We start from the raw sequence: 72,089 nt of genomic DNA, 5'->3' as shown, positions 1-72,089 counted from the left end.
AGATCGAATGAGAACCATAAATTCGAAACGAGTATCATTCCGCTTCTTTTCTGTATGGTAGAAATGCTCACATGTATTCCAGTAAGTGCTATTTGATTTTCTGTATAATAGTTTTCCTTGTGAAACTAGACTTTGCTTTGGTATTGATGAAAACATATTTATAGAAAAAGAAGAATAGTATAACGTTTTAGTTCTCCGAATAAGATGATGGGTTTCAATTAAATGTGTAAAAGTGAAACATTGATTCTGTCTTTAAAGAAATAGATTAATCGAAGTAATTACGAAGAGTCAAAAGTAGTAGATGAAAAATGGCATATAATATTTGGTTTTAAATTGGTAACTAATGTCTACTTAATGATATATTCATGATGGGCATGTCCTAATTTCATTTGAATACTTCTATATCCTCTTTGTTTTTCCTAAACTAGTTTGATTAGTTTCACCTTTGTTATGAATGTGGGGTGTGGGGATTCAACAGAGCAAATAGGGTGATGTAGAGAACTGACTAGAACCATTGAAGGAGCAGATGATGGTGTGGGTACAATAGTTGTTACCGGAGCAGTTCACTTGCCGGTGGTGAAGCCAATGGGGGTGTAGCAGCTTGGTGGTTGGACCTTGTGCTATAACAGATCAAGTCAACATTGCAAAGAGCAAGAATAGACCAATGCTAGAAAGCCATCTTGATGCTTGTGTGTGTTGGTTGGGGTGTGGTGCAGGTGGTGTATGTTTGTGTCCCCCAAAGGCAAGTCGTGGTACCTTGTTGGTTTTGTGTGTTGGAAATGGTGATGTTGAAGGTTTGGAGACTTGTTTGGAAGTGAATAGATTGTTTAGTTGTGTTTGTTTAGTTGTAGTGTAACTGCAGACAAAATTAATATATGACTACTAATAATGGGGGTGTATCAGCCCAATACGCTTATAGTTCGAAGTTTTATTACTTGATGCAACAGTATTGCTAACAATATATTTGGTGCGAGTCTCTGCCATCTGTTCTTTCCGTGGTTAAGTGAAGTGAAGAAGATCACCCTCGCTTTTCTTTTACCATTAGCTTTTCCATTTGAATAATTAATGTAACTTTTGTACTGAAACTAATTTAACAATGTTCCTATCCCGTGGTGGTTATCATTTTAACAATGACAATATTTTGACATCAATAGGTATGGAAATATAGGAACCTAATATAGGAAAAGAAAGTTATGATAGAGTTGGCTATCCTGGTGGTTGTTAGTTTATAATGGCGTCTTCTCAAATTGAAAAAACTTTCAATTTGAGATGAGATCATTACAACCGGACATCCTCCTGGTAGCTAACTCTATCATTTCCACCTCTCAAATATTTCCTTGTATTTTATGTTAAGATTTGTTGCATAGACATTGATAAACAATGTCATTGTACTATATAACATACACAAAGGTTTTGTGTGACAAAAATAATGTGGGAAAAGGGCGAAAATCTTTGCCACAAAAAAAAAAGAACAAGAAGAGTGAGAGAGAAGGAAAAATAAAATGGTTGATGTAATCGGCATGTAATTGGAAGGAGCCGAATGACATGGGGATTTGGGTACTTGCTAGTGGTGTGTCATTAACCTCTACTCGTTTATGTGATGTAATACTATGACAATTTTTATTGCTAAGTTTTCAATTACTGAACAATTAACATAAAGGTAAGAGGGTTTCACTATGCCATTTCCCTATTATTTTAACTTACAATCAAAGAACGGCATAATAGGTATGGAAATATAAGAACCTCATATAAGAAAAGAAGGTTATGATAGAGTTGGCTATCCCGATGGCTGTCACTTTATAATGATCTGTCTTCTCAAATTTAAAAAAGCTATCAATTTGAGAGGATAGATAATTATAACCTGACATCCTCGAGGGGTAGCTAACTCTATCATGTCCAGCTTCTCTAATATTTCCTTGTATTTAAGGTTAAGAGTTTTTCCATACACATTGATAAACATTGTCATAGTACTACATCATATACACAATGGCTATGTTTGTTAAAAGTAATGTGGGAAAAAGATGAGAAAGCTATCGTACACAAAAAGTGAACAAAAAGAATGAGTGAGAGGGAAAACAGAAACTGGTTATGGTAATCATCGTCTACTAGATTGAACCTATGACATTGGGGATTTGGGTACAGCTAGTGCTGTGTCATTAACCTCTACTCGTTTATGTGATCTAATACTATGACAATTTTTATATCTAACTATTATATTACTGAACAACTAACCTAAAAGTATAAGGGTTTCACTATGCCATTTCCTTATTATTTGAATTCAAATTCATAACACAGCCTAATAGGTATGGAAATATAGGAACCTCATATAGGAAAAGAAGGTTATGATAGAGTTGGCTATCCAGTGGGTCATGTCAAGGTTATAATGATGTCTTCTCAAATTGAAAAAAACTTTCAACTTGAGATGAGATCATTACAACCGGATGTCCTCCTGGGGTAGCTAACTCTATCATGTCCAGCTTCTCAAATATTTCCTTGTATTTTAGGTTAAGAGTTGTTGCATAGACATGGATAAACAATGTCATAGTACTACATCACATACACAAAGGTTATGTGATGAAAATAATTTGGGAAAAGGGCGAGAAAGCCGGCCTTCACAATAAGTGAACAAGAAGAATGAGAGAGAAGGAAAACAAAAACTGGTTACGGTAATCAACATCAACTAGATGGATTATATGACTTGGGGGATTTGGGCACTGCTAGTGGTGTGTCATTATCTTCTACTCGTTTATGTGATGTAATATTAAGACAATTAATATCTCTAAGTTTTCTATTACTAAACAATTAACCTCAAGGTATGAAGGTTTCACTATGCCATTTCAATATTAATTGAACTCACATTCAAAGCACGGCCTAATAGGTATGAAATTATATGAACCTCATATAATAATAGAAGGTTATGATTGATTTGGCTGTCAGGTTATAATGATTTGCCTGCTCAAATTGAAAAAACATTCAATTTGAGAGGATATATCATTATAACCATACATCCTCCCTGGTAGCTAACTCTATCATGTCCATCTTCCAAAATATTTCCATGTATTTTAGGTTAAGATTTGTTCCATAGACATGGATAAACAAAGTCATAGTTTTACATAACATACACAAAGTTTAAGTGTGAGAAAAATTATTTGGGAAAAAGACAAGAAAGCCGGCCTACACAAAAGTTAACAAGAAGAATAAAGAGAGAAAAACCGAAAAGCGGGTTCACGGTAATCATCATCTACGGATGGAGCTTAGGACATGGGGATTTGGGTACTGCTAGTGTTATTTCATTAACCTATACTCGTTTATGTGATGTAATACTATGACAATTTTATCTCTAAGTTTTCTATTACTGAAATAATTAACCTATAGATATGAGGGTTTCACTATGCCATTTCCTAATATTTGAACTCACATTCAAAGCATCGTCCTAATAGGTATGAAAATATAGGAACCTCATATAAGAAAAGAGGGTTATGATAGACTTGGCTATACCGGTGGCTTTAGGTTATAATAATATGTCTTCTTAAATTGAAAAATACTTTCAATTTGAGAGGATAGATCATTATAACCGACATCCTCCTAGGTTACCTAACTTTATCATATCGGACTTCTCAAATATTTCCTTGTATTTTAGGTTAAGAGTTGTTCCATAGACATAGATAAACAATTTCATAGTACTACATCACATACACAAAGGCTAAGTGTTACACAAAATAATGTGGGAAAAAAGAGCGAAAGTCTGACAACACAAAAAGTGAACAAGAAGAATGAGAGAAAAGGAAAACGTAAACCACGGTAATCATCATCATTTGGATGTAGCCTATGACATGGGGGATTTGGGTAATGCTAGTGGTTATTCATTAAGCTCTTCGTTTATGTGATGTAATACTTTGACATTTTTTATCTCTAACTTTTCTATTAGTTTACAGTTAACCTAAAGATATGAGTGTTTTACTATGGCATTTCCCTATTATTTGAACTCACATTAAAAGCACGACCTAATAGGCATGAAAATATAAGAACCTCATATAAGAAAATAGGGTTATGATAGAGTTTGCTATACCGGTGGTTGTTAGGTTATAATAATATGTCTTCCTAAATTGAAAAAAACTTTCAATTTGAGAGGATAGATCATTATAACCTGACTTCCTTCTAGGTTAGCTAACTCTATCATGTCCAGTTTCTCAAATATTTCCTTCTATTTCAAGTTAAGAGTTGTTCCAAAGACATGGATAAACAATGTCATAGTACTACATCACATACACAAAGGCTAAGTGTTACAAAAATAATGTGGGAAAAGGATGAGAAAGCCGTCCTACACAAAATGTAAACAAGATGAATGAGAAAGAAGGAAAACGGAAACTAGTTACGGTAATTATCATCTATTGGATGGAGCGTATGACATTGGGGATTTGGTTAATGCTAGTTGTGTTTCATTAAGCTTTTCTCGTTTATGTGATGTAATACTTTGACATTTTTTATCTCTAACTTTTCTGTTTGTTAACAATTAACCTAAAGGTATGAGGATTTCACTATGCCATTTCACTATTATTTGAATGCACATTCAAAGCACGGCATAATAGGTATGGAAATATAGGAACCTAATATAGGAAAAGAAAGTTATGATAAAGTTGGCTATCCTGGTGGTTGTTACTTTATAATGATGTCTTCTCAAATTGAAAAAAACTTTCAATTTGAGATGAGATCATTACAACCGGACATCCTCCCGGGGTAGCTAATTCTATCATTTCCAGCTTCTCAAATATTTCCCTATATTTTATGTTAAGATTTGTTGCATAGACATTGATAAACAATGTCATTGTACTACATAACATACACAAAGGTTTTGTGTGACAAAAATAATGTGGGAAAAGGACGAAAATGTTGGCCAACAAAAAAAGTTAACAAGAAGAGTGAGAGAGAAGGAAAAAATAAAATGGTTGCTGTAATCACCATCTACTGGAAGGAGCCGACGACTTGGGGGATTTGGGTACTGCTAGTGGTGTGTCATTAACCTCTACTCGTTTATGTGATGTAATACTATGACAATTTTAATTGCTAAGTTTTCAATTACTGAACAATTAACCTAAAGGTAAGAGGGTTTCACTATGCCATTTCCCTATTATTTTAACTTACAATCAAAGAACGGCATAATAGGTATGGAAATATAAGAACCTCATAGAAGAAAAGAAGGTTATGATAGAGTTGGCTATCCCGATGGCTGTCACTTTATAATGATCTGTCTTCTCAAATTTAAAAAAACTATCAATTTGAGAGGATAGATAATTATAACCGGACATCCTCCAGGGGTAGCTAACTCTATCATGTCCAACTTCTCTAATATTTCCTTATATTTTAGGTTAAGAGTTTTTCCATACACATTGATAGACATTGTCATAGTACTACATTATATACACAATGGCTATGTTTGACAAAAGTAATGTGGGAAAAGAAGAGAAAGCCATCGTACACAAAAAGTGAACAAAAAGAATGAGTGAGAGGTAAAACAGAAACTGGTTACGGTAATCATCATCTACTAGATGGAACCTATGACATTGGGGATTTCGGTATTGCTAGTGTTGTGTCATTAACCTCTACTCGTTTATGTGATGTAATACTATGACAATTTTTATATCTAACTATTCTATTACTGAACAACTAACCTAAAGGTATAAGGGTTTCACTATGCCATTTCCCTATTATTTGAATTCAAATTCAAAGCACGGCCTAATAGGTATGGAAATATATGAACCTCATATAGGAAAAGAAGGTTATGATAAAGTTGGCTATCCAGGTGGCTGTCAGGTTATAATGATGTCTTCTCAAATTGAAAAAAACTTTCAACTTGAGATGAGATCATTACAACCGGACGTCCTCTTGGGGTAGCTAACTTTATCATGTCTAGCTTCTCAAATATTTCCTTGTATTTTAGGTTAAGAGTTGTTGCATAGACATGGATAAATAATGGCATAGTACTACATCACATACACAAAGGTTAAGTGTGATGAAAATAATGTGGGAAAAAGGCGAGAAAGCCGGCCTTCACAATAAGTGAACAAGAAGAATGAGAGAGAAGGAAAACATAAACTGGTTACGGTAATCAACATCAACTAGATGGATTATATGACTTGGGGGATTTGGGTACTGCTAGTGGTGTGTCATTATCTTCTACTCGTTTATGTGATGTAATATTATGACAATTAATATCTCTAAGTTTTCTATTACTGAACAATTAACCTCAAGGTATGAGGGTTTCACTATGCCATTTCAATATTAATTGAACTCACATTCTAAGCACGGCCTAATAGGTATGAAAATATATGAACCTCATATAATAATAGAAGATTATGATAGAGTTGGTTATCCCGGTGGCTGTCAGGTTATAATGATTTGCCTTCTCAAATTGAAAAAAAATTTCAATTTAAGAGGATAGATCATTATAACCATACATCCTCCTGGGGTAGCTAACTCTATCATGTCCATCTTCCAAAATATTTCCATGTATTTTAGGTTAAGATTTGTTCCATAGACATGGATAAACAAAGTCATAGTTTTACATAACATACACAAAGTTTAAGTGTGAGAAAAATAATTTGGGAAAAGGACAAGAAAGTCGGCCTACACAAAAAGTTAACAAGAAGAATAAGAGAGAGGGAAACCAGAAACGGATTACGGTAATCATCATCTACGGGATGGAGCTTACAACATGGGGGATTTGGGTACTGCTAGTGTTATGTCATTAACCTATACTCGTTTATGTGATGTAATACTATGACAATTTTTATCTCTAAGTTTTCTATTACGGAACAATTAACCTATAGATATGAGGGTTTCACTATGCCATTTCCCTAATATTTGAACTCACATTCAAAGCACGCATCCTAATTGGTATGAAAATATAGGAACCTCATATAAGAAAATAGGGTTATGATAAACTTGCCTATACCGGTGGTTGTTAGGTTAAAATAATATGTCTTCTTAAATTGAAAAAAACTTTCAATTTGAGAGGATAGATCATTATAACCGGACATCCTCCTAGGTTACCTAACTCTATCATATCCAGCTTCTCAAATATTTCCTTGTATTTTAGGTTAAGAGTTGTTCCATAGACATAGATAAACAATTTCATACTACTACATCACATACACAAAGGCTAAGTGTTACACAAATAATGTGGGAAAAAGACGAGAAAGTTGGTCAACACCAAAAGTGAACAAGAAGAATGGGAGAAAAGGAAAACAGAAACTGGTTACGGTAATCTTCATCCACTGGATGTAGCCTATGACATGGGGGATTTGGGTAATGCTAGTGGTTATTCATTAAGCTCTTCTCGTTTATGTGATGTAATACTTTGACATTTTTTATCTCTAACTTTTCTATTAGTTAACAACTAACCTAAAGGTATAAGGGTTTCACTATGCCATTTCCCTATTATTGGAATTCAAATTCAAAGCACGGCCTAATAGGTATGGAAATATATGAACCTCATATAAGAAAAGAAGGTTATGATTGAGTTGGCTATCCAGGTGGCTATCATGTTATAATTATCTATTCCCAAATTGAAAAAAACATTCAATTTGAGAGGAGATCATTACAACCAGACATCCTCCTGGGGAAGCTAACTCTATCTTGTCCAGCTTCTAAAACATTTCCCTGTATTTTAGGTTTAGAGTTGATCCATAGACAAGGATAAACAATGTCATAGTAATACATCACATATACAAAAAATAATGTGGGAAAAGGACGAGAAAGTCGGCCGACACAAAAAGTGAACAATAAGAATGAAAGAGGGGAAAATAGAAAGTGGTTACGGTAATCACTATCTACTGGATGGAGCCTATGACATGGGGGAATTGGGTACTGCTAGTGGTATGTCATTAACTTCTACCCGTTTATGTCATGTAATACTATGAAAATTTTTATCTCTAACTTTTCTATAACTAAACAATTAACCTAAAGGTATGAGGGTTTCACTATGCCATTTCCCTATTATTTGAATTCACATTCAAAGCATGGCCTAATATGATTGGAAATATAGAAACCTCATATAAGAAAAGAAGATTATGATAGAGTTGGCTATCTAGGTGGTTGTCAGGTTATAATAATGTCTTCTCAAATTGAAAAAAACTTTCAATATGAAAGAAGTTCATTACAACCGAACATCCTCCTTGGGTAGCTAACTCTATCATGTCCAGCTTCTCAAATATTTCATTGTATTTTAGGTTAAGAGTTGTTCCATAGACTTGGATAAACAATGTCATAGTACTACATCACATACACAAAGGTTAAGTGTGACAAAAATAATGTGGGAAAAGGACGAGAAAGCCGGCCTACACAAAAAGTGAAAAAGAAGAATGAGAGAGAGGGAAAACATAAAGTGGTTACGGTAATCACTATCTACTGGATTGGGCTTATAACATGGGTTATTTGGGCACTGCTAGTGGTGTGTCGTTAACCTCTATTCTTTTATATGATGTAATACTATGACAATTTTTATCTCTAAGTTTTCTATTACTGAACAATTAACATAAAGGTATGACGGTTTCACTATGCCATTTCCCTATTTTTTGAATTCACATTCATAGCACGGCCTAATAGGGATGGAAATATAGGAAGCTCATATAAGAAAAGAAAGTTATGATATAGTTAGTTATCCCTTTGGCTATCAGGTTATAATTATCAATCTTCTCAAATTGAACAAAAAACTTTCAATTTGAGAGGATAGATCAATATAACCGGACATCCTCCTAGTGTAGCGAACTCTATCATGTCCAGATTTTTAAATATTTCCATAGACATGGATAAACATTGTCATAGTACTACATCATATACACAAAGGCTAAGTGTGACGAAAATAATGTGGGAAAAGGACGAGAAAGGCAGCCTACACAAAAAGTGAACAAGAAGAATAAGAGAGAGGGAAAACAGAAACTGGCTATGGTAATCATCATCTACTAGATGGAACTTATGATATTGGGGATTTGGGTACTGCTAATGGTGTCTCATTAACCTCTACACATTTTTGTGATGTAATAAAATGACAATTTTTATATCTAACTATTCTATTATAGAACAATTAACCTAAATGTATGAGGGTTTCACTATGCCATTTCCCTATTATTTGAATTCACATTCAAAGCACGGCCTAACAGATATGGAAATATAGGAACCTCATATAGGAAAAGAAGGTTAGGATAGAGTTGGCTATCCTGGTGCCTGTCAGGTTATAATGATGTCTTCTCAAATTTAAAAAAACTTTCAATTTGAAAGGAGATTATTACAAACGGACAGCTTCCTGGAGTAGCTAACTCTATCTTGTCCAACTTCATAAATATTTCCTTGTATTTTGGGTTAAGACTTGTTCCATAGACATGGATAAACAATGTCATAGTACTACACCATATACACAAAGCCTAAGTGTGACAAAATTAAATTTGGAAAACAACGAGAAAGCAGGCCTACACAAAAAGTGAACAAGAAGAATGAGAGAGAAAGAAAACAGAAAGTGGTTACGGAAATCACCATCTACTAGATGGAGCATATGACATGGGGGATTTGGGTGCTGCTTATGGTGTGTCATTAACCTCTACTAGTTTATGTGATGTAATATTATTACAATTTTTATCACTAAGTTTTCAATTACTGAACAATTAACCTAAAGGAAAGAGGGTTTCATTATGTCGTTTCCCTATTATTTGAACTCACATTCAAAGCATGACCTAATAAGTATGGAAATGTAGGAATCTCATATAAAAAAAATAAGGTTATTATAGAGTTGGCTATCCAGGTGCCTGTCATGTTATAATAATGTCCTCTCAAATTGAAGAAAACTTTCAATTTGATAGGAGATCATTACAACCGGACATCCTGCTAGGGTAGCTAACTCTATCATGTACAATTTCTCAAATATTTCATTGTATTTTGAGTTAAGAGTAGTTCCATAGACATGGATAAGCAATAACATAGTACTAAATCACATACACAAAGGTTAAGTTTGACAAAACTAATGTGGGGAAAGGACGACAAAGCCGGCCTTTACAAAAAGTGAACAAGATGAATTGAATGAGAGAGAGGGAAAATAGAAACTGGTTACAGTAATAAACATCTACTGGATGGAGCCTATGACATTGGGGATTTCGGTACTGCTAGTGGTGTGTCATTAACCTCTACTCGATTATGTGATGTAATACAATGACAATTTTTATCTCTAAGTTTTCTTTTACTAAACAATTAACCCCAAGGTATGAGGGTTTCGCTATGCCATTTCCATATTATTTGAAATCAAATTCATGCACGACTTAATAGGTATGGAACTATAGGAACCTCATATAAGAAAAGAAGGTTATGATAGAGTTGGATATCCCAATGGCTGCTAGGTTATAATGATATGTCATCTCAAATTGAAAAAAAAACTTTCAATTTGATAGGATATATCATTATAACCGGACATCCTCCTAGGCTAGCAGACTCTATCGTGTCTAGCTTCTCAAATATTACCTTGTATTTTAGGTTAAGAGTGGTTCCATAGACATGGATAAACAATGTCATAGTACTACATCACATACACAACGGTTAAGTGATGAGACAAAAATAATGTGGGAAAAGAACGAGAAAGTTGGCCAACACATAAAGTTAACAAGAAGAATGAGAGAGAGGGAAATAAAAAGTGGTTACAGTAGTCACAATCTACTGGATGGAGCCAATGACATAGGGGGGATTTGGGTGCTTTGCTAGTTGTGTGTCATTAACCTCTACTTGTTTATGTGATGTAATACTATGACAATTTTATATCTAAGTTTTCAATTACTGAACAATTAAACTAATGGTATCATTGTTTTACTTTGCCATTTCCATATTATTTGAACTTACAATCAAAGCACAGATCCTAATAGGTATGAGAATATAGGAACCTCATATAAGAAAAGAGGGTTATGATAGAGTTGGCTATCCCGGTGGTTGTTAGGTTATAATAATATGTCTTTTTAAATTGAAAAAAACTTTCAATTTGAAAGGATATATTATTATAATCGGACATCCTCCTAGGTTGGCTACCTCTATCATGTCCAGTTTCTCAAATATTTCCTTGTATTTGAGGCTAAGGGTTGTTCTATAGACATGGATAAAAAATGTCATAGTACTACATCACATACACAAAGGCTAAGTGTTACAAAAATAATGTGGGAAAAGAACGAGAAAGCCGGCCTACACAAAAAGTGAACAAGTAGAATGATAGAGAAGGAAAATAGAAACTGGTTACGGTAATCATCATCGACTGGATAGATCCTATGATGTGGCGGATTTGGGTAATGCTAATGATGTTTCATTAAGCTCTTCTCGTTTATGTGATGTAATAATTTGACATTTGTTAACTCTAACTTTTCTACTAGTTAACAACTAACCTAAAGGTATGAGGGGTTTTATGTCGTTTCTGTCATGTTATAATTATGTATTCCTAAATTGAAACAAACTTTCCATTTGAGAGGAGATCATTACAACCGGACATCCTCCTAGGGTAGATAACTCTATCATGTCCAATTCTCAAATATTTCCTTGTATTTTAGGTTAAAAGGTGTTCCATTGACATGGATAAACAATATCATAGTATAAAATCACATACACAAAGGATAAGTGTGACAAAAATAATGTGGGAAAAGAATGACAAAGCCGGGCGCTCAAAAAAAGTGAACAAGGAGAATTGAATTAAAGGGAGGGAAAATAGAAACCGGTTACAGAAAATCAACATCTACTTGATGGAGCCTATGACAATGGGGATTTGGGTACTGCTAGTGGTGTGTCATTAAGCTCTACTCGATTATGTGATGTAATATTTGACAATTTTATCTCTAAGTTTTCTATTACTAAACAATTAACCACAAGGTATGAGGGTTTTACGATAAGTGCTCAAAAGTGCTATTTAACCCTTTGAAATCCTCTTGTTTAGCCATCTTAGTGGACTAATAGTGTTTATAAGTTGTGTTTTAAGATTCTACAAGTTAAAAAGAGAGTTTTGTAGAATATTAGAGAAAATGGGGTAAAACGATCTCAAATTGAAGCATTAAGGATCACATGGGAGGCCCGTATACAATCATGGAGAAGGCCAAGGAATTGGAGCTGTTAAAGATGTGACTTGGACCTATTTTAAAGTCTATTTGGAAGCCCAAGGCCAAAGGATTCGTTGTTTGGACCAAAGCTGGATAAAAGAGGATAGAAGGATAGAGCGCGACAGAGAAAATGCGGCTTATCGTGCAGGGATGATCGAAAATCCGTGACGCAAAAATTGGTCGGGACTCATAAAACGAAAGCGTCCAGATGCATTGATTAAGTCTGGGGAGATGAATAATGCGTCCGCACGCATGAATCGATCATGGAGCCAATTCCTTCATAGATGGGGATTTGGGTACTGCTAGTTGTGTGTCATTAACCTCTACTTGTTTATGTGATGTAATACTATGACAATTTTTATCGCTAAGTTTTCAATTACTGAACAATTAAACTAATGGTATCATTGTTTTACTTTGCCATTTCCATATTATTTGAACTTACAATCAAAGCACATCCTAATAGGTATGAGAATATAGGAACCTCATATAAGAAAAGAGGGTTATGATAGAGTTGGCTATCCCGGTGGTTGTTAGGTTATAATAATATGTCTTTTTAAATTGAAAAAAACTTTCAATTTGAAAGGATATATTATTATAATCGGACATCCTCCTAGGTTGGCTACCTCTATCATGTCCAGTTTCTCAAATATTTCCTTGTATTTGAGGCTAAGGGTTGTTCTATAGACATGGATAAAAAATGTCATAGTACTACATCACATACAAAAGGCTAAGTGTTACAAAAATAATGTGGGAAAAGAACGAGAAAGCCGGCCTACACAAAAAGTGAACAAGTAGAATGATAGAGAAGGAAAATAGAAACTGGTTACGGTAATCATCATCGACTGGATAGATCCTATGATGTGGCGGATTTGGGTAATGCTAATGATGTTTCATTAAGCTCTTCTCGTTTATGTGATGTAATAATTTGACATTTGTTAACTCTAACTTTTCTACTAGTTAACAACTAACCTAAAGGTATGAGGGTTTCACTGTGCCTGTCATGTTATAATTATGTATTCCTAAATTGAAACAAACTTTCCATTTGAGAGGAGATCATTACAACCGGACATCCTCCTAGGGTAGATAACTCTATCATGTCCAGCTTCTCAAATATTTCCTTGTATTTTAGGTTAAAAGGTGTTCCATTGACATGGATAAACAATATCATAGTATAAAATCACATACACAAAGGATAAGTGTGACAAAAATAATGTGGGAAAAGAATGACAAAGCCGGCGTTCAAAAAAAGTGAACAAGGAGAATTGAATTAAAGGGAGGGAAAATAGAAACTGGTTACAGAAATCAACGTATACTTGATAGAGCCTATGACAATAGGGATTTGGGTACTGCTAGTGGTGTGTCATTAAGCTCTACTCGATTATGTGATGTAATATTTGACAATTTTTATCTCTAAGTTTTCTATTACTAAACAATTAACCACAAGGTATGAGGGTTTCTGATAAGTGCTCAAAAAGTGCTATTTAACCCTCGATTATGCCTCTTGTTTAGCCATCTTAGTGGACTAATAGTGTTTATAAGTTGTGTTTTAAGATTCTACAAGTTAAAAAGAGAGTTTTGTAGAATATTAGAGAAAATGGGGTAAAACGAAGCAATTCGGAGCATTAAGGATCACATGGGAGGCCCGTGGACAATCATGGAGAAGGCCAAGGAATTGGAGCTGTTAAAGATGTGACTTGGACCTATTTTAAAGTCTATTTGGAAGCCCAAGGCCAAAGGATTCGTTGTTTGGACCAAAGCTCGCAAAAGAGGATAGAAGGATAGAGCGTAGAGAAAATGCGGCTTATCGTGCGGGGACGATGTATCGAGGCATCCGGCGCATTGATTGCGTCTGGGACTCATAAATCGAGCGTCCAGATGCATTGATTAAGTCTGGGACGCATGAATAATGCGTCCAGACGCATGAATCGATACTGTAGCCAATTCCTTCTCAGTTTTGAAGACGAAGTCGGACTCTGGAAGAAGTCTATTTGTATTAGGAAACAAATGACGGTTTGGAATGCTTCTAGAGCTCATTGGAACCCCTATAAATAGAGGACCTAAGTGCCTCATGTAATTTTCCAATTCACTTATATTCTTGTCTCCAGAACTTGAGGCAGAGAGAGATTAATAATAAAAGATCGGTTTTAACTAGGAAGTCTTAATAAATTAGTCTTTCTAGTCTTATGTTCTTCGACTCTTCTTCTTCTCGTTCTTCGTGTTCTTCCTTCTATATGGAAGGCTAATCTTCTCCTTCAAGGGAGGAGATGAAGCCGGTGCTTAAAGTTTAATGATTCTTCTGGTTTATGGTGTTCTTCAATCAGGTTAGTTCTTTATGTTTTTAGTTATTAGTTCCATTGCCCACACCAGGGGATGGAAGTATAGATTAAGGTTTTTATTTATTACAATTGAATATCATGCTAGTTTAAGGTTTTATGTATTGCAATTGAATATTTGCTAGTAACATGCTTTTATTTATTGCAATTGAATATAATGCTATAATAGAGTTTTATTTATTGTAATTGAATATTATACTATTATTCTCTACTTTTCTTCTAATTGTGTAGTGTTTTAGAGTAAGGGAAGTATTCCTTGTGTTTGCCTTAGATGGTGATTCATTGAATAGCTGCCCAAGCTCACATAAAAGGAAAGAAGATACTAGTAATATGAACATAGGAACAACCTTAAGTAGAGTTAATTGTTAACGATGTTTCATCCAAGAGGGCATCGGCACTCGCTTGATTGCCCGATTGTAGTCTACTTGGAGAACAACATGAAGCAAAAGGTCATTGAATCAAAAGCATTGGTGGATTTGAATCTCTTGAATCTATCTCTCTCATATTCTCTCCCTATTTCCAATTCTTAGTTTTAGTATAAGTTTAGTTAGTTAGTTTAGTTTAGTTTAATTTAACATTAGAATCTACAATATCTATAATAATAGTTTTAATCCCTCAAACCCCCTTTCCAATCCTGTCCTTCAAATAAACATACACTTAAAAGTGGAACGATACCCTACTCATCCTTTACTTATTGAGGGATAATTAGGTTTTGATATGCTTTTTTTTGTTCAACGACCATCATCTATCTACATCATCCATACACATCTACACACACAAAAAGAGGTAGTGTCAAATGGCGCCGCTGCCATTTTAAGTTGTTTATGTTTAACATTTTCTTTCAAGATTAGAAGTTTGGATCTTAAGGTAATTTTAGCCGTATCATCCATCTTTTTGAAAAAGAAAGAAGCTTGAAGGACATCTTGAAGACAAGATCTACCATCCAGGTTAGTCGAATCTTCATTCTTTTTATTTCATTCTTAGTTTAGTTGCATCATAATTAGTTTACTTTTATTGCTTTCTAGTATAATTGTTTTTAGGATCTTTTCAACAATTGAAGTTGTAAGCCAACACAGCGAAATATCAAACTCTAGTGTTTCTTGTCTGAATCTTGACAAACGGACTATCGTCTGTGGGACGTGGTACTTAAGCAATCCAAGTGATTCACCATAACCCTAGAAGAGACAACTTTAGACAACGGGCGAGATACTAGCTGCAAAGCCCAACCAAGTTGAAGGAAAGTAGTTTTGCATATTAGTATAATTTAGAATAGTTGCATATTAGTTTAATTGCATTCAGGCATAATAGGATTGTTTTCATCATCTTCGCATAGCAAGAATACTAGACAGGATTGATATAATGGCCGCACGCAATGATGGAGGTGTTTTGGACACCAATAATCCCGAAGCTATCCCACCCATGCAAGTAAAACAGAGGAAGAAGTTGAGCGATTTCTATTCGCCAATCATTGGAGACCCACCCAGCAATATTGTTTTTCCAGAAACAGAAGCTAACCAGTTTGAACTTAGAGCATCAGTAATCTCTATGCTTCCAAAGTTCCACGGTTCAGACAATGTTCAGCCTTATGTTCACATGAACAAATTTCTATCAGTCCTCAGAACTTTCAAGAACCAGAATATTAGGGATGAGAGTATCAAAATCATTCTGTTCCCACTCTCACTCGAAGGTAAAAGCATCCGAATGGTTAAGCGCACGACCCGATCAATTCAATAGATAACCGGGAGAAGTTGAGAACAAAGTTTATGAACAAGTTCTACCCACCCTGTAAGGCGATGCCATGCAGCAAGCCATCAACAATTTCAAAGGGAAGGTGACTGAAGAATATCATCAAAGCTGGGAGAAATTCAATAATCTGCTAGTCTTATGTCCACATCATAGATACGATAAGAGCACACTTGCTTATTTTTTCTATCGAGGACTCTCGATGATGAACAAGCAGATGATACAGTCAATGCACAAAGGCAAGTTTATATTGATGGATGGAGAGGAAGCTTACAACTTTCTAGAGAATTTAGCTGAAGAAACACAACAGTGGACTACTAGCAATGAGGATGTCGCTAGCATGGAGGGGGAGCCAAAGCAATTTGGCTACAAAGCAGATGAACAATCAGATCAAGAACTGAAGTCTACATTGGCTAGCCTGGCCACTAGCATTGAAACTCTGAGTAAGAAATTTAATCAGTTCTCTATGAATCCCTCCAAGTTCAACAAGTCTTAAGCTAAATCTCTCCCAGTCATGCAAGCTAGCCAATATCATAAGTCTGTTCGACACTTCTCATGCAACTCTAGAATGTCCTAGTTACTATCAACATGCATCAGTTGAGAGTACAATATAAACTCATTTCAGAGGCCCAACCAAGGTGGTAATAACTTTCAAGGTAATTATTGGAGACAGAATCTTTGGACCCCTAGGTTCTCAAGATCAAAGTTATATTCCACGCATGTCAAGTTTCACAGTTGGTCCCTCAACAACAATTATACTCTCAACAAAATTCCAATACAAGTGGAGAGTTAGTGCCCGATCCTAGGAGAAATTATGCCACACCCCGCCAACCCGGAGAATTCAATTACTTTGCTATCACAGGAAAAATCAGAAGTTTGAAAGTGTTCTAGAGCTATATTGACAGTCTATTTCAATCTCCAAAGAATCTCGGGCAAGTCAATGTTCTAGAATGGAGTCTCTAGAGGCTAAGGTCGACAAACTCACCAATCGCTTTGTCTATAAAGACACACAAGCCACTCAACCTAGCATATTGGAACCAATATTGAAGAATGAAGATGTATGCCACATTGGGACAACTTCTAGTAATCGATCACATCCATGATCATGTAAACTCGATTACTACTCATATCGATTGAAGATTGATAACAAGGTTGACTTACCTTCTCATGATGACATTGCTTTCTGAGCAATCGGTCAAGATTTCAAATGAAGTTCAAAAGGAAGTGGGGAAATCCTTTCCACTCCCATTTGTCAAGATGACCAAGACAAGATATGCAAGAATGGCAAAGAGAAAGAAGAGCAAACACATGTGTGTGTTTGTACCGGCACCTTTTCCTATGTTTTTGCTCAAAGCAAAAAGGACAAGCAATTTTAGAGATGAAGGAAGCATTTGAGAAAGATAACATCAATATCCCCTTTCAAAGCGATCAAGCGATTACCATCATATGCCAAATTCTTGAAGGATGCATGCAACATAAAGAGAAGTACTCATGTTCCAAAGCGAGCATTTCTAGCTGGACAAACAACATCTATTATCCATCAACAAGCTCCAGTCAAGCTCAAAGATCCAGGAAGTCCTACAATATCATGCAGGATAGGAGAAAAATTCACGGGTAATGCTCTCTTAGACCTTGGTGCTAGTGTTAATCTCTTGCCATATCATGTGTACCAAGCGTTGGGCCTGGAAAACCTAAAGCCTACACAAGTCAAATTGAAGTTAGCTGACCGCTCTACCAAGATTCCCAGAGGCATAGTTGAGGATGTTCTTGTTCAAGTAGCTGATTTCTACTATCCAGTGGATTTCATTGTAATAGACACCAAGGAGGCCTTTGATAAAATTCCAATTATTCTAGGTCGACCTTTCCTCGCTACCGCAAAAGCTTTGATAAATTGTCACAACGGTGAAATGAAGATCAACTTTGGTAAGATGGCCATGGACATAAATATCTTTCACCTGTTGCATAAGGATTGTGATAACACCGAAGGTGGAGAGGTGTACTTCCTTGATAGCATGATACAAGAATTCGTCCCATTCGAAGATACAATTGAAAGTGCTCAATCTACAGAAAACTATGATGAACCTGAGAACCCCACCACAAAGGCGTTGCTAGCCATGTTCTCAGAATCTATTCAGAAAATTCAGGATTTAAGTGAGCATAATGGAAAATTGACAGAGAGAGTATCATATCTTGAGAAGATGAACTCTACATTTCAGGATGAACAACAAACTTCTTCCCAGAAAAATTAGTTACTAGAAAATCAGCTTAAAGAAGTTTTGGAAAAACAACAGAATCTAGAAACTGAAATGAGTCTTCTAAAGCAGAAAGTGAACCATATTGATAAGGAGAATTGCACTGTTGAAGCTTCTTCTACACCATCATTGTCTGAACAAGAGAAGTATGTGAACCAGTCTACTGCCCACCCTGAGTGTAGTCAGCCAGACATCCATTATCATCATTGTGGTGGTAAAGGGCACATCAGATACTATTGTCTTGTTAGAAAGAGAGATTTTCGTCAACTTTCTACACATAGGAACCACAAGGCCTATCACAAAATCATCAGACCTGAAATAGTTCAAGGTAGAGAAGAAACTTCACCAACAATCTTTCCAGCATATCAAGGAGTATTTTTGATGACCCACAAAGTGAGACCTCCTCGTCCTCCAAACATTCGTCAGATTTGGGTGAGAAAATCTGATCTCCTCACTCCAAATTGATAATGCATGATATACTAGTCTTGAGGATCTGACTATAAAGGACTCAAAAGTCTTGAGAATCTAACTTTAAAAGACTCACATTATGTCTTGGGGATCTGACGTAAAAAGACCTAAAAATTTGTTTCTTGAACTAATTCTGATATTCGGCATCAATGGTAATATCCTACCTTTTTCTCATCCATTTCATTTACTTCTTTATACATTGAGGTCAATGCATACATAAGTAGGGGGGGGTGTACTTGAGAAATGAATTTGAAAATTAGTTTTCAAAAACAAAAATATTTTTGTTTCTATATCAATAGCATGAGAAAAAAAATGAATTTTAATGATGAGTCCGATATATATTCTATACTGCTTAGTGTTGAGTTTGATGGATAGTTGATATTATTGATTTCATTACCGCTTAGACTATTTATTATGCTCGGACATAGTTCTTATTGATAGAATTCTTTATCAAGGCATCACCATAATACTTGGTCGGGTTTGTGTACTTTTGCTAGAAGAGATTTAAACCCCTAATAAACTAGAAGTAGAATTTTTAGACTTAGCCGTGAGACTTGAGCTTTATACCCATTCTTTGGAGAGTTCTTATGAAAAATCCGAGTCTTAGTGACTCAACATCTTTCAGTTCTTTATGTCATTGTAATATAGTCTCATTATTCATTAATTTGGTTAATCACGGTGACATCAACTGGGGAGATAGCCATTAGGTCTTGTAGTCTATTCGAAATAGAGTATCATACTGATAAGTCAAGTAGTGAACCCATTCAGCCTTTATCCCACCTAGTAGGACCATCATGTTAAACCCTTTTGAACCTTACAATAAGCCATTTTCTTTCATAAAACCTTTACCCGTCACCCAACTCCGGACAAGGAGTATAGCCAAAATCTTTATCACCATACCCATATGTTTCGAGAATCTGAGGGACACAAAGAGGAAGAAAGAGCACAAAAGGAAGATTACAAGGAAATACCAGAGAGATACAATAAAGACCATCATTCTGTTCTAAGTGAAAGAAGCTAGTGGAAAACAAGCATATCCAATACTAATCAAGGATATACCATTGGAAAAAAAAAAAAAAAAAAAAAATTGAACAAAATGGATGGAAAAGCTAAGACAAAGGAAGAATTTTCTCTGCAATACAGAATTTAAAGAAATCTTCCAAAGAAAGAAGCAAAACCCTTAGTGTTTTTCAGAAACAACCTTAGAATCCTTTTTACCTTTTCTTTATAAACCAATACCCAAGCCAAGTTACAACCCATAACTTATCACTACAGTATGGTACGAAGTCTAGAATAGGTGAGAGGATGCTAAAGTGAAGGACCCGACACTTCATATGTGATTGACATTCTTTCCATGAGACTACTTTTATTCATAAGTCTGTTTTTCAAGGTAGTATGTGGGATGTTCATATGCATTATTCTTTTCCCCACATACATGAGGTAAAATAGTAGACCATCTTCTGAGAGATTCTTTTCTGAGAGTATGACCGGTGAGGATTGAAAGTCGAGATTATCTACCTATGGTAAACTAGGGATTCCATTTCTTGGATAGGAGAGTATAGGAGATTGACTAAGTACACACATAAGCCTTGATTGAGAATTTTGTCAATTTTTACTATCTCCCATCATAATCTATGAGTCTTTGCAGCAATGTAGTTAGCAATGGATACCGTCTATTGGAGTAAGCACTAAGTGGGTAAGGAATTTATCTCTCTGAAAAATACTATCATTCCTAAACATGCTATTGATTGATTTTGTGGGTATATCACCTGAAAACCCTCACGAAACTATAACTCATCCTTTTTGGGGAACTTAATGGTTTAAAGCCTTATTGCATATGGTAAATGCAATCGCGATGCCTGCGAAAATGAGTTAGGATTTTATTTTTGTTATTAGGATGTGATTTTGATCACTTATCTATTTTTTTATCTTATTTGCTAAGAGACTAGCAAAAAGCTAGTTGGGAGTTGTGATAAGTGCTCAAAAGTGCTATTTAACCCTCGATTATGCCTCTTGTTTAGCCATCTTAGTGGACTAATAGTGTTTATAAGTTGTGTTTTAAGATTCTACAGTGAAAAAGAGAGTTTTGTAGAATATTAGAGAAAATGGGGTAAAACAAAGCAATTCGAGACATTAAGGATCACATGGGAGGCCCATGGACAATCATGGAGAAGGCCAAGGATTTGGAGCTGTTAAAGATGCGACTTGGACCTATTTTAAAGTCTATTTGGAAGCCCAAGGCCAAAGGATTCGTTGTTTGGACCAAAGCCCGCAAAAGAGGATAGAAGGATAGAGCAGAAGAGAGAAAATCGGCTTATCGTGCCCGGGACGATGTATCGAAAGGCCCGAGACGCATTGATTAACGTCCTGGGGCGATAAATCAAAAGCGTCCCAGATGCATTGATTAAGTCTAGGGCGCATGAATCAATCAATCTTGTAGCCAATTCCTTCTCAGTTTTGAAGACGAAGTCGGACTCTGAAGAAGTCTATTTGTATTAGGAAACAAATGACGGTTTGGAATGCTTCTAGAGCTCATTGTAACCCCTATAAATAGAGGACCTAAGTGCCTCATGTAATTTGCCAATTCACTTATATTCTTGTCTCGAACTTGAGGCGAGAGAGATTAATAATAAAAAGATCGGTTTTAACTAGCTGAGTCTTAATAAATTAGTCTTTCTAGTCTTATGTTCTTCGACTCTTCTTCTTCTCGTTCTTCGTGTTCTTCCTTCTATATGGAAGGCTAATCTTCTCCTTCAAGGGAGGAGATGAAGCCGGTGCTTAAAGTTTAATGATTCTTCTGGTTTATGGTGTTCTTCAATCAGGTTAGTTCTTTATGTTTTTAGTTATTAGTTCCATTGCCCACACCAGGGGATGGAAGTATAGATTAAGGTTTTTATTTATTACAATTGAATATCATGCTAGTTTAGGGTTTTATTTATTGCAATTGAATATTTGCTAGTAACATGCTTTTATTTATTGCAATTGAATATAATGCTAGAATAGAGTTTTATTTATTGTAATTGAATATTATAATATTATTCTCTACTTTTCTTCTAATTGTGTAGTGTTTTAGAGTAAGGAAAGTATTCCTTGTGTTTGCCTTAGATGGTGATTCATTGAATAGCTGCCCAAGCTCACATAAAAGGAAAGAAGATACTAGTAATATGAACATAGGAACAACCTTAAGTAGAGTTAATTGTTAACGATGTTTCATCCAAGAGGGCGTCGGCACTCACTTGATTGCCCGATTGTAGTCTACTTGGAGAATAACATGAAGCAAAAGGTCATTCAATCAAAAGCATTGGTGGATTTGAATCTCTTGAATCTATCTCTCTCATATTCTCTCCCTATTTCCAATTCTTAGTTTTAGTATAAGTTTAGTTAGTTAGTTTAGTTTAGTTTAGTTTAACATTAGAATCTACAATATCTATAATAATAGTTTTAATCCCTCAAACCCCCTTTCCAATCCTTTCCTTCATATAAACATACACTTAAAAGTGGAACGATACCCTACTTATCCTTTACTTATTAAGGGATAATTAGGTTTTGATACGCTTCTTTTTGTTCAACGGCCATCATCTATCTACATCATCCATACACATCTACACACACAAAAAGAGGAAGTGTCAATTTCACTATGCCATTTCCTTTTTAATTGAACTCACATTCAAAGCACGGCCTAATAGTTATGGAAATATAGGAACCTCATATAAGAAAAGAAGGTTATGATAGAGTTGGATCTCACAATAGCTGCTAGGTTATAATGATATGTCTTCTCAAATTGAAAAAAAAATTTCAATTTGATAGGATATTTCATTATAACATGACATCCTCCTGGGATAGCAAACTCTATCGTGTCCAGCTTCTCAAATATTTCCTTGTATTTTAGGTTAAGAGTTGGTCCAGAGACATGGATAAACAATGTCATAGCACTCCATCACATACAAAAGGTTAAGTGTGACATAAATAATATTTTAAAAGGACAAAAAACTGATCTACACAAAAAGTGAACAAGAAGAATGAGAGTGATGGAAAACAGAAAGTGGTTACGGTAATCACCATCTACTAGATGGAGCCTATGACATTGGGGATTTAGGAATTGCTAGTGATGTGTCATTAACCTCTACACGTTAATGTGATGTAATACTATGACAATTTTTATCGCTAAGTTTTCAATTACTGAACAATTAACCTAATGGTATGAGGGTTTTACTATGCCATTTCCCTATTATTTAAACTTACAATCAAAGCACGGCCTAATAGGTATTGAAATATAAAAACCTCATATAAGAAAATAAGGTTATGATAAAATTGGCTATCCCGGTAACTGTCAAGTTATAATGATCTATCTCATCAAATTGAAAAAAACTTTCACTTTGAGAGGACAGAAAATTATAACCGGACATCCTCCTGGGGTAACTAACTTTATCATGTCCAGCTTCTCAAATATTTTCTTGTATTTTAGGTTAAGAGTTGTTCCATAGACATGGATAAACATTGTCATAGTACTACATCATATACACAAAGCCTAAGTGTGACAAAAATAATGTGGGAATAGGACGAGAAAGTCGGCCTACACAAAAAGTGAACAAGAAGAATGAGAGAGAGGGAAAAACAAAACTGGTTACGGTAATCATCATCTACTGGATGGAACCTGTGACATTGGGGATTTGGGTACTACTAGTGGTGTGTCATTAACCTCTACTCGTTTATGTGATGTAATATTATAACAATTTTTATATCTAACTATTTTATTATAGAACAATTAACCTAAAGGTATGAGGGTTTCACTATGCCATTTCCCAATTATTTGAAGTCACATTCAAAGAATGGCCTAATAGGTATGGAAATATAAGAACCTATTCTAGGAAAAGAAGGTTATGATAGAGTTAGCTATCCTGGTGGCTGTTAGGTTATAATGATGTCTTCTCAAAATGAAAAAAAAAAATTCAATTTGAGATGAGATCATTACAACCAGGACATCCTTCGAGGGTGGTAGCTAACTCTATCATGTCCAGCTTCTCAAATATTTACTTGTATTTTAGGTTAAGAGTTGTTCCATAGACATGGATAAACAATGTCTTAGTACTACATCACATAAACAAAGGTTAAGTATGACAAAAATAATGAGGGAAAATGACGAGAATGTCAACCTACACAAAAAGTGAACAAGAAGAATGAGAGAGAGGGAAAACAAAAAATGGTTACTGTAATCAAAATCTACTAGATGGAGCTTATGACATGGGGGATTTGGGTACTTCTAGTGGTGTGTCATTAACCTCTACTCGTTTATGTGATGTAATAATATGATAATTTTTATCTCTAACTATTCTATTACTAAACAATTAACCTAAAGGTATGGGGGTTTCACTATGCCATTTCCCTATTATTTGAATTCACAATCAAAGCACGGCCTAATTGGTATGGAAATATTGGAACTTCATATAGGAAAAGAAAGTTATGATAAAGTTGGCTTTCCTTATAATGATGTCTTCTCAAATTGAAAAAAACTTTTAATTTGAGATGAGATCATGACAACCGGACATCCTCCTGGGGTTGCTAACTCTATCATGTCCAGCTTCTCAAATATTTCCTTGTATTTTAGGTTAAGATTTGTTCCATAGACATTGATAAACAATGTCATTGTACTATATCACATACATAAAAGTTTTGTGTGACAAAAATAATGTGGGAAAAGGACAAAAAAGCTGGCCTACAAAAAAAGTGAACAAGAAGAGTGAGAGAGAGGGAAAAAAAGAAAATGGTTACTGTATTCATCATCTACTGGAAGGAGCCGACGACATGGGGGATTTGGGTACTGCTAGTGGTGTGTCATTAACCTCTACTTGTTTATGTGATGTAATACTATGACAATTTTTATCGCTAAGTTTTCAATTACTGAACAATTAACCTAAAGGTAAGAGGGTTTCACTATGCCATTTCCCTAATATTTGAACTTATAATCAAAGAACGGCCAAATAGGTATGGAAATATAAGAACCTCATATAAGAAAAGAATGTTATGATAGAGTTGGCTATCCCGATGGCTGTCATTTTATAATGATCTGTTTTATCAAATTCAAAAAAACTATCAATTTGAGAGGACAGTTAATTATAACCGGACATCCTCCAGGGGTAACTAACTCTATCATGTCCAGCTTCTCTAATATTTCCTTGTATTTTATGTTAAGAGTTGTTCCATAGACATGGATAAACAATGTCTTAGTACTACATCAAGTACACAAAGGTTAAGTATGACAAAAATAATGAGGGAAAATGTTGAGAAAGTCGGCCACACAAAAAGTGAACAAGAAGAATGAGAGAGAGGGAAAACAGAAAATGGTTACTGTAATCACAATCTACTAGATGGAGCCTATGACATGGGGAATTGGGTACTTCTAGTGGTGTGTCATTAACCTCTACTCGTTTATGTGATGTAATAATATGATAATTTTTATCTCTAACTATTCTATTACTGAACAATTAACCTAAAGGTATGGGGGTTTCACTATGCCATTTCCCTATTATTTGAATTCACAATCAAACCACGGCCTAATAGGTATGGAAATATTATAACCTCATATAGGAAAATAAATTTATGATAGAGTTGGTCTTCCTTATAATGATGTCTTCTCAAATTGAAAAAAACTTTTAATTTAAGATGAGATCATTACAACCGGACATCCTCCTGGGGTAGCTAACTCTATCATGTCCAACTTCTCAAATATTTCCTTGTATTTTAGGTTAAGATTTGTTCCATAGACATTGATAAACAATGTCATTGTACTATATCACATAAACAAAAGTTTTGTGAGACAAAAATAATGTGGGAAAAGGACGAAAAAGCTGCCCTAAAAAAAGTGAACAAGAAGAGTGAGAGAGAGGGAAAAAAGAAAATAGTTATTGTATTCATCATCTACTGGAAGGAGCCGACGACATGGGGGATTTGGGTACTGCTAGTGGTGTGTCATTAACCTCTACTCGTTTATGTGATGTAATACTATGAGAATTTTTTTCGCTAAGTTTTCAATTACTGAACAATTAACCTAAAGGTAAGAGGGTTTCACTATGCCATTTCCCTATTATTTGAACTTATAATCAACTAACGGCCTAATAGTTATGGAAATATAAGAACCTCATATAAGAAAAGAAGGTTATGATAGAGTTGGCTATCCCGATGGCTGTCATTTTATAATGATCTGTCTTCTCAAATTGAAAAAAACTATCAATTTGAGAGGATAGTTAATTATAACCGGACATCCTCCAGGGGTAGGTAACTCTATCATGTCTAGCTTCTCTAATATTTCCATGTATTTTAGGTTAAGAGTTGTTCCATTGACATGGATAAACCATATCATAGTACTAAATCATATACACAAAGGTTAAGCGTGACAAAAATAACGTGGGAAAAGGATGACAAAGCCGACCTTTACAAAAATTGAACAAGAAAAATTGAATTAGAAGGATAGAAAATAGAAACTAGTTACGGTAATCAACATCAACTGGATGGAGCCTATGACATTGGGGATTTAGGTACTGCTAGTGGTGTGTCATTAAGCTCTACTCGATTATGTGATGACATAATAAGACAATTTTTATCTCTATGCTTTCTATTACTAAACAATTAACCGCAAGGTCTGAGGGTTTCACTATGCCATTTCCTTATTAATTGAACTCACATTCAGAGCACGACGTAATAGTTATGGAAATATAGGAACCTCATATAAGAAAATAAGGTTATGGTAGAGTTGAATATCCCAATGGCTGCTAGGTTATAATGATTTGTCTTCTCAAATTGTAAAAAACTTTCAATTTGATAGGATATTTCCTTATAACATGACATCCTCCTGGGATAGCAAACTCTATCGTGTCCAGCTTCTCAAATATTTCCTTGTATTTTAGGTTAAGAGTTGTTCCATAGACATGGATAAACAATGTCATAGTACTACATCACCTACAAAAAGGTTAAATGTAACAAAAATTATGTTGGAAAAGGACGAGAAAGCCGGTCTACACAAAAAGTGAATAAGAAGAATGAGACTGAGGGAAAACAGAAAGTGGTTACAGTAATCACCATCTACTAGATGGAGCCTATGACATGGGGGATTTGGGTACTGCTAGTGGTGTGTCATTAACCTCTAAGCATTTATGTGATGTCGTACTATGACAATTTTTATCACTAAGTTTTCAATTACTAAACAATTAACCTAATGGTATGAGGGTTTTACTATGCCATTTCCCTATTATTTGAACTTACAATCAAAGCACGGCCTAATAGGTATGGAAATCTAAGAACATCATATAAGAAAAGAAGGTTATGATAGAGTTGGCTATCCCGATGGCTGTCACTTTATAATGATCTGTCTTCTCAAATTGAAAAAAACTGTCAATTTGAAAGGATAGATAATTATAACCGGACATCCTCCAAGAGTAGCAAACTCTATCCTGTCCAGTTTCTCAAATATTTCCATGTATTTTAGGTTAAGAGTTGTTCCATAGACATGGCTAAACATTGTCATAGTACTACATCTTATACACAATGGCTATGTTAGACAAAAATAATGTGGGAAAAAGATGAGAAAGACGGCGTACACAAAAAGTGAACAAGAAGAATGAGTGAGAGGGAAAACAGAAACTAGTTACGGTAATCATCATCTACTAGATGGAACCTATGACAATTTGGATTTGGGTACTACTAGTGATGTGTCATTAACCTCTACTCGTTTATGTGATGTAATACTATGACCATTTTTATATCTAACTATTCTATTACTGAACAATTAACCTAAAGGTATAAGGGTTTCACTATTCCATTTCCCTATTATTTGAATTCATATTCAAAGCACGGACTAATAGGTATGGAAATATAGGAACCTCAAATAAGAAAAGATGGTTATGATTTAGTTGGCTATCCTGGTGGGTTTCAGGTTATAATGATGTCTTCTCAAATTGAAAAAAACTTTCAACTTGAGACGAGATCATTACAACCGGACATCCTCTTGGGGTAGTTAACTTTATCATGTCCAGCTTCTCAAATATTTCCTTGTATTTTTGGTTAAAAGTTGTTCCATAGACATGGATAAACAATGTCATAGTACTACATCACATACACAAAGGTTAAGTGTCACAAAAATAATGTGGGAAAAGGACGAGAAAGCCGGCCTACACAAAAAGTGAACAAGAAGAATGAGATAGGGGAAAACAGAAAATGGTTACTATAATCACCATCTACTCGAAGGAGCCTACGACATGGGGGATTTGGGTACTGCTAGTGGTGTGCCATTAACCTCTACTCGTTTATGTGATGTAATACTATGATAATTTTAATCCTAAATTTTCAATTACTAAACAATTAACCTCAAGTTAAGAGGGTTTCACTATGCCATTTCCCTATTATTTTAATTCACATTCAAAGCATGTCCTAGTAAGTATGGAAATATATGAAATGTCATATAAGAAAAAGAAAGTTATGAAAGAGTTGGCTATACAGGTGGCGGTCAGGTTCTAATAATGCCTTCTCAAATTGAAAAAAACTTTCAATTTGAGTGGAGATTATTAAACCTGGACATCATCCTGGGGTAGCTAACTCTATCATGTCCATCTTCTCAAATATTTCCTTATATTTTGGGTTAAAAGTTGTTCCATAGACATGGATAAACAATGTCCTAGTACTCCATCACATACACAAAGCTTAAGTGTGACAAAAATAATGTGGGAAAAGAACAAGAAAGTCGGCCTACTCAAAATTTGAACAAGAAGAATGAGAAAGAGGGAAAACAGAAAGTGGTTACGGAAATCACCATTTACTAGATGGAGCCTATGACATGGGGGATTTGGGTACTACTTGTGGTGTGTCATTAACCTATACTCATTTATGTGATGTAATATTATGATAATTTTTATCGCTAAGTTTTCAATTACTGAACAATTAACCTAAAGTAAAGAGGGTTTCACTCTACCATTTCCCTATTATTTGTACTCACATGCAAAGCATGGCCTAATCAGTATTGAAATATAGGAATCTCATATAAGAAAATAAGGTTATGATAGAGTTGGCTATCCAGGTGCATGTGATGTTATAATAATGTCCTCTCAAATTGAAAAAAACTTTCAATTTGATAGGAGATCATTCCAACCGGACATCCTCCTGGGGTAGCTAACTCTATCATGTCTAGCTTCTCAAATACTTCCTTGTATTTTAAGTTAAGAGTAGTTCCATAGACATGGATAAACAATAACATAGTACTAATTCACATACACAAAGGTTAAGTGTGACAAAAATAATGTGGGGAAAGGACTACAAAGCCGGCCTTCACAAAAAGTGAACAAGAATAATTGAATAAGAGAGAGGGAAAATATAAACTGGTTACAGTAATCAACATCTACTGGATGGAGCCTATGACATTGGGAATTTGGGTACTACTAGTTTTGTATCATTAGCCTCTACTCGATTATGTGATGTAATACTATGACAATTTTTATCTCTAAGTTTTCTTTTACTAAACAATTAACCACAAGGTATGAGGGTTTCGCTATGCCATTTCCATATTATTTGAACTCACATTCAAAGAACAACCTAATAGGTATGGAACTATAGGAACCTCATATAAGAAAAGAAGGTTATGATAGAGTTGGATATCCCAATGGCTGCTAGGTTATAATGATATGTCATCTCAAATTGAAAAAAAAAAAAAAAACCTTTCAATTTGATAGGATATATCATTATAACCGGACATCCTCCTGGGCTAGCAAACTCTATCGTGTCCAGCTTCTCAAATATTTCCTTATATTTTAGGTTAAGAGTTGTTCCATAGACGTGGATAAACAATGTCATCGTACTATATCACATACACAAAGGTTAAGTGTGACAAAAATAATGTGGGAAAAGGACAAAAAAGACGGCCAACACAAAAAGTGAATAAAAAGAATGAAAGAGAGGGAAAACAGAAAGTGGTTACAGTAATCGCCATCTACTGGATGGAGCCTATGACATGGGGGATTTGGGTATAGCTAGTGGTGTGTCATTAACCTCTACTTGTTTGTGTGATGTAATACTATGACAATTTTTATCGCTAAGTTTTCCATTACTGAACAATTAAACTAATGGTATGATTGTTTTACTTTGCCATTTCCCTATTATTTGAATTTACAATCAAGGCACGGCCTAATAGGTATGAAAATATAGGAACCTCATATAAGAAAAGAGGGTTATGATAGAGTTAATTATATCTGTGGCATGTTAGGTTATAATAATATGTCTTCTTAAATTGAAAAAAACTTTCAATTTGAAAGGATAGATCATTATAACCGGACATCCTCCTAGGTTGGCTAACTCTATCATGTCCAGTTTTTCAAATATTTCCTTGTATTTTAGGTTAGGAGTTGTTCCATAGACGTGGATAAAAAATGTCATTGTATTAAATCACATACACAAAGGCTAAGTGTTACAAAAATAATGTAGGAAAAAGGACGAGAAAGCCGGCCTACACAAAAACTGGAACAAGAAGAATGATAGAGAACGAAAACAGAAACTGGTAATGGTAATCATCATCTACTGAATGGATCTTATGACATGGCGAATTTTGGTAATGCTAGTGGTGTTTCATTAAGCTCTTCTTGTTTATATGATGTAATACTTTGACATTTTTTATCTATAACTTTTCTATTAGTTAACAATTAACCTAAAGTTATGAGGGTTTCACTATGCCATTTCCCTATTATTTGAATTCACATTCAAAGCACGGCCTAATAGGTATGGATATATAGGAACCTCATATGAGAAAAGAAGGTTACGATAGAGTTGGCTATCTAGGTGGCTGTCATGTTATAATTATGTATTCCTAAATTGAAACAAACTTTCAATTTGAGAGGAGATCATTACAACCGGACATCCTCTTGGGGTAGCTAACTCTATCATGTCCAGCTTCTCAAATATTTCCTTGTATTTTAGGTTAAGAGTTGTTCCATTGACATGGATAAACAATATCATTGTACTAAATCACACACACAAAGGTTAAGCGTGACAAAAATAATGTGAGAAAAGGATGACAAAGCCGACCTTCCTAAAAATTGAACAAGAAGAATTGAATGAGAGGGAGGGAAAACAGAAACTAGTTACGGTAATCAACATCAACTGGATGGAGCCTATGACATTGGGGATTTGGGTACAGCTAGTGGTGTGTCATTAAGCTCTACTCGATTATGTGATGTAATACTATGACAATTTTTATCTCTATGTTTTCTATTACTTAACAATTAACCACAAGGTATGAAGGTTTCACTACGCCATTTTCTTATTAATTGAACTCACATTCAAAGCACGGCATAATTGTTATGGAAATATAGGAACCTCATATAAGAAAATAAGGTTATGATAGAGTTGGATATCCCAATGGCTGCTAAGTTATAATGATCAGTCTTCTCAAATTGAAAAAAACTTTCAATTTGATAGGATATTTCATTATAACATGACATCCTCCTGGGCTAGCAAACTCTATCGTGTCCAGCTTCTCCAATATTTCCTTTTATTTTAGGTTAAGAGTTGTTCCATAGACATGGAAAAACAATGTCATAGTACTACATCACATACACAAAGGTTAAGTGTGACAAAAATAATGTTGGAAAAGGACGAGAAAGTCGGTCTACACAAAAAGTGAACAAGAAGAATGAGACTGAGGGAAAACAGAAAGTGGTTACGGTAATCACCATCTACTAGATGGAGCCTATGACATGGGGGAATTGGGTACTGGTAGTGGTTTGTCATTAACCTCTGTTCGTTTATGTGATGTAGTACTATGACAATTTTTGTCGCTAAGTTTTCAATTACTGAACAATTAACCTAATGGTATAAGGGTTTTACTATGTCATTTCCCTATTATTTGAACTTACAATCAAAGCACAGCCTAATAGGTATCACGGTGGCTGTCAGGTTATAATGATCTGTCTTCTCAAATTGAAAAAAACTTTCAATTTGAGAGGATAGATAATTATAACCGGACATCCTCCTGGGGTAGCTAACTATATCATGACCAGCTTCTCAATTATTTTCGCTTATTTTAGGTTAATAGTTGTTCCATAGACATGGATAAACATTGTCATAGTACTACATCATATACACAAAGCCTAAGTGTGACAAAAATAATGTGGGAATAGGATGAGAAAGCCGGCCTCCACAAAAAGTGAACAAGAAGAATGAGAGAGAGGGAAAATAGAAACTAGTTACGGTAATCATCATATACTGGATGGAACCTGTGACATTGGGGATTTGGGTACTGCTAGTGGTGTGTCATTAACCTTTACACATTTATGTGATGTAATACTATGACAATTTTTATCTTTAAATATTCTATTACAGAACAATTAACCTAAAGGTATGAGGGTTTCACTATGCCATTTCCTTATTATTTGAATTCACATTCAAAGCACGGCCTAATAGGTATGGAAATATAGGAACTTATTATTGGAAATGAAGGTTATGATAGAGTTGGCTATCCTGGTGGCTATCAGGTTATAATGATGTCTTCTCAAATTGAAAAAAACTTTCAATTTGAGATGAGATCATTACAATCGGACATCCTCCGGGGGTGGTAGCTTACTCTATCACCTCCAGCTTCTCAAATATTTACTTGTATTTTAGGTTAAGAGTTGTTCCACAGACATGGATAAACAATGTCAAAGTACTACATCACATGCACAAAAGTTAAGTGTGATGAAAATAATGTGGGAAAAGGGCAAGAAAGTCGTCCTTCACAATAAGTGAACAAGAAGAATGAGAGAGAAGGAAAACAGAAACTGGTTACGGTAATCAGCATCTACTAGATGGATTATATGACATGGGGGATTTGGCTACTGCTAGTGGTGTGTCATTAACCTCTACTCGTTTATGTGATGTAATATTATGACAATTATTATCTCTAAGTTCTCTATTACTGAACAATTAACATCAAGGTATGAGGGTTTCATTATGCCATTTCAATATTCTTTGAACTTAAATTCAAAGCACGGCCTAACAGGTATGAAAATATATGAACCTCATATAAGAATAGAAGGTTATGATTGAGTTGGTTATGCCAATGGCTGTCAGGTTATAATGATTTGCCTTCTCAAATTGAAAAAAACTTTCAATTTGAGAGGATAGATCATTATAAACATACAGCCTCCTGGGATTGCTAACTCTATCATGTCCATCTTCTCAAATATTTCCATGTATTTTAGGTTAAGATTTGTTCCATAGACATGGATAAACAAAGTCATAGTTTTACATCACATACACAAAGTTTAAGTGTTAGAAAATAATGTGGGAAAAGGACGATAGAGCCGGCCTACACAAAAAGTTAACAAGAAGAATAAGAGAAAGGGAAAACAGAAACTGGTTACGGTAATCATCATCTACGGGATGGAGCTTACGACATGGCGGATTTGGGTATTGCTAGTGTTATGTCATTAACCTCTACTTGTTTATGTGATGTAATACTAGGACAATTTTTATCTCTAAGTTTTCTATTACAGAACAATTAACCTAAAGATATGAGGGTTTCACAATGCCATTTCCCTATTATTTGAACTCACATTCAAAGCACGCGACCTAATAGGTATGAAAATATAGGAACCTCATATAAGAAAAGTGGGTTATGATAGAGTTGGCTATACAGGTGGCTGTTACGTTATAATAATATGTTTTCTTAAATTGAAAAAAACATTCAATTTGAGAGGATATATCATTATAACTGGACATCCTCCTAGGTTACCTAACTCTATCATGTCCAGCTTCTCAAATATTTCCTTGTATTTTAGGTGAAGAGTTGTTCCATAGACATAGATAAACAATGTCATAGTACTACATCACATACACAAAGGTTAATTGTTAAACAAATAATGTGGGAAAAGGACAAGAAAGTCGGCCTACACAAAAAGTGAACAAGAAGAATGAGAGAGAAGGAAAACAGAAACTGGTTACGGTAATCATATTCGACTGGATGGAGCCTATGACATGGGGGATTTGGGTAATGCTAGTGGTGTTTCATTAAGCTCTTCTCGTTTATGTGATGTAATACTTTGACATTTTTTTTTCCCTAACTTTTCTATTAGTTAACAATTAACCTAAAGGTATGAGGGTTTCACTATGTCATTTCCCTATTGTTTGAATTTACATTCAAAGCACGGTCTAATAGGTATGGAAATATAGAAACCTCATATAAGAAAAGAAGGTTATGATAGAGTTGGCTATCCAGGTGGCTGTCATGTTATAATTTTGTAATCCCATATTGAAAAAAACTTTCAATTTGAGAGGAGATCATTACAACCGGATATCCTCCTGGGGTACCTAATTCTATCATGTCCAGCTTCTCAAATATTCCCTTATATTTTAGGTTAAGAGTTGATCCATACACTAGCAAAAACAATGTGATAGTAATAAATCACATATACAAAAATAATGTGGGAATAGGACAAGAAAGCCGGCCTAAACGAAAAGTGAACAATAAGAATGAAAGAAAGGGAAAACATAAAGTGGTTACGGTAATCACCATCTACTGGATGGAACATATGACATTGGGGAATTGGGTACTGCTAGTGGTATGTCATTAACCTCTACTCATTTATATGATGTAATACTATGACAATTTTTATCTCTAAGTTTTCAATTACTAAACAATTAACCTAAAGGTATGAAGGTTTCACTATGCCATTACCCTATTATTTCAATTCACATTCAAAGCATTGCCTAATAGGGATGGAAATATAGGAACCTCATATAAGAAAAAAAAGTTATGATACAGTTGGCTATCCCGGTGGCTATCATATTATAATTATCTATCTTCTCATATTGCAAAAAAAAATCAATTTGAGAGGATAGATCATTATAACCGGACATCCTCCTGGGGTAGCTAAATCTATCATGTCTAGCTTCTCAAATATTTCCTTGTATTTTAGGTTAAGAGTTGTTCCATAAGCATGGGTAAACATTGTCATTGTACTACATCATATACACAAATACTAAATGTGACAAAAATAATGTGGGAAAAGGACGAGAAAGCCGGCCTACACAAAAAGTGAACAAGAAGAATGAGAGAGAGGGAAAACAGAAACTGGTTACGGTAATCATCATCTACTGGATGGAGCCTATGACATTGGGGATTTGGGTACTGCTAGTGGTGTGTCATTAACCTCTACTCATTTTTGTGATGTAATACTATGACAATTTTTATCTCTAACTATTCTATTACTGAATAATTATCTTAAAGGTATGAGGGTTTCGCTATGTTATTTCCCTATTATTTGAATTCACCTTTAAAGCACAGCCTAATAGGTATGGAAATATAGGAACCTCATATAGGAAAAGAAGGTTATGATAGAGTTTGCTATCCTGGTGGCTGTCAGATTATAATAATGTCTTCTCAAATTGAAAAGAATTTTCAATTTGAAAGGAGATCATTACAACCGGACAGCCTCCTGGGGTAGCCAACTCTATCTTGTCCAGCTTCCCAAATATTTCCTTATATTTTAGGTTAAGAGTTGTTCCATAGACATAGATAAACAATGTCATAGTACTACATCACATACACAAAGGTTAAGTGTGACAAAAATAATATGGGAAAAGGACGACAAAACCGGCCTACACAAAAAGTGAACAAGAATAATGAAAGAGAGGGAAAAGAGATAGTGATTACGGAAATCACCATCTACTAGGATGGAGCCTATGCCATGCGGGATTTGGGTACTGCTTGTGGTGTGTTATTAACCTCTACTCGATTATGTGATGTAATATTTTCAAAAATTTTATCGTTATGTTTTCAATTCTGAAACAATTAACCTAAAGGAAAGAGGGTTTCATTATGCCATTTCCCTAATATTTGAACTCACATTCAAAGCATGGCCTAATAAGTATGGAAATATAGGAATCTTATATAAGAAAATAAGGTTATGATAGAGTTGGCTATCCAGGTGCCTGTCAGATTATAATAATGTCCTCTCAACTTCAAAAAATCTTTCAATTTGATAGGAGATCATTACAACCGGACATCCTCCTGGGGTAGCTAACTCTATCAAGTCCAGCTTCTCAAACATTTCCTTGTATTTTAGGTTAAGAATTGTTCCATAGACATGGATAAACAATATCATAGTACTAAATCGTATACACACAGGTTAAGTGTGACAAAAATAATGTAGGAAAAGGACGACAAAGCCGGCCATCACAAAAAGTGAACAAGAAGAATTGAATGAGAGAGAGGGAATACAGAAACTGGTTCTGGTAATCCACATGTACTGGATGGAGCCTATGACATTGCGGATTTGGGTACTGCTAGTGGTCTGTCATTAACCTCTACTTGATTATGTGATGGAATACTATGACAATTTTTATCTCTAAGTTTTCTAGTACTAAACAATTAACCACAAGGTATGAGGGTTTCACTATGCCATTTCCTTATTATTTGAACTAACATTCAAAGCACGCCTAATAGGTATGGAAATATAGGAACCTCATATAAGAAAATAAGGTTATGATAGAGTTGGATATCCCAATGGCTGTTAGGTTATAATTATCTGTCTTCTCAAATTGAAAAAAAAATTCAATTTGATAAGATATACCATTATAACCGGACATCCTCCGGGGCTATAGCAAACTCTATCGTGTCCAGCTTCTCAAATATTTCCTTGTATTTTACGTTAAGAGTTGTTCGATAAACATGGATAAACAATATCATAGTACTACATCACATACACAAAGGTTAAGTGTGACAAAAATAATGTGGGAAAATGACGAGAAAGCCGGACTACACAAAAAGTGAACAAGAAGAATGAGAGAGAGGGAAAACATAAAGTGATTACGGTAATCACCATCTACTGGATGGGACCTTTGACATAGGGGGTTTGGGTACTGCTAGTGGTGTCTCCTTAACCTCTACTCGTTTATGTGATGTAATACTATGATAATTTTTATCGCTAAGTTTTCAATTATTGAACAATTAACCTAATGGTATGAGGGTTTTACTAGGCCATTTCCCAATTATTTGAACGTACAATCAAAGCACGACCTAATTGGTATGGTAATAAAAGAACCTCATATAAGAGAAGAAGGTTATGATAGAGTTGGCTATCCCGGTGGATGTCATGTTATAATGATCTGTCTTCTCAAATTAAAAAGACTTTCAATTTGAGAGGATTGATAATTATAACCGGACATCCTCCTGGGGTAGCTAACTCTATCATGTCCAGCTTCTCAAATATTTTCTTGTATTTTAGGTTAAGAGTTGTTCCATAGACATGGATAAACATTGTCATAGTACTACATCATATACAAAACGGCTAAGTGTAACAAAAATAATGTGGGAAAAGGACGAGAAAGCCGACCTACACAAAAAGTGAACAAGAAGATTGAGAGAGATGGAAAACAGAAAATGGTTACTATAATCACCATCTACGGGATGGAGCCTATGACATGGGGGATTTGGGTACTGCTAGTGGTGTGTCATTAACCTTTACTCGTTTATGTGATGTAATACTATTACAATTTGTATCTCTAACTATTCTATTGCTGAACAATTAACCTAAAGGTATGAGGGTTTCACTATGTCATTTCCCTATTATTTGAATTTACATTCAATGCACGGCCTAATAGGTATGGAAATTATAGGAACCTCGTATAGGAAAAAAAAAAGTTATGATAGAGTTGGCTATCCTGGTGGCTGTCATGTTACAATTATATCTTCTCAAATTGAAAAAAACTTTCAATTTGAGATGAGTTCACTACAACCGGACATCCTCCTGGGGTAACTAACTCTATTATGTCCAGCTTCTCAAATATTTCCTTGTATTTTAGGTTAAAGTTGTTCCATAGACAATGATAAACAATGTCATTGTACTACATCACCTACACAAAGGTTATGTGTGACAAAAATAATGTGGGAAAAGGACAAAAAAGCTGGCATAGAGAAAAAGTCAACAAGAAGAATGAGAGAGAGATGGAAAATAGAAAATGGTTACTGTAATCACCATCTACTGGATGGAGCCTATGTCATGGGGGATTTGGGTACTGCTACCTGTCATTATCCTCTACTCGCTTATGTGATGTAATACTATGACAATTTTTATCGCTAAGTTTTTATTTCTTGAACAATTAACCTAAAGGTAAGCGGGTTTCACTATGCCATTTCCCTAATATTTGAACTTACAATCAAGGCACGGCCTAATAGGTATGGAAATATAAGAACCTCATATAAGTAAAGAAGGTTATGTTTGAGTTGGCTATCCCGATGGCTGTCAGGTTATAATGATCTGTCTTCTCAAATTGAAAAAAACTTTCAATTTGAGAGGATAGATAATGAAAACCGGATATCCGCCTTGGGTAGCTAACTTTATCATGTCCAGCTTCTCAAATATTTCCTTGTATTTTTGGTTAAGAGTTGTTCCATTGACGTGGATAAACATTGTCATAGTACTACATCATATACACAATGGCTAAGTGTGACAAAAATAATGTGGGAAAAAGATGAGAAAACCGGCGTACACAAAAATTAAACAAGAAGAATGAGTGAAAGGGAAAATAGAAACTGGTTATGCTAATCATCATCTACTAGATGGAACCTATGACATTGGGGATTTGGGTACTACTAGTGGTGTGTCATTAACCTCTACTCATTTTTATGATGTAATACTATGACAATTTTTATCTTTAACTATTCTATTATTACTGAACAATTAACCTAAAGGTATGAGGGTTTCACTATGCCATTTCCTTATTATTTGAATTCACATTCAAAACACATCCTAATAGGTTTCACTTTGTAGGAATTCTTCTGATCTCTCTCAGCTGGTGATTGACAAATGTATACCTTGTACCCACAATTTTCTCTTAATGGCTGTAACCTAGGACAAGTTTCAAAATGGCAATTCTTACACCAACCTAGCTTACGCACTCTCCTCTATCGCGCAAAAGAACATTTATCGAACCCTACATAAGCCATAGAAATATTCTTCCTTTGAAGGTCTACAGGGAGTAAATCCCATAAACTAACAGGTGGTGAACACTTAGGTTTCCTTCTCAAAATTGATCTTTCGACAACATGCTTACATCCTATAGACATTTTCGCTAGATCTACTAGAATTCCTTCCTTTGAAACTTGGTGACCCAGCACTATCCCTTCCTTTACCATGAAGTGACATTTTTCCCAATTTAGAACTAAGTTGGTATCGCAACAACGTTTAAGGACTAAGGAGAGATGGTGCAGGCAATCCTCAAACGGACATGTGAATGTGGTCTTCTCTTGGTCCTTAGGGTGAATATGGATCTGAAAATATCCTGAGTATCCTTCAAGAAAGCATTAGTAAGCTTGTCCAGCTAATCTTTCTAACATCTGATCGATGAATGGCAATGGAAGATGATCTTTCCTTGATGCGCTATTCAGCTTCTTGTAATCGATGCAAACTCTCCATCCAGTCTGAATCCTGGTTGGAATCAACTCATTGTTCTCGTTCTCGATCATTGTGGTTCCGGACTTCTTCGGCACAACTTGAACTAGACTAACCCATTGATTATCAAAAATAGGGTAGATAATGTCGGCGTCCAGTAGTTTGACGACCTCTTTTCGGACTACTTCCTTCATCTTCGGATTAAGCCTCCTCCGTGGTTGCTTAGAAGTCTTGGAATCCTCTTCCAAATGAATCCTATGTTGAACTATCATAGGGCTGATCCCCTTGATATTATCAATTGTCAAACCTATAGCTGACTTGTATTCCTTTAAAAGTGCTACTAACTTGGATTCCTGTTCCTCAGTCAAATCTGATGCAATGACTACTGGGTAGGTTCCCAAATCTCCCAAGAAAACATACTTGAGTGTAGACAGCAAAGGCTTCAATTCTAGCTTTGGCAGCTCCTTCTTAAGCTCTTTAGATGGTCCATTAGGCATAGGTGAATCAAACTTTTCTTTGAACTTGCTGTCATCCATGACAGGTGATGAATCCAAAATCGCATTGATTGCCTCGACACTAAATTCCTCACAATCTGAGTCTATCAGAGCTTTCAACAACTCGTCAGCAGGATATGAATGAGGTAGATAATCCTGTGCTAACGCTTCAATCATGCATACTTCGTTCACAGCACACACCTCCTGTGGTTGATGTAACGTATGGAAAACATTGGTCTCGACTCTCATATTACCAAAGAATAACGTCATATAACCGTTTCGACAGTTGATAAGTGCATTTGCAGTGGCCAAGAATGATCTGCCGAGAATGATTGGTATCTGCCTACCAGATGTAGGTTCTGTGTCGAGTACTATGAAATCAACCGGATAATAGAAATCTTCGATCTTGACTATGACGTCTTCAATGATTCCTTTAGGTATCTTTACTGATCTATCTGCAAACTGTAAAGTAACATCAGTCGGTTTAAGATCCTTCAAGCCTAACTTCTCATAGACGAAATATGGTAGAAGATTCACACTGACACCCAAATCTAATAAAGCTTACTCCTCCAAAGAATCTCCAATTCTGCATGTAACAGTTGGACTTCCAAGATCTTTCAGTTTCACAACCGCTAGATTCTATAGGTACGATGAACATCTTTGAGCAATAAAAGCTTCTTTCGGAATGTTGGTCTTCTTCTTCACTAGATCTTTCAAAAACTTGGCATACGAGGGAACTTGCTTGATGGCGGTCAGAAATGGGATATTAATATGCAAATTCTGAAATACATCGCAAATCTCCTTGTACTGGTCATCCTTTCTGGTATTTACTAGTTTTAAAGGAAATGGTGCTGGCGGATTCTTCAATATCGGTTCTCTTCTTTCGGCTTTGGTTGGCTTGGTAACAAATAGTGGAGTGATAGGTGGAGTCACTCGTGATGGCTTCTTCTTACTTACTTCCACAATAGTTGATAACTGTAAAATTGATAGTTTTACCTACAAAATAAAGCGATTAAACTTACAAACGCAAGTAAAACTAAAACTTTCTTATGAGTCTATATTTATCAAAGTTTCTACTCTCAATTCTATCGAAATAGCGTGGAGTAATCAAATTCGTTCCACTCCTAGTTCTCTAGCATGGAATGTTTCCTAGTCTAATTAATCGGTCTTAAGTCTAATGAGAGCATTACGAAGGGGAATTATACTACGATGCAATATGAAAAGCAATATGTTGAATATCACTACGAAATATATGGAAATACTAATGTTCTTGAATCTAGATAAAGAATTAGAGGGGAATTGAATCCACCTCGAATCCAACTTAATCACCTAGAATAGATCATTTGTAATCCAATTCTTACGCTCTTACGGTAAGAATTGCTCGCTCTAATCCCTAATTAACATGGCATTTCTACCAATTATAACTAGCATGTGAGGTCGTCCACCCATTCTCATGGCGAAACACGACCTTCTAGAATGGAATAGACTCTACAACGCTTCTACACTATACAACTAAGTTTTCATCAAGGCTTCATCAACCCCTTTAATGGAGGTTTTAGCCTTGATTCATCAAACCATCATTTTCCATTGAAATTGAATACAACATATTACAAAGATTCTAACTTTATGAAATTTAACTAAACAATAATCGAAATCTAATTAATAACTAAGAATTGAATGATAACAAGAATTTAAACTAGATTTATAAATGCAAATGACAAAAATCGAAATTGAATAATAATAACTATTTTATTTATCTAATTAAATGACGAACAATCATTCAAGGAATTAAATAAAAACAAGATATGAAAATAATTAAATTAAACTAATTAAATCTAAGGAAAACTAGATCTAGAATTAATTAATGGAGGCTACTAATCTAATCTTTAATCTAGGTCTAACTATCTACCATTAACAAAGAGTGAAGCTTTGGTTTTTATACATTCAGATCCAAAAATCGTGCATGGGCTTGGAGCCATGTTTTGGGCCGAGAATCGTGCCCAAAACCCATTCTTTTCAAATTCAAAAAGGCATCTCCAGCTGCAGTTGGCTTCAACAGACTTTTTGTCCACTTCTGCTCCTCTGATTGGGTCAAGGCTTGGACCATTGGAAAGCTCTTTCTGAGTCGGTCATTTTGACATAAGGTAGGCCCCATTCCGAGGTCTGAGTCCAAAGATACATCCTTCGGAAGTTCTGCTGACTTGTGTGCTCTTTCTGCCCGCGTCGACTTTTCAGCTTTTGACCGGGCTTTAGAAAGGCTTTATCTTCTTGAATCTTGGCCTTTAATCACGGAACTCCTTAGTAACCGACCTTTGCTCCTTTATCTCGCTAAAGTGGCACATTTCTGCACATAATGGACTTTGAAGCCTGAAATGCATAAAAACACGTAATCAGTGTTAACTCTTAATTATTACTCACATAATTGGTCTAATAGTATGACTGTTACAGGGTTAAAACTACAGTTTTGGGCTCTTATCAGTTGTTCCTTCAACTTCTTTTGCAACAGTTTCTTCAACAGGTGGCACAACACTAGATATATCTGGAATGTTAGAACTGGGTGGATGGTGGGAACATAAGTTTCCTTAGGTTCCGCAGAATCTTTTCCTAGTTCATAGACAAGCTTGTTATCAACTTTCTTGCCTGACCTCAGAGTGGTGACAGCATTAACTTGGTCATTCGACTAAGTAATCTCCAGGTTATCCACCTGTAAGACACCTCTTCCTTTCGGATTTGGCTCCAACTGGCTTGGTAATGCTCCTTTTGATCTCTCTGTCAATGTGGCAGCGATTTGCCCTATCTGGCCTTGAAAGACACTAAAGTTATTCTCCAGCTTCTGGGTTCTTTGATTTGTCTGTTTCAACTCATTGACAATGGTGGTGATAGCTTCTTCCATATGTGGGATAACTGCTTTGCTCGACTGAGGCATAGGGGCAATGTATCCACTCAGAAGATCTTAGTTGCTTTCTGAGTAAAGAATGGGGACCGTGAGTGAGGAAACAGGAGTAACTTAAAAATATTCTGTATCTGCGATCTAGTGCACCTAATACACCCTTTTTTAGCATAAAATGATAGGTTTTCTAGGCTTATCCTATCCTAACCTCTTTTATTTTTCCTAATATAGAAACTTTGCTGGAAGTGCGGTAAAGTAAAGATGGCCTCGACAAGTAACCAACAGCGAGATGATGCCCAAAGAAATGGGAACAGAACTAGGTGGAGTGCTTTGTTTCGTCGAAGTGGAGCTCAGGAATCTGCTGTAGCTTTTACATCGTTCTCTCCGATTCTCATAGATGGTGTTGCTCAAGTTCCAGAGGAGTTAGTGGAACAAGGGATAAAACAATGGGATGAATATTTGGTTGGATATTTCTTGGATAAACGTTTAATGTTTCCCATGGTAAAAGATTTTCTGGGGAAGAAATGGAAACTAAAGGGAGAGTTTGACATCACGACTGATAAGGACATGTTTTACATGAATTTTACTTGTGCAGAAGATAGACAAATGGTATTAGATGAAGGACTAGTGTTTATTGCGGGGAGAGTGTTCGTGATAAAGCCTTGGATAGTTGAGGTGAACAATTATAGGAGCAAGGAGGCTACAATACCGATTTGGGTAAAGCTGATGGAAGTGCCAAAGGAGATGTGGACACTAGATGGGTTGTCATATCTAGCAAGTTTGGTAGGAGGAAAACCAAAGTTCATGGATGATGCTACGACAAAGAGGAAAAGGTTGTCGTTTGCTCGGTTCTGTATCGAATTCCCAGTAAACCATGAGTACAAAGAAAATATAAAAATCAAGGTTGGGGATCGAGAAATTGTTATACCGCTTGAGTAACCATGGAAACCACAATCTTGTGAAAAATGCAATTGGTTTGGGCATACTACACTACAATGTGGAGTAAGGAGTACGAGGGTGTGGAGACAGAGGGCAAATGCACAACCACATGCTACTGCAACTTATAGAGAAGAAGGAACCCAGGTGGTACCTAGAGCACAGGTGCAACAAGGAGTAAGGGTTCAAATAGCTCAAGGGCAGCAAGAGGATGGAGAAACAAGTGGGAGTACTGGTACGCAAGGGCAGGCACTGGGTCAAAATGAAAGCGTGAGGGAAGAAGGGACAGAGGGATATTGAAGTGGGCCTGAGCTGAGTATGAATATTAATGAAGAATGTCAGAGAGATGAAGAGGTACAAAGGTTTGGGGATGAGCAACATCAGGTGAGGGAAGCGCAGTTACTACTGGTCTCCACTGGTAATGTTGAAGGTGCCATCTCTGAGCTGAGCCCAGATACAGAACAAGCGTTAGTTGTGATACAAGAGCAGATACAGCAAGTAAGGCATGAGCAACCTGGAGTTGGGCAGTTTATAGCGGAAAGAAATGTGTTTGAGGAGTTAGCAGAACTGGAGGATGATGATTTGTTTGAGGCAGAACCAGAACTGTTTAGAGATAGGTCAAACTCCACACCGCTAAGAGTGGGTCAGGGTGATACCCCAGTCCAAACTAGAGCTCAGAAGAAGAAAAACGCAGAAGAATAACAAAAAACTACACCGGCTAAGAGAGGTAGGGGAAAACCCAAAGGGAGGGGAAAGAGGAGAGGACATTAATAGCTTATTATGTCAATGGTGAAAGTAAGTAGCTGGAATGTTATGGGACTAAATGACCCGAATAAAGCAAAAACTTTGAATAAGTATATTTTGGAGAACAAGTTAAGTTGTATGTGCTTCCTAGAAACAAAGGTCAGGATGGAAAAGCATCAGGAGATAACGGGAATAGTTTGCCCAACTTGGGGAACTATGCATAATTATGCGAGTAACGAGTATGGGAGAATATGGATTACATGGGATGTAAATTTTTTGGATATTCAGAAAGAGGGGGAAGTAGGGCAGTTTATACACTGCAAAATTACAAGTTTGCAGTATGGGTATTCCTTCTTACTCACTATTGTGTATGCTAGTAATAAAAGTCATGAAAGGTTAATTTTATGGGATGAGCTGAAAACCTTGAGTGTAGGTATACAAGGAGCATGGTGTGTCATGGGGGATTTTAATAATGTATTGTTTTCATATGAACGAGTTGGGGACAGAGAGGTACATCCCAGGGAAACAATGCCATTTTTATCTTGTTTGAATGTAGCAGGACTGTTTGATCACACAGCTACTGGGTGTTTCTATACATGGAATAGTGGAGAGGGCTAGTATCAGGAAATGGTCGAAGATAGATAGATGTTTGGTAAATGCAGCTTGGGCTTCTATTCTGCAAGCATCAAAGGTGGAATTTATAACCCAAGGACTATCAGACCACTCCCCCATGATCTTGACTTTTGTGAATAATTTCAGGAAGCATCCTCCATTTAGATTCTGTAACAACTGGACTCTGCACCAGGATTTTGAGCCTTCCTTGAGAGAGTGTTGGGATATAGAAGTTCATGGGAGCCCATCTTTTATGTTAACTAAAAAGCTCAAAAATCTGAAAGGTGATACAAGAACAACTTCACCTGAATCCCCTGGATCACTCCCTCAGTGTACAAGAATTTGCTATAAGGGACAAACTCTGTAAATATTTGAAACTAGAAGAAGCGGAGATGTATCACAAGACAGACATAGATTGGCTTTGCTTTGGAGATAGATGTAGTAAGTTCTTCTTCAATGTCCTAAAGGAGAAGAAAACCAGAAACTACATATGGAATGTAACGGATGCACAAGGAACACAGAGAGAAGGGAAGGACCAAGTGGCAGAGGCATTTCTGAGCTACTACAGAGAATTACTAGGGGTGAGATCGAGAAAAGAATGTGATGCAGAATTTTTGGATAGTTTATAGGTGAATGAAGTAGATTTGGTCACAAGACAAGCTTTGATTGAGCCGATCACTGAAATGGAAATCAAAGAAGCATTATTTGCAATGGAGGATAACAAGGCACTAGGCCCGGACGACTTTAATGCATGTTTCTTCAAGTCAAGCTGGGCGATTATTGGGGAGGACTTTATAAAAGCCATCCAGCATATTTTTAGGCACAAGCAACTCATGGGAGGTACAAACTCCACTTTTCTCTGCCTTATTCCTAAAATGAAAAATGCCTCACATGTTGCTTCATTTAGACCTATTGCATGTTATAACATTGTGTATAAATGTGTATCAAAAGTACTAACAAACAGAATGAAGAACTGCATTGCGTCTTTGATATCATGTTCTCAGTCTGCATTTGTACCGGGGAGGTCTATTCAAGACAATTTGTTACTGGCTCATTAACTCCTTAGAGGGTATTCAAGGAAGAAAGGGCAGAAGAGATGTGCAATAAAGTTGGACATCCAGAAAATGTATGATTTAGTATCATGGCAAGCTCTGGAAGCAATCTTGTACAAGTTCAAGTTTCCATCTATGTTCATAGAATGGTTAATTATGTGCTATACATCCCCGTATTTCTCGGTCTTGGTTAACGGGTCTCCTGAGGGATACTTCCAGGGGAAATGGGGGCTCAGGCAAAGGGACCCAGTATCACCGTATCTTTTTGTCCTTGTTATGGAAGTCCTAAGCACTCTTCTCTTACAAGGTCTACAGTCTAATAAAAGGATATATGCACATTCAAAGTGAAAGAAACTAAAGATCTTTCACCTCTGTTTTGCAGATGATGTGCTTCTCTTTTGTAAAGGAAACATGGAGTCTATCATGGCAATAAAGGATATCTTGGAGTCCTTCTCTAAAGCTACAGGGTTGTATTTGAGTAATGTAAAGACGACATTGTTAACTGGTAGTATGTCTGAGGCGGAAGGGCTAGAATTAGCAGCGGCTATGAATATATCGCTGGTTACTCCTCCGGTGATTTATCTAGGATTACCTCTCACAGCAACAAGACTTGGAATAAGAGCATGTCTGCCGCTCATTGAAAAGATCACATCAAGAATTTCAAACTATAAGAACATAGATTTAAACAGGGCAGGAAGAGTACAGCTGGTGACTTTTATACTGTCATCCTTTCAAACTTATTAGTCTAAGACTTTTGTGCTCCAAGGACAGTACTCGATAGGGTAGCGAAGATATGCAACAGATTTATCTGGTCAGGGCCAAAGTTAGAGAAGAAAATGCAACATGCAAGCCACTATACACTCAGGGTGGACAAAGAACAGGGCGGTCTAGGTCTGGTGGATCTGAGGATCTGGAACAAAGCCGCCATCGTGGGTTAGTGGTAAACCGCCCAAAAACTGATTGTCTATGGGTGAAATGGACATGGGAACAGCACATCAAGACCAAAAATTTCTGGACTATGAAAATCCCAACGGATTGTTCTTGGGTCTGGCAAGGAATTTTAAAGCACAGAGAAGCTACATGGAAGTATGTGCGGTACTGTATAACGGATGGAAAAAGTACGAGCTTCTGGCATGATCCTTGGTGTAAAGGCCGTTGATTTTGAATGCTGAAGCTAAGTCTTTTCTCTCGAACATTGTACCAAATGATACAGTAGTGGCAGAGGTGATTATCAATGGAGGATGGGGAAGGTGTATAACTGACCTACCGAATTGTGGGGTAAAAAAGATGATTCTGGAGACAGAGATAAATTCGTTCATGATATAGGACGCAGTTATTTGGACCCCCTTAAGCTCTGGGAAATTCTCTATAGCTTCAACGTATGCAGTTTTAAAGAATGTACGAACTAAGGTTAAATGGTATAAGATTGTTTGGGGAAAACTCTCGCACCTAAGCACTCTTTTTACCGCTTGGCGCTTGTTCTCTGGATGTATTCCCACCGTAATGCATTGATGCAAAGCAAGTTATTGGGTCCTCGAGGTGTTGTCTTTGTGATAACCAGGAAGAGAGCTCTGCCCACTTATTTTTTTACTGCCCTTTCTCAAAACTAGTGTGGCAAAGCTTTAAAAAAGTCATGGGTTTGCTAGAAGGAGTTCGAAACTCATATGATGAGTAGTACTACCTGATGAGGGTAAGCAGACTAAATTCAACAGCCTCTGAAGTAATTAGAGCGCTAATATGTGCAGCAGTTCAAGCAATATGGAATGAGCGAAATTGGCGCCTAAAGAAAAAGAGATTCAGGACTCCAAAAGTGGTAAGCTCAAAAGCCCTAAACTACATGAGAGAGTACCTGGGGAAGAAACTGGATGTAGTCAAAGAAGATGTCGCAACTAGAGTTATGTTGAGGAAGTTGGGTATCGGGGTCAGCTTTAAACAAAAGGAGGAGATATGGGTAAAATGGGAGAGGGCCGATTCAGATATGGCAACTTTGAACACAGATGGTTCGGTCCAACATGGGAAAGTAGGGCATGGAGGAGCATTGAGAGACCGAAATGGAGATGTCCAAATGGCCTTTAGTGGTAGCTCGAACAAGCTCTCAGTCATACATCAGGAATTACTAGGAGTCTTGAAAGGCATCAAAGGTGCAACTCAGATGAATATCTTAGAAGTGGGAGTACAAGTAGACTCACTCAGAGTAGCACAGATTTTGAATGGAACAGAGGATCCGCCATAATACTGCAGGAACTTGGTAGCACAGATAAGCGTGGAAAGGATCAAGTTTGCAAAGCGCTAGGTAAGGCATGTGTTCAGGGAAGGAAACCAGGTGGCAGACTATTTGTCTAAAGTTAGTACCACTAGAAATAGTGTAAGTGATGATAGAAGTTATAACACAATGTACCTTATTCCCCCGATGGATCAAAAATTGTCAGAGTTGATCAAAGGGGATAAAAAGGAATGATGTACTTGAGATGTTGATATTAATGAAGGTTGGGGAACCATAAACCCTAGTTATTTAAAAAAAAAAAAAAAAAAAAAAGATCCGGTACTAACTCTTTGTTTATGTTGGCTTGGTATTGCTGGTTCTAGTATGACTGTTGATTTCTGTATGGTTGTCGGCGGTCTTGGAACTGATACTGGTTATTCTGGAACTGATTCGACTAATTTTGGAATCCTGGAGGAAAATTCCTCTGATTTGTATTTTGTGGCTTCCAATAATTATGTCCCTAATTGAACTAGTTATTTCTTCCTAAAGAGTTGATACTACATGCCTCTGCATTAGTATCCAAATAGTATGAACACTCTTTAGTGGTGTGGCCTTCATCAGAAAATAGCTCACAAATGGTATAACAAGGCTTGGATAGCTGAGGTTTAGCTTGGAAATTGTTTGCTTTTGGAGGATTCATGGAGAACTGATCAAACTTCTTGTTCAGAGTTTCAAGTCCTATTGATAGGCTTGCCATAATTGATAGCATTGCTTGATTTGGGTCATCTTGATTTTGGTTGCCAAATTGCTTCAGCACCCCCTCCACTCTAGCTACGCCCTCATTGCTAGTACTCCATTGTTGAGTGTTTTCAACTAAATTCTTGAGAAAGTTGTAGGCTTCCTCTCCATCCAATAATGTAAACTTACCTTGATGCATTGAATGTATCATCTGCTTGTTCATAGTAGAAAGTTCTCGAAAGAAAAAATGAGCCAGTGTGCAATTATCATAACCATGATGTGGACATGAGACTAGCAGATTATTGAATTTCTCCCAGCTTTGATGATATTCTTCAGTCACCTTCCCTTGGAAATTGCTGATGGCTTGCTGCATGGCATCTCGCCTTCCGGGTGGGTAGAACTTGTTCATAAACTTTGTTCTCAACTTCTCCCAGTTGTTGATTGAATTGATCGGCTGTGCAGTTAACCATTCGGATGTTTTACCTTCGAGTAAGAGTAGAAAAAGAATTAACTTGATACTCTCATCCCTAATATTTTGGTTCTTTAAAGTTCTGAGGACTGATAGAAATTTGTTCATGTGAACATAAGGCTGAACATTGTTTGAACCATTGAACTTTGGAAGCATAGAGATTACGGATGCTTTAAGTTCAAACTGGTTAGCTTCTGTCTCTGGAAAAACAATACTGCTGGGTGGGTCTCCAACGATTGGTGAATAGAAATCACTCAGCTTCTTCCTCTGTTGTGCTTGTATGGGTGGGATAGTTTCAAGATTATTGGTGTCCAAAACACCTCCATCATTGCGTGCGGCCATTATATCAATCTTGTCTAGTAGTTCTAGTGAGTCGGTTGTTAAACCTTGTCCACTGTTGTGTTCTTACCGAACGATGATATGGACAACGGGGCATACAATAGAAAATGCTATGCAAAAATGACGAAAAACTATCCTACAATGCTTGAATAATATGCAACTATTCTAAATTATACTAAAATGTAAAACTACTTTCCTTCAACTGGGTTGGGCTTTGCAGCTAGTATCTCGCCCATTGTCTAAAGTTGTCTCTTCTAGGGTTATGGTAAATCACTTGGATTGCTTAAGTACTACGGCCCACAAACGATAGTCCGTTTGTCAAGATTCAGACAATTAAGAAACACTAGAGTTTGATGTTTTGCTGTGTTGGCTTACAACTTCAATTGTTGAAAAGGTCCTAAATGCAATTATACTAGAAAGCAATAAAACTAAACTATGATGCAACTATACTAAGAATGAAATAAAAAGAATGAAGATTCGACTAACCTAGATAGTAGATCTTGTCTTCGAGATGTCCTTCAAGCTTCTTTCTTTCTTAAAAGGATGGATGATGCGGCTAAAATTACCTCAGGATCCAAAATTCTAATCTTGAAAGAAAACGTTAAACATAAACAACTTAAAACAGCAGCGGCGCCATTTGACACACGCTTCTTTTTGTGTTTATGAGATGGTAGATGTAGATAAATGATGTGGGTGGATGATGTAGATGGATGATGGTTATTGAACAAATAGAAGCGTATCAAAACCTAATTATCCCTCAATAAGTAAAGGATGAGTAGGGTGTCGTTCCACTTTTAAGTGTATGTTTATATGAAGGACATGACTGGAAAGGGGGTTTGAGGGATTAAAAACTATGATTATAGATATTGTAGATTCTAATGTTAAACTAAACTAAATTAACTAAACTATTGAGAATTTATAGGAGAGGGAATTCAAGAGATTAGAATCCACCAATACTTTTAATCTATAACATTCTGCTTCATGGTTGTTCTTACAAGTAGACTACAATTAGGCAATCGAGCGAGTGTCGATGCTCTCTTGGACGAAACATCGTTAACAATTAACTCTACTTAAGATTGTTCCTATGTTTATGCTATTAATATCTTCTTTCCTTTTATGTAAGCTCTGGCAGCCATTCAATGTATTACCGAGAGCAACATCAAGGAGTACTTCCTAATAGGGTGGCCATTCAATGAATTACCACTTAAGGCAAACACAAAGAATACTTCTCCTAGGCAGCCACTCCCTGAGCTACCCCTTCTAAGGCAACACAAAGAATACTTCCCTGACAAGAATTATATTACTAGAAGAAAAGTAAAGAACACTAGCATGATATTAATATTGCAAAACATAAACCCTATTCTATACTTCCATCCCCTGGTGTGGGCAATGGAACTAATAACTAAAAACATAAAGAACTAACCTGATTGAAGAACACCATGAACCAGAAGAATTATTAAACCTTAAGCATCAGCTTCATCTCCTCCCTTGAAGGAGAAGATTAGCCTTCCATAAAGAAGGAAGAACATGAAGAACTAGAAGAAGAAGAGTCGAAGAACATAAGATTAGAAAGACTAAGTTATTAAGACTCAGCTAGTTAAAACCGAATTTTTTATTATTAATCTCTCTCTGCCTCAAGTTCTGGAGACAAAGATATAAGTGAATTGGCAAATTACATGAGGCACTTAGGTCCTCTATTTATAGGGGACCTAAAAAGCATTCCAAACCGCCATTTGTTTCCTAATATAAATAGACTTCTTTCAGAGTCCATCTTCGTCTCCAAAACTGAGAAGGAAGTGGCTACAGTGTCATTTCATGCATCTGAACGCACGATCCATGCATCTCAGATGCTAGCAATGCATATGGACGCGCAATCCATGAGTCCCAGATGCGGAATTCTATTTTCCCTTTTTTGCTCTATCCTTCTATTCTCTTTTGCGGGCTTTGGTCTAAGCAACGAATCCTTTTGCCTTGGGCTTCCAAATAGGCTTTAAAATTGGTCCAAGTTGTATCTTTAATAGCTTCAATTCCTTGGCCTTCTCCATAATTGTCCATGGGCTTCCCATGTGATCTTTAATGCTCCGAATTGCTCCGTTTTACCCCTTTTTCTCTAATATTCCACAAAACTCTCTTTTTCAGCTGTAGAATCATAAAATATAACTTACAAACACTATTAGTCCACTAAGATGGCTAAACAAGAGGCATAATCGAGGGTTAAATTGCACTTTTTGAGCACTTATCAATATACCGGGGGATTGAAGTTATTCCAATTGACTACATAAATGAAGCACTTGATAGGATGGTTAAGAAAGATGTCAAGTATCGTATTGTGATAGATATTAAGAAGAACTCCTTAAAATGAATGTTTTCACAAGGCAATAAGAAAAGAGTTCCATTAGCTGTTGCATTGTATGCACGCCATAACAGAAATCAGAAGTACATTGTTATAATTTCATTAGAGTGGTTAAAAAGGTTTTTAACTTGTTTGGTAAAAATGGTCCATCTGTACTTCATCTTGCTTGAAATAAGTGATCTGCTTTCAATGACTCATATGGTCTATATGTATTTCATCTTGCTTGAAATAAGTGACCTGCTTTCAATGACTTATTTTTAGTTTGTATTATTGAAATTGTGGTTTTCAGATTTGTTCACCTTCGTCTGTATAATACAATGAGAAAGCTAAAACAAGAAAAAACAAAAAAGATCAAAATACCTAGAAATATAAACAAGGGGAGCCTAGAAAAACAAAGTACATAAACAAGGGGACAAACAAACCTTCTAACAATTTTTAAACATTGAATTTGAACGGTTTTTATTTCTAGTGTAAGATTCCTCTTCATTTATTGAAGCCGGAGGAGTTATCATTGATCATGTTATTATTCCCTCATAAACAAATATGAATAACTTTCCATTGCATAATGTCGGTGGCAATTCAAAATATTTCAGAAGTTTCTCCATCCTAAAACCCTCCTAAAAAAACCATCATCAGTAATAATGGAACCAACAACAAATAAGCTTTCCTTATCCCTCTACTAAAAAAAACCCCTAACAACAATAACAACAATAAAACAAAAAACCCTAACAGCATAACAAAGAGGAAGGATTATAGGTTTAGGGACTGGGAACTTCTTATTATTGGTAACTAATTAGTTTATGTCCATTATTATTGAGGGTGCACTGCTGTTTGTAACGATATGTTGTTATAGGTGAGGCTCTCTCTCACTTCCTTTGTACTGTCTCCAGATTATCATATTTCAATAAAATCTACTTATATAAAAAAAAAATAGTATGATATATCTAATGGTTTAAGAACTAGTTTAGTGATGTAATGGCAAGTAGACTACAATGTCATTTGTTGTTGGATACTTACTTATATGCTATATCTAGTAGTTTAATAGTAGTATGCTACATCTAGTGCTTTAATCGGAGTATTCTACATCTAGTAGCTTAATATGATTATGCTACATCTAGTCATTTAATAGGCGTATGCTACATCTAGTAGTTTAATAGGAGTATGCTACAAGCAAAAGGAATAGTTAAGGGTAAGAAAGTAACAACACATCTCTCCCTCTAACGTCCATATGGCGCAACTAAACTTTTCCTCTCACTAAAATCCATTGTTCAACTGAAGAAATCTTGCCTCCATTTCTCGTAGTGTACTTTGATCTTCAACAATTATAAGTATGAGGTTAGTTGATTTCTCTTTTGGCTCCTTCACTTTTTCATGTCTAGGTAAAATTTCACAATTGAATGGTGTGTGATTTGGACAATTTGATTGCAAAGTGTTTAGGGAACCTTAAATCACACACATTTGCTCTTTTGTTCATTTGAAAAGTGATGTGCAGTATTATTATGACAGTTAGAAAGGTATATCATGTTGAGCTTTTCTTGAATATCAAATGAATAAGAACATTGATTGTTTCTAATGTCAAATGAAGTTGACATTGAATCAAATGAACTTGACATTGAAATTTTCCAAAGTGGTATATGGTTTGAGCACAATAGTTATTTGGTTCTGACCATTCTACTGTTCAAGCATTTATGTTTTTTTTTTTACTATTACCACTGTGATTACTTCGTAGAGTATGAAATCGAGTGAATATGCGCTAAAAGTGCACTTGTTCCATGTAGCAATCCGATGATGAATTACTTCTCTGACGACAAAGAAGAAGATTGGCTTCGAAATGCATGTTTTGATAGTTTTACGTATGAGGATAGTGATTTTGTAGATGTGACATCTATGGGGGAGGGTGAAAATGTTGAAGTTCATGAGAACAGTGATAGAGATAGTGACGGGTGTCAAGCTAGTAGAGTTTTCGAGCGCAGACAAAGCAACATTCTATTCTATGTTGTTCAAGACCACTGAGGAGGCTTTCGCAATTTACAATCAATATGCAAAGTTTGTCGGTTTTAGTGTTCGTAAAGATACTTATAGAATGCGTACAAATGGTGTTCGTGTTAAGCGGAGATTTCTATGCTCAGCTGCTGGTGAACAAAATATAAATAGTGTCACACCCAGAAAACGCGACATCAAATCCAAAGAGTCGAAGCCCATCACTAGGTTTAAATGTAAAGCCCGCTTTGAAGTTTATGATTTTGAATCAAATTTGTGGGTTGTGAAGGATTTTATTGGGGAACACACACATCCACTTGTACCGGATCCGAGCTCGATGTTCTTTAGATCACATAGAAATATAAGTGAAAAAGATTTGCAATTTGCTACGAGCCTAGTTGATGTTGGTGTTCGTAAATGCAAGGTGATGGATGTTTTTGTACATAGGGTTGGAGGTTTCTCAAGTGTTGGTTTTTTGAATAAAGACTTGTATAATCATATGGGGCTTGATAGGAGAAATCGATGTATTGATGGTGACGCCAACACACTACTAGATTTCATGGATAACAAGGTGAAGGGAGATCCCTTATTTCATTACAATTATAACTTAAATAAGGGTGGGAAGCTGGTTAGACTTTTTTTGTCAGATTCCACCTCATCGTGTGGACTACAGTTGCTTTGGAGATGTATTGTTGTTTGATTCAACATACAAGAGCAACCAGTATATGATGTCGATTATTGTCTTTGCTAGAGTACGACAAACAGTAGAGTTTGGTTTTGCATTGTTGACGAGTGAGTGTGTGGAGTCTTACGAATGGGTATTGAAATCTTTTGTTGGCACGATGTATGGCAAACACCCTAAGTTAGTGATCACTGATGGTGACCCTGCGATGCGCGAGGCTGTGAGATCTACTATCCCAAATTTGAAACATCGCTTGTGATGTTGGCACATTATAAAAAATTGCTTCAAAAATATCCAAATCGTTGGATTTTCAAAAGATTTATGCTCTATTATGTATATGATGTACTCGTCCAATGAGTTCGAAGAAAGGTGGGAAACACTCGTGAAGAAATTCCAAGTCAGTAATAACAAATGGGTGAACATGATATACATGAAAAAAAAGATGTGGGCAGAAGCATATCTTCATGGTGAGTTCTTTGCCGGTTGCAGAAGCACCCAACGTTGCGAGAGTATAAACTCTGTAATCCGGCTTCATGTGAAAGCTGGAATGCAGTTGTTTGAGCTATTTGGAAAAATGGAAGTGGTAGTTTCAAATATCCGGCACACAGATCACGAGGAAGAGGTGATGACGACAGTAAGCAAACCAGTCCTTCATACCCACTTGAACGAATATGCAAATCAAGCTGTATTTATCTATACTCGAGCTACTTTTGGTTGTTTTAAGAAGCAATTAAATGATGAAGTGATGTACATTGTAGACGGTAAAAAAGATGTGGGTGACAATATTCATGTGTACACCATGAGTCGCTATTTGAACAGGCAAAAAAAGTCGATTGTGAGATACAATGTTGTATTGCAGGACGCTAGCTATTCATGTGGGCTATTTGAGTCATCTGGATTTCCATGTAGACATATCATTTTAGTTTACAAACATGAGGACGTTCATGTGATACCTCAAGGCTACTTTTTAAGGAGATGGACACGGGTTACTAAATTGGTTGTTCCATTAAGCAATCCCAACTTTTCTGAATGAGCGGCCTCTGTTATACGTTTCAGCGATCTTACAACCAAATGTAATGAGATATGTTCATGGGCCTCCCAAATAGCGGAAAACACTGAAGCTTTCAAAAAAAAATTAGCTTTTTTTTCTAGAAAGAATCGAACTCCATCTGCTTCTGAAGGCAATCTGCATGCTCCTTTTGAGATGCCTAACAGTCCAATGGAAAATCCAATAACCGATGAGACTTCACCAGCTTATGAAGGCAGCCCACGTGTTCCTTTTGAGATGCCTTTTACTCCGCCTAAAACCACACATCAACAATCGGTTAATGATCCCCCACATGTAAAATTCAAAGGTCGACCGCAAAATCCTAGTTGATTTCAAGGTCACAATGAGATGAAAAAGAATAAGTGTGGCCATTGTGATGAGACAGGTCACACAAAACCCACATGCACACTCTTGCATCCGAAGGACATAGGTAAGTTTTATTTACCTTTGCGATTTTTTCTTTGGTATGGTCCCAACTTTGTAATGTATATTTCCAATTGTATCTTTTGATTAGTTGTTGATTCAACTTTATTTCGGCAACATTTTCGTTGTCTTGCACTATTTTACAGGTCCAAGTATTAACCGCAACTATGTTGAACACACTGCTCAAGTTGCCGATCTACATGAGGAAGATGACGAGTTGAACAGAGATACAGGGTGTAAGTTGAAAGTTTGACGTTATAAAATTCATTTCCGTATAGACATGTGGATAACGTGCATTGATAAGAGTGTCCGTTTATCTTTTACCTACATCAAAATATGTTACTACAAGGTGTGGGAGACATAAGAACATGCATGCATGTACATCTCACTTTTAGTTTTAGAAATTTCCTTTTGGAGCACATGACATTTTATTTCTTTGGGTTATAAGTAAGTAAATGTTGTTTGTTTCATGTCTTTAGTGAGATTGGATAAAGGAACACCGGGATCTCGAAGGTACAAGTGTAGCAATTGCCAATCTATGGAGTACACAAAACCTAGGTGTCCACATATGCATAAACACAATGGTGAGCAAGGTACGACACATGTTTTGGTTTCGCACTTGTTTAACTTAGATGGTGATGACATTATAGTGTAAACTTAGATTATACGGTTCGCGCAACTCTTTTATTTTTATTTTCTGTTGAACTTACAAGATTTTGTGGTGGTGATATTCCTAATGGTGAAGTTATTGGTTATGTGTTCCTGGTGGTGATGTTCCAGGTTATGATATTGGGTACAACACTCCAGAAAAATTCAATGTTGAGAAGTTTTGTAATGAGGATGGGCGAGTGTTTTTCGGCATGATAGATATTTGATATAAAGGGAAAGAGATGTGCAACTGAACAATGTAGAGTATTTGTGCTGTTTGAAGCAGTTGTTGCTAAGCTTCTCAGAAGATTTAGCGATTGTTGTAATAGTTAGAGCAATTGTTACAACGGTATTTATTTTGGCTTCATGAATCGGACAAATATTATGATTTTGTTTATTACAATTCAGGAAGAAGTTCACTGATGTTGGAACTTGTCAGTCCATGAGTCTTGTGAAATGATAAAATTTCTGCATATCACACTTTATGTGGTATAATTTGGAATATGATACTCTATATGATATATTGCAGTGTGTTAACTATTATGAAAGAGGTTCTCAGTATGATACTTTGTGTGGCACATCTCAGTGTGTTAAAGTAGAGTTTGGGCCTAAAGCCCACAATTCAAATGTTAAACCCCATTTAGCCTTGTTCTTTTCTCTTTCTTTCTTCTCTATCAACAGTAAATACATCAAACTCCAAACTTCCGACAACAGTTAAATGGTAGAACCAAACTCCAAACTTCCAACAACCTAAAAGTACATAACTTAGAAATCCACTACAGAAGATGAAGAAGAAAACAACCAACAATAAAAAACCAACAAGGACGAAAGCAACACCTATGAAAGCAGTGGATGGAGTGAAGAAGAGAAAAAATGAGGAAATTGTGCATTTAGAGTCAATGGGGAGGGGGAGCAAAAAGCGATGCCCGGGAGAGAAGGTCAAAAACAATTTTTAAGATTGTTGTTAATTTATGGATTTTTAAGCATAGGCATTTGAGTTTTTTGAGGTTGGATTATTTAGAGGAATGTAATGTTATTAAATGATCGAATCTGAATAAATTGGTTTCTTATACTTATTTTCATGTATAATCTACAGGGGACCAAAAAAGGGGACCTTGGTAGCGACATAACATAACCTACTTTGGTGATCCTGTGCTCCCTTTCTTTACCGCTTTTAGTAAAAAATAGTAGGTGAATAGCACATATCCTTTCTACATCCCGTTTTCCCTCCTTTTCAGGAAACAAAATAGTGATATCGAGCTCTTCACCTTCTCGTCTGTGACTTGCGCTTTCCCGGTGAAATCCCACACTCCCTTAGAGTGCGCGTTCGGGAAGGCCTTCTGTTTAGCTATTTTTGGCTAGTAAAATCCTTCACTACTTCACAGTGTAAGTTCGCCCAAGATAGCTACCCCTCTCTTGGTTTCCTTCACAGTAAAATCCTCCACTTCTGAAAGTGTGAGTTCGCAAGGTACCAAGAATGAATCTCTATGAACTGGAATATCCCAGTGTGCCAATGCCTGTGGTTTCAGGTACAGTTCCAGCTGCTCCACAAGATAATCTACCTGGAAGTACCGTAGCAGCTCCCTTGATGAGCTCAAACAAAATATCATATGTTGAGGCTACAACTCAACATATCCAACAACCAATGGAAATGACGGAGCTTCCAAATCCAGAGAGGATGGGGGAGTACCCTGCAGTCACAATATCGGAAACAGCTTATGAAAAAGGTCTTCTCTTTTGCAAACATTGTCTGGTGGGGAGGATTGACTTACAAAAGGTGACACTGGAACGGGTGCGTATCCTAGCTAAGAAACTATGGCAGACGTCAAGTGAATGTCTCATTACCCCTATAGGAAAGGGTTACCTTTTTTTAAGATTTTCGAAAGCTGAGGATTTGAACAGGGTTTGGGCGAAGGGATCATGGGAGTTTGACAAAATTCCTATGAGAATTAGTCAGTGGACGCCAAACTTCAATCCGGACAGCCAACGTCAATCTCACGCACTTGTCTGGATCAGACTGCCTGGACTGGGGCAGGAATACTGGGAGCCAGAATCTCTTAGGTCTATTGCCCGAGGAGTGGGTTATCCTATGGAGATTGATGAGAAAACTCTGAATAGGGAATATGGATATTACGCCAAGATTTTGGTGGATGTTGATCTGTCGAAACCTATTCCCGATCAAATCTATGTTAGGACTAAGAACGTCTAATTTTGGCAAACGGTAGAGGTTAGGAAACTACCGAAAATGTGCACCCACTGCAAAATTGTGGGCCACTTGGTTACGGAATGTTGTAAGCTCCGTAGTGATATGCAAAGAAACAACGGGCAAGGAAACAAGGATAAGGAGGTGGTAGTGGATGTTAATACAACCACCGAACCAATGGGAGAGAAATTTGTCCGGAGGCATGGGAAAAAAAAGCATGCCAGAGAGACTAGTAGACAAGGGGCGAATACCTGGCAGAGAAAAAACTCCGAGAAAGCTCCAGATGTGCCGGTTCATAACAGGTTTGCGGGTTTGGCGGGGGACGAGGACCAACTGATGAGGTCAATGATAGAGCAGTCAATATCAGAGACAGAGTAGCTAATAGTAAATATAGATGCTGAGGCTGAGGGCACCATGGGCTCAGTAGCAACCCAGAACGCAGTGGATCAAGGTAACCTAGACCCAATGATCCACTCTACCATTTCTGAACAGCATCATGGCAAGGAGGTAGCTGTCCAAGGCCGACAAGAAGCTCTACCAACCATCTCAGCTGGAGTGGTTGCCCGAGAACATTGTGTAGTTGGTTTTGTTGAGAGTGGGATTGGGTCGGTTGGAAGAGCTGTGGCTCTACACCTCCATGATGCCCAGACTGACTCCATAGTAGGTGCTATAGCAACTATGAATAGGGATGGACGTTTTGAGCATCGCAACCAGGAAAGAGATGAATCAATCACAGCTAGAACATCGACGGCAGCTACAGAGGTTTTGCTTTCCCCTTTGGCATTGGATGAACCTGATGTCACCAAGGCCAAGGAGACCACTACACCTGACCCACAGGTTAGAGTGCATCAAGATTCTGAAGAATATAACTTGGCCTCTCCAAATAGGTTTCGGGTCCTTAAGGAAGCTGATTTTCTACTACAAGGGAATTGGGCGGATCAGGTGGAATAGGATGAGGCACAAGCCAGTTCAAAGAAAGGATATAAGCCTAAGTGGAAAGTGCAGAATCTGTTGGCACCGAGCACCAGGGCGAAGGCAAATTCATCAACCCGCAAATGAATACATTGTACTGGAATGCTAGGGGAGTTAAAAGACAGGAACCTTGGTACCATATTGAGGAGCTTGTCATATCTTACCACCCCGACTTTCTCTGTATAGCGGAACCTCTTATCGAGCCACCAAACGTACTTCCTCCATTGTTGAGTAAACATGGTTTCAGTGCGATTTTCTATCATAATAACACCCCTTATAGGGTAGGCAATATATGGTTATTTTGGAGGGAGGGTATGACTCCTACCCTCGTAAATTTATCCCAGTAGTAGATTACAGTAAAAATGGGAAATTTTCTTCTGACTTTTGTGCATGCAAGCAGTTCTTATGGTATTCGTCGTCAGCTTTGGCAGGAGCTTTCTCTGCTAGGTACTAGTGGACAAGCTTGGGCAGTGATAGGGGACTTCAATATTGTTACTTCAATAGCCGAAAGGAAAGGGGGTGGAACTCCGTGTATATCGGCTATGGATGACTTCAATCATTTTATCCACTTGAATGCTCTCATTGATTCCACCACCTCGGGGTTTAAATACTCTTGGTGTAATAAGAGATGGGGTAGCAAACATATGCTTCAGAAGATAGATAGAATGTTAGTGAACCAAGATTGGTTGAAAGGAAATGTAGGATGGAGGAGCAAAATTCTCAAACGAAAGCTCTCAGATCATAGTCCAATTGTAGGCTGGAACACTTGCATTCCTAAACCCCACAACATACCATTTCAGTTCAGAAAGGCCTGGCTTTCTCATGATACTCTCAGGGAGGTGGTAGCAGATAGCTGGAATGAGCCCCTATATGATGTGCCCATCAGGAAAGTTGTAAAAAAAACTGAAAAAGCTGAAGCAAAAGTTGAAAAGCTGGAGTTTTGAAGTCTTTGGTAATCAATCCCAGCATCTTAAGCACCTGGAAGAGGAAATGGATCAGATTCTGCTAGATCAAGAGCATGATCCTACAGATCCCACCTTACAACAAATGGAATTTGATAAGGCATCAGAAATTGAGGAAGTTACAAATGTTCTTACTACCATGGCAAAGGAGAAATCTAGAGTCTCAGATGCTTTACACGGTGAACGAAACTCAGCCTACTTTCACTCCACCATCAAAATGCAACAGGCAAGAGCACAAATCACTGAAATAAAGAACAGAGAAGGTACCTTTCTTACACAACAAGACCATATAAAGGGGTTTATTGTGCAGGAATATCAAGAAAAGTACAAGCACCAACCAGTAGAGATGGATGAAGCTATGATGAATTTGATTCCGAACCTGGTTACAGTGGAAGATAATGTTACTCTTTCAGCCATGCCAACCAAAGATAAGGTCAGAGATGTTGTGTTCGCTATGGATGCAAACAGTGCCCCAGGGCCCGACGGCTTCCAAGGCATTTTCTATCACACCTTCTAGAGTATCATTGGACAGGACGTCACTCATGCAGTCATTTCTTTCTTTAGAGATAATGTTCTCCCCAAGGGCATGAACTCTAGCTTTCTTGTCCTAGTGCCGAAAGTTACGAATGTTGTTGAAGTTAATCATTTCCGACCTATCTGCCTTAGTAATTTCTTATTCAAGATTATTACTAAGATTCTTTCCTTGTGGATTAAATCCATTGTGAGTAAGATCATTAGCGGAGAACAACTGGCTTTTATTCAAGGCAGAACAGGTACTGTGGGCATTGCTCTTGCCTCAGAAATGGTGAATGAGTTGGACAAGAAGACTAAAGGTGGCAACATCGGCATCAAGCTTGACATTACTCAAGCTTTTGATTCTATCAATTGGGAGTTCCTACTAGAAGTTCTTAGAAGGTTTGGTTTCTACAACTAATGGTGCTCCTGGATTTCCACTCTTCTCAAAAGTGCCAATATCTATGTTATTATCAACGGTGGTCCATGTGGTTTCTTTGAGACTGTTACAGGTTTCAGGCAGGGGGATCCCCTTTCCCCCATCCTCTTTGATATAGCGGAAGATGTCTTCAATAGAGCATTAAATGGGTTATTTCACTCTGGCAAGATAAAGCATATGGCAGCAGCGGGCAAGTGCCCTAGCCCCACCCACATTTTGCTTTGCGGACGACGTTTTCATATTCGCTAATGGAGGCATACTGGGCCTTAGGCTTCTTAAACAGTTGTTTAACAGCTATGAGCAGTCCGCCGGCCAACATTTCAACCAGTCTAAAAGCAAGTTGTTCCTTGGTGCTATGAATAGGAACAAGAAAGCTAAAGTTATAGATCTTCTTGATATCTCTGAAGGTTCTCTCCCTGAGAAATACCTGGGCGCTCCGCTTTTTAAAGGTAGAATAACTCGAGCTAGTATACAACTCTTGGTGGATAAAGTGAAGAGAAGAGCAAGTGGTTGGGCAGGAAGAATGCTTTCTTTTCATGGCAGGGTGGTAGTGGCCCAATCAATTCTCAATAGTCTCCCAGTGTATAACATGTCCATATACAAATGGCCCTCAAAGTGTATCAAAGATTGTGAAGCAACTATACGGAATTTTGTTTGGTCGGGGGATCCCACGGTTAGGAAAGGTATTACTCTTAAATGGGAAAAGGTTTGCAAACCTCTCAAGGAAGAAGGGCTAGGGCTCGTGAAACTTCATGGAAATCTAGCCCTACTCATGAAAACTTGCTTGGATTTTTCTCACTGGGAAAAGTGAATGGAGCTTGTATATGCAGGCTAAATTCACCATGGTTTCAGGAGAATGGCTTTCTTATTTCAAAAGTTCCTCAATATGGTCTGGTATTAGATGAGCCCTTAGAGAGATGTCTCTGCATCTGGGGTGGCTTGTGGGACAAGGACAGGGAATTAGGCTGTGGCAAGAGAATTGGGCTGGAATTTCTCTAGTAGATCAGGTTCAAGGCATCAACTAGAAACACCTCAAAGCTAAGGTATCGGACATCATTTATGTGGGCGATTGGTCTATCCCTGATCAAGTGAAGCAAGTCTTTGCAAGAGGCGGTATTGATCTTAACTTGTTACTGCCACCTACGGGAGAAAATGAAGATGTTAGAATCTGGAAACCTACGAAAGATGGTAGATTCACTGTAAAGGAGGCTTTTGAGACCGTCAGGAGCAAGGAACAAGCTGTGGGGTGGCACCGTATGGTCTGGAATAAATACTTGCACCCTAAGACCGCAAGTACCGTTTGGAAGCTTATTCACAAGGCTATCCCTACTGATGATTGGGTCAGGAAGAAAGGAATTCACATGGTATCAAGATGTCGTCTTTGCAAACAAGAGGAGGAGAAAGCCAACCATATTCTATGGGATTGCCCTATCGCTAAGGAGTTATGATTTTGGCTATTTGGAGTCCACAAGGTAAAGCCAACCATAAGTCTTCAAGGTATTCTTGCTGCCTCCCGAACTCTTAGCCTAATCAGGAAAAAGTTATGGAATTTTGCAGCTGCCCACCTGATGTCTCAAATTTGGAAGACAAGGAATCGCATATTCTTCAAGGACAGGAAGTTAAGCAAGTCGCACATCAAAAATGAAGTCATAAAGGGAGTTTCGGCTTCGGGTAAGGTAGCTTCAGGTTACATGTTCAATATTCCAGATGACTTAGCCGTGCTGCATGCCTTCAAAATTAAGGGGAGACCGCGTCCAAGCCGCATACAAGAGGTAAGTTGGATTCCTCCATAATTGGGTACTATGAAAGTGAACATCGATAGCTCCTCCATCGGGAATCCAGGGATTGGTGGCGCGGGCATTGTCTTTCGGAACCATGAGGCCCAAGTACTAGGATTTCAAGCCTACGGTCTGGGGGTTACCACCAGTTTTGATCGCGGAGTGTTTTGTGATTGTCTTAGCAGCGGAAGTAGCAATTGGCAAAGGATGGCTACACCTATGGATTGAGAGCGATTCAGCAGCAGGGATTAAGGCATTCAGTGGAGGCAACATGCCATGGTTTCTTAAAGCTCGATGGGTTAGAGCAACACAAAAGCTTGTGCATTGGCGCCTGTCCCATACCTTCCGAGAGGCCAACTTTGGCACGATGTTGTTGCAAAGAGAGGATCTTCTCTTATCTAGGATGAGATTCTTTGGAGCTCGACCAAACCGAGTTACATCAAGGCCATCGAAAGCCCATATAGGCCTTATTACCGGTTTACTAGGCTGGATGCATTAGCTTAGTATCTCTCTAGCTGTATTCCTTCTCTCGATGTAACATTCTTTTTATAAGTAATAAAATATCCCTACTTGCATGCAAAAAAAAAATGTATAATCTACAAGAAATATAGTTAGTAGCTAAGAAGAGGAAGGGAAGGAAGTGGTAATTCATAGAGTGAATGAAGATAACAAGAACAAGAAGGAAGAGAAGGTAGTGGATGAAGATAAGAAAGAAACAAAATCTTATCTTTTTTGCTCAACCTTGTTACCAATTTTTTATCTTGCCAATAAACTCCGTGAGTCAAACGTTGGTGTTGATTTCAATGATCTAATGGGTAGAACACCATTTGGTCACATTTTTAGAGTGTTCTTTGATAATTTGTTGGACAAACAAATGGTGGTAAAAAAAACACGGATCGTAGTGGATATTATTAAAACTTACGATGAAAGGGAAGAAGCATTCAAGTTAGGAGAGGTGTTTGTCAAATTAACAGCTGGAAGATGTTTCTAGAGTGTTTGGTATGCCAATGAATGGGAGTCATGTGACTACAAACATAGATGCGGACGAGTTGAGTAAAACGGGGCTTGTGACTCATCACTTTGGCAGAGAAAAGAACTTGTCCAAGGAATTGTTTGTAAATGCTATTTATAAAATGGTAAATTCATGGAATGGCAAGCAGGATGAAGAGGACTTCATCAAACTTATTTCATTATACATTATCACCACTCTTCTCTTTCCAACACCATTAAGAACACAGTGGTGGTTTTTGAAATACTTAGATAGTGTAAAAATAATGAATGAAGTATCCTAGCCAAAAGTGATACATCAAAACCTTATGTGCCGAATGAAGATGTACTACCGTGAACCTACAAAAGTAAAATCTTGCACAGTTCTTCTTTTGGTAAGTTACAATCTGAACTCACTTTAGTTTAGCCTTGTTTTTTTGTCATTTTATTATTAATTTCATTTTTTACATGTTGACTAACTTTTTTTTTGTGGCTCTTGATATCAGTACTGGTTGTGCGATCACGTCAATTTGGTTGATGTAATGCCAAATAGATCTGCTGATTATGTACTTTCGTTCGCAAGATGGGATATTGTAACACTCGACAAAATGCTTCGTACCCAGGCCTTGTCAAATTTGAGTGTGGATGATAATCGTAAAAAGATAGTCTTACCTACGAATAAGAAACGAATAACTTAAATTCAAGTAAAACTAAAACTAAAACTTGAGTGTGTTATTTATCAAAAGATTTCTACTCTCGATTCTATCGATATAGATTTGGAGTAAAAGATTCGTTCTACTCCTAGTTCTTTAGAATTCGCGTTTCCTAAGATTATCAATCTATCCAAAGTTAATGAGAGTTTTACGAAATTATACTACGATGTAAATTATACTAACAAGATATGATAATTCAACTACGAAATGCTAAATTGATACTATGATAAGGAATTAGGGGGGATTGATTCCACCTTAACTCAACTTAATTTACTAACGAAGAATTGTCGTAATCCAAATTGAACTACTTTCGCATAACAATTGGTTCTTCCTAATCCCTAGTTGTTCATGGTAATCTCTACCAACTAACACCTAGCATGTGAAACAATCAAACTCATTCTCATGGTGAACTAATTGTTTTCTAGAATGGAATGGGAAATCAGGACTATTCTACACTTAACAAAAATCAAGCTTCATCAAGGCTTCTCCAACCCCCTCTAATGGAGGTTTAGCCTAGAATCATTATGCTATCATTACCAATTGAATTCAAACAAGACATAATATAAAGATTCTAACTTTACTAATTTGAACTAATCAAGAATTCAAATCTAAATTACACTAAGAAATTATTAACACTAAGATATGAATTTAACAATACTAAAACTAAATAAGAATTGAATTAATAAACTAAATTGAGATGAAAATGAATACTTTATTATGAAACTAATTATGATTCTAAAATAATAATCTACTTGTTCTAACACTAATTAATTGAAAGGTTAAAACTAGATCTAAAACAAAATATGAAAACTAATTAATGGAGAGAAAACTAGATCTAGAACTATTCTCCAATGGCTACCTAATTTTCTACTTGCTTAAGAGTTAAGTCTTGTGTGTTGAAATGGAGGAGACAAGATCCACATTTTCATGCATGGGCTGAGGAGCCATGTTTTGGGCCGGAAAATCAAGCCCAAAACCCAATTTCTTCAGTCCATAGAAGCCTTTTCAGCTAGATTTTTTTTCAACAGACTTTTCATCCACTTTTACTTCTCTGATTGGATCAAGACTTAGACCATTGGAAAGCTCTTTCCGATCCGGTCGTTTTGCCATAAGGTAGGCCCAATTCCGAGGTCTAAGTCCAAAGATACGACCTTTGGAAGTTCTATTGACTTTTGTGCGTTGTTTATGCCCGTGTTGACTTTGACTTTTCAGCTTTGACCGGGGTTTAAAAAGGTTTTTTATCCTTGAATCTTGGCCTTTAATCACAGAACTTCTTAACAACTAACCCTTGCTCCTTTATCTCGCCAAAGTGATATATTTCTGCACATAATTGACTTTAATGCCTGAAATACATAAAAGCACGTAATCAACATTAACTCTTATTTATTACTCGCATAATTGGTCTAAAAGTATTATTGTTAGGGGGTTTAAACTACAGTTTTGGGCTCTTATCAGTGGACAAGGTGTGCGAATGTATTAGAAATTGAAGTTATTTCCCTTCCCCCTATATGATGTCTTCTTCGAAATTTCGATGTCGTCAGAATTTCATTCCAATTATGGAAGTAGTTTTCACTGTTCGGAACTCTATTGCAATGTCAAGTTCATTTGATATTGATTTGATTTTTTATCACTTGTGATGTTCAGCTTCTTTCCCATGTCAAATGAACTTGACACTGATCATTTCCAATGTCAAATGCATTCGACAGTAGTTTTTTCCAATTTAATTTTTTCTAGACAAATCCCTTATTTTCAATGTTAAATGAACACTTTACATTACATTCTTACTATATGAAGTTATTATCGGTGTTTTCAGGTGACCGCTGAAATCAAATTTAAGGAAGCGGAGCTTGTTACATTGACAAGTGATCCGATTCCAACAGAAAAGGACTTAAGGGGAAAGTGTATTAAGTTGAAAGAAGAAAATCAAAGCATGCGGGTAGAGAAGGAAGCCTTGAAAGCCAAATTAAAAGAAAGAGAAGAAGAAATTGAAAGTCGTTGGTGTAGAAGTTCTAAATTTATAAGTACGAAGAAGGACGAGGAGGAGGGTAAAAAGGAGAGCGAGGAGTATGCTAAAGAGGAGTCTAAGAAAGAGTCTGGGGTGGAGGCTGAAAAGGAGATTTCACCTTTTAGAGATAATGATATGCAAGCATTGCCATTGACACCGTCTGTTCTAGTGGTTGTGATGCTAACAAATGAAGCCAGCCAAGAGGAGCTACAACCGGAGTTGCGATCAATGGTTGTAAATCAAAAGAAAAGGACGAGAAAACCTACATAAAAAGTGAAGAAGAAGAATGAGAGAGAGGGAAAACAAAAACCGGTTATAGTAATATGTGTTGACGACTGTCCGACTACAACAAATCTTAGTGAAAAGCTACTTTCAGTAGAATCTTCAGCAGCATTTCAATGTCTTAATTCTCGAAAGCAGCTAGTGGTTGGGAGGTTTTTCAAGTTTGCACATGTAAAGTATGTAAAACCTAAGTTAATCTGAAAACCTTTTATGATGCCAAGTTCATTTGACTGTAAAGAATGCATAGTCGTATGTATTTGCAATGACAATTGAATTTGCCATCACCGAGATGTATATGTTATTGTATTAAATGGTGTACGTAATGTATGTGTTTCATTGCAGCACTGTTGCTTGGAATGTTGACACAATTCAAGTACACGGTTAACAGTTGGAAGAATTGATGCTTGACAAATTTGTTAATGGCCAGGTAAGCCAAACACACATTTTGTTCTCAACTTCTCATATATCATCGATGAAAATTGACTTACTTCTGGGATGCACTATGCAAGTATTAAATTGGTATCCTCAAGAGATAGAGAAGAAAATTTATCCTAGTCGTAAGCCTCAGAACAAAGAGAACTTAACCATTACTTTAACACTATGACTTGCGTATGTTCGAAACCTAGGGTTATATAATACACAGTGTTGCATACTATTGGTATTGGTATATTGATTACATATTCTTATTAGGTTATTATTAATATATTTTGATAGACTACTGTGATTTTTGCAAAACACCTTGAGAAGGTTTATTCATTGATCCACTGCATCATCTTCACGAAAATGTTCAAAATCTATTCTTTCCTATAAATAGTGGCAAAACAGTCAAAGAAAATAGGGGATGTCATTGGACGCTCCTACATTATAACATGATGGATAACATATAGACACACTTTGATTCAATGAACACAAGATATCCCCTCACATCCATTCCCTACAGGAATGCCACGAAAATAGTGAGTTACTAAACTTGAGTTTGTGCACTTGCATGTGAAACTGTTTTGTTGTCGATTTTAATTTGTAGGTTTTGTTAGAGTATTCGTGACTGATGATATTTGTAATATCTTCTATCAATTTGAAATGGCAATACAGATGGAACGTGTCTATACAATTTTAAATGAACACATTGCGCAGAAGAAGAGCAATAAATCCCTTTTAAAGGCTACGTTCATTGTTGGAAATTGGAAAGTGCCCTCAACAATTACCAGATCCATAAGTAATTCTAGCCTAGTTCTTTTGTGATAATGTTAATCTAACACTAGAAATGTGACTCAAGATTTAATACTTCTTTTGTTTGAGCTTTAGGGTGGACTACGGACTATTTGTGTGCAAATTCATGGAGTGGAAGGCGATGACTTCCCAAAATTACACCAAAACGCGATGACTGATTTCAGGGGGGAGTTAGTATACAAATTACTAACCGATGAACCATACTGCTGGAAAGCATAATAGAAGCATCCAGATTAACTGGGGGCTTACAACTGAGGATGCTATGGATTTGACTGTGGATGCTTGGGTTTTTCATGAGGTTGGAATGAAGTATCCAGATTTCGTTAGATTTAGGGCTCGAGTTGGCCTTATTTTTAGTTATGTTAGCTAAGTATCGTAGTTGTATTTGCATGACCTACTTGTTTGAAGAATGGACTAGTTGTATTAGCTTATGAGCTATTTTATGAAATCAAAAACTTGGCTTGTTTCCTTTTCCTTTTTAAATGGCGTCTGTTAATTTGACTTCATTTTATTTTTGGAATGATGATATGATGGTTGAAATCAGTTCTGACAATATCACACTTTATGTGCTTTACTTTTCAATATGACACTCTATGTGATATATTGAGGTGTGTTCAAGACACTAAGGTACTATGAAAGCAGTTCTGAATATGACACTTTATGCGCTCTAATTTGCAATATGACACTCTATATGACATATTATGGTGTGTTCATTACTATGAAAGCAGTTCTGAATATGGCACTTTATGTGGTCTAATTTGCAATATGACAATCTATGTGACATATTGCGCTGTGCTCACGATCGAGTATGAAATCAATTCTGAATAACACACTATATGTGGTATAATTTTCAATATGACAATCTATGTGACATATTGAGGTGTGTTCACTACTATGAAATCAATTCTGAATATCACATTTATTGTGGTATAATTTTCAATATGATACTCTATGTGACATATTGAGGCGTGTTTAATACTATGAAATCAATTCTAAATATCACATTTACAGAGTTTATAATTTTCAATATGACACTCTGTGAACATCCCAACGAACAAACCATGAATAGATCAAACTATAAAATCGTTCACAAGTCATGAATATGAAAGTTAGTATAAGTAGAGAAATAACATCATTGTATCCCATCATAAACAAAACAAACCACCACAAGTCAACTTACATTACATATCTCACAAAACATTTCCAAGAGAACAACACTACGATAGAGATGTTATGTTAAGGCTAATTACAAGATTCACAAAAAGCTTAGGTCTTTGAGTTTCAACGTCTCCAAACTATCGAGGCAACAAAAAAGACATGCAAACTTCTCAAAGCATACGTTCTCCATATCATCTATGGGCACAGTTTGTTTAGTTTCGACATTACCATTGAGACAACAATGTGTTGCCAAAAATAAGGCATATCCTCCTGCAAGTTCATGTACAAATTTGCATGGTTAGTCAAAATGAAGATGTAAGGTAACCAAACTATAGATAATTAATTGAACGATGAGAAAGATACTAGATTGTGTGAGATAGTTACCTGATCAAACCACTGTACCAACTTTTCCCCATCCCAAATCTCCATAAATTTCATCATGAACACCCCCACACTCAAAGCTATACATATAAAGATACGTAGTTACTATACTTTTAAAGATTGCACTAAACTCAAATTTGAAACTATAAGTTAGGGCCATAGGATAAGTTATATACCCATTATATTGTTGTGGCACATCTTTGCATTTCTCAATAACCCAGTCTTTCACACCACAATTTTTGGCATTGAAATCTCCAATCACAGACAAAGTGTAGTGCATTTTGGTAACCTAAGAAAATACAAAAGTCAGTTATAGTTCGAAAACATGAAGTGTGGACTGTAAGATATTCTCAAATGATCACAAAAATACTTGAAGTTACAAAACAAACCATAGACTTCATCGACTCCGACCCTCCATAAATGTAGGATGTGCTACTCTCCAGAGAGTCCAATATCACAACTTTGCGAGCACTAAGTTCAAAGACATATAGCCACCAGTGATTACCATCGACGACGGGCACAAACCACTACACAACCACAATCAAAAGTAGTTCAAGGTGGAACTTTCTACCAAAGTTGGGAACTGCCTTATAAAACCATGAGTCATTGTAGAATCATCTTACCCTTCGATATTCACTAATATCATTGTCCAAGTTAATTGCACGAACCGGGGAAGTTAGCTGCATCTCATTTTTTATTTTATCCTATAAAAAACAACATTGGGTACTCAAAAGGTACATCATCATGTTAGCCTTTTATTATAGAACAAAACCATTTACGCTTCATACCTTACTCCCACCCATTAGCATAGGGTAGTAATAGTGCCTATTGTTGTTCGTAAGCTTGCTGTTTTGCTCCGCGTTCAGGTACGCACACCAAGCAAAGACCAACTACACCAAATATAACAAGTAGCAAGGTAATTAAATTATTTTGTAATCCCAAAAGCATTAGTAGTTTCTAATTTCAGAACATCACAACAAAATGTGATCGTAACATACGAAGCTAGATACTCTGCCATTCCAAAGCAAGCACTTAAATGTGGATCTATTCTCCGACCATCTGTTGAAGTCCATGATGAAGTCCCTACACCAAAGAAAAGGAATTCAGTATGGGTTGGAAGAAGTTCTACTGAAATAAAGAATGTACAAAAGCCAACACCGTTTACCCGGCTTTTCCACAAGGTGAGTATATTGAGCGGAATACAGTTGCTTCTTCCACTATTAGCAGTACGTGAGGTTGTACCCAGTTTGCCTTCACATCTTTAAATGGATAATCTTCAACCTTGTTGTCCGATTCAATCTAGAAAGTGAATAAATTACTATGAAAGCAGTTCTGAATATGACACTTTATGTGCTCTAATTGGAAATATGACACTCTATGTGACATATTGAGTTGTGTTCACGACTATGAAATCAGTTCTGAATAGGACACTATATGTGGTATAATTTTTAATATGACAATCTATGTGACATATTAAGGTGTGTTCACTACTATGAAATCAGTTCTGAATATCACACTTTATGTGGTATAATTTTCAATATGATACT

At 36.6% G+C, this 72,089-nt stretch overlaps 6 protein-coding genes across 6 annotated transcripts; 5 read left to right on the top strand and 1 right to left on the bottom strand.

Moving 5' to 3' along the window:
• Nucleotides 1-44,537: 44,537 nt before the first annotated feature.
• Nucleotides 44,538-46,780, top strand: LOC147481215 (uncharacterized). Its single transcript, XM_086578869.1, has 4 exons — nt 44,538-44,882; nt 44,950-45,347; nt 46,051-46,343; nt 46,419-46,780. The coding sequence occupies exons 1-4, from the start codon at nt 44,538-44,540 to the stop codon at nt 46,778-46,780; spliced, it is 1,398 nt and encodes a 465-aa protein (XP_086434995.1).
• Nucleotides 46,781-54,041: 7,261 nt separating this feature from the next.
• On the top strand, nt 54,042-55,059 carry LOC147481214 (protein FAR1-RELATED SEQUENCE 5-like). The gene is made up of 2 exons (XM_086578868.1): nt 54,042-54,689; nt 54,766-55,059. The coding sequence occupies exons 1-2, from the start codon at nt 54,042-54,044 to the stop codon at nt 55,057-55,059; spliced, it is 942 nt and encodes a 313-aa protein (XP_086434994.1).
• A 183-nt stretch (nt 55,060-55,242) lies between these two features.
• On the top strand, nt 55,243-55,833 carry LOC147481213 (protein FAR1-RELATED SEQUENCE 5-like). The gene has a single exon (XM_086578867.1). It carries the CDS (start codon nt 55,243-55,245, stop codon nt 55,831-55,833), a length of 591 nt encoding a protein of 196 aa, XP_086434993.1.
• A 2,563-nt stretch (nt 55,834-58,396) lies between these two features.
• Nucleotides 58,397-59,128, top strand: LOC147481212 (uncharacterized). The gene has a single exon (XM_086578866.1). The coding sequence runs from the start codon at nt 58,397-58,399 to the stop codon at nt 59,126-59,128; it is 732 nt and encodes a 243-aa protein (XP_086434992.1).
• Nucleotides 59,129-60,456: 1,328 nt separating this feature from the next.
• LOC147481211 (uncharacterized) lies at nt 60,457-61,038 on the top strand. The gene has a single exon (XM_086578865.1). The coding sequence runs from the start codon at nt 60,457-60,459 to the stop codon at nt 61,036-61,038; it is 582 nt and encodes a 193-aa protein (XP_086434991.1).
• Nucleotides 61,039-70,549: 9,511 nt separating this feature from the next.
• Nucleotides 70,550-71,345, bottom strand: LOC147481210 (putative ubiquitin-like-specific protease 1B). The gene is made up of 5 exons (XM_086578864.1): nt 71,331-71,345; nt 71,166-71,246; nt 70,932-71,069; nt 70,719-70,831; nt 70,550-70,622 (listed from the first exon to the last, which is right to left on the bottom strand). The coding sequence occupies exons 1-5, from the start codon at nt 71,343-71,345 to the stop codon at nt 70,550-70,552; spliced, it is 420 nt and encodes a 139-aa protein (XP_086434990.1).
• Nucleotides 71,346-72,089: the final 744 nt, after the last annotated feature.

This window comes from Coptis chinensis, chromosome 8, assembly GCF_015680905.1.
Source record: "Coptis chinensis isolate HL-2020 chromosome 8, ASM1568090v1, whole genome shotgun sequence".
Classification (NCBI taxonomy): Eukaryota; Viridiplantae; Streptophyta; class Magnoliopsida; order Ranunculales; family Ranunculaceae; genus Coptis; species Coptis chinensis.
This window is presented reverse-complemented; position numbering and strand designations above follow the sequence as displayed.

What these genes read in the sequence shown, in the direction of transcription:
- LOC147481215 (XM_086578869.1), top strand. Translation starts at nt 44,538, where the DNA reads ATGGAAAAGCATCAGGAGATAACGGGAATAGTTTGCCCAACTTGGGGA. An exon ending in TGCTATAAGGGACAAACTCT is followed by an intron (nt 45,348 to 46,050) that starts GTAAATATTTGA and finishes TTAACTCCTTAG; the next exon opens with AGGGTATTCAAGGAAGAAAG. An exon ending in AAGCACTCTTCTCTTACAAG is followed by an intron (nt 46,344 to 46,418) that starts GTCTACAGTCTA and finishes TCTGTTTTGCAG; the next exon opens with ATGATGTGCTTCTCTTTTGT.
- LOC147481214 (XM_086578868.1), top strand. Translation starts at nt 54,042, where the DNA reads ATGTTGAAGTTCATGAGAACAGTGATAGAGATAGTGACGGGTGTCAAG. An exon ending in TAGATTTCATGGATAACAAG is followed by an intron (nt 54,690 to 54,765) that starts GTGAAGGGAGAT and finishes TTTTTTTGTCAG; the next exon opens with ATTCCACCTCATCGTGTGGA.
- LOC147481213 (XM_086578867.1), top strand. Translation starts at nt 55,243, where the DNA reads ATGTGGGCAGAAGCATATCTTCATGGTGAGTTCTTTGCCGGTTGCAGA.
- LOC147481212 (XM_086578866.1), top strand. Translation starts at nt 58,397, where the DNA reads ATGAATCTCTATGAACTGGAATATCCCAGTGTGCCAATGCCTGTGGTT.
- LOC147481211 (XM_086578865.1), top strand. Translation starts at nt 60,457, where the DNA reads ATGGGAAATTTTCTTCTGACTTTTGTGCATGCAAGCAGTTCTTATGGT.
- LOC147481210 (XM_086578864.1), bottom strand. An exon ending in ATATTAGTGAATATCGAAGG is followed by an intron (nt 71,070 to 71,165) that starts GTAAGATGATTC and finishes GTGGTTGTGTAG; the next exon opens with TGGTTTGTGCCCGTCGTCGA. An exon ending in CGGAGTCGATGAAGTCTATG is followed by an intron (nt 70,832 to 70,931) that starts GTTTGTTTTGTA and finishes GTATTTTCTTAG; the next exon opens with GTTACCAAAATGCACTACAC.